Source organism: Anarhichas minor, unplaced genomic scaffold (genome assembly GCF_050575085.1).
Source record: "Anarhichas minor isolate MPS153535 unplaced genomic scaffold, ASM5057508v1 ptg000004l, whole genome shotgun sequence".
NCBI classification, from domain to species: Eukaryota; Metazoa; Chordata; class Actinopteri; order Perciformes; family Anarhichadidae; genus Anarhichas; species Anarhichas minor.
In genome coordinates this window covers 8,430,662-8,491,609 of record NW_027466450.1, presented here as the reverse complement: position 1 = coordinate 8,491,609, position 60,948 = coordinate 8,430,662, and the positions used below count along the sequence as shown (strand labels likewise).

The 60,948-nt window shown below is 40.5% G+C and overlaps 3 protein-coding genes across 5 annotated transcripts in view; 2 read left to right on the top strand and 1 right to left on the bottom strand.

Moving 5' to 3' along the window:
* Positions 1–1,419: 1,419 nt before the first annotated feature.
* rprma (reprimo, TP53 dependent G2 arrest mediator candidate a) lies at positions 1,420–1,728 on the bottom strand. Its single transcript, XM_076111973.1, has one exon. It carries the CDS (start codon positions 1,726–1,728, stop codon positions 1,420–1,422), a length of 309 nt encoding a protein of 102 aa, XP_075968088.1.
* A 6,442-nt stretch (positions 1,729–8,170) lies between these two features.
* Positions 8,171–35,653, top strand: galnt13 (polypeptide N-acetylgalactosaminyltransferase 13). 3 transcript variants are annotated; one of them, XM_076103958.1, is made up of 11 exons: positions 8,171–8,312; positions 16,260–16,428; positions 18,705–18,871; positions 19,291–19,498; positions 21,214–21,384; positions 22,107–22,224; positions 23,472–23,652; positions 25,385–25,524; positions 27,620–27,718; positions 28,434–28,568; positions 35,513–35,653. In XM_076103958.1, the coding sequence occupies exons 1-11, from the start codon at positions 8,171–8,173 to the stop codon at positions 35,651–35,653; spliced, it is 1,671 nt and encodes a 556-aa protein (XP_075960073.1). The 3 variants fall into 3 exon arrangements, with proteins under 3 accessions (XP_075960073.1, XP_075960065.1, XP_075960057.1); XM_076103950.1 differs by lacking the exon at positions 35,513–35,653 and adding an exon at positions 31,277–32,354; XM_076103942.1 differs by lacking the exon at positions 35,513–35,653 and adding an exon at positions 31,274–32,354.
* A 9,967-nt stretch (positions 35,654–45,620) lies between these two features.
* The window catches only part of kcnj3a (potassium inwardly rectifying channel subfamily J member 3a), a 20,118-nt gene continuing 4,790 nt past the window's right edge, over positions 45,621–60,948 (top strand). The window contains exons 1-2 of the mRNA XM_076103930.1: positions 45,621–46,489; positions 47,395–47,611. Of these exons, the coding sequence (XP_075960045.1) occupies positions 45,812–46,489; positions 47,395–47,611 (895 nt within the window). The 5' untranslated portion in view covers positions 45,621–45,811. The remainder of the gene's footprint in view (positions 46,490–47,394; positions 47,612–60,948) is intronic.

The following is a 60,948-nucleotide window of genomic DNA, read 5'->3' as shown; positions in this document are numbered from 1 at the left end:
AATTTCTTTAAATACAGCATGAGGACTTCAAGTGTGTGGCCTGAGACAGTATTCAGTGTTACTTGAAAAGCTGCAGCCATCCATCATCAGACAGAATAAGGCCTTGACAAGCGGAACATGAGGATGGAGAGACTATGAGGTGAAGGACATTTTTATTTTTATTTTTTTTGAAAAAGCAAGATTCAAACTATTTAACTCTGCATGTGGAGCACAGGTGGGCAATCAGACAGCAGCATATTGCCAGGTGGCTTCATCTTCCCCGGATTGACAAGAGAAGTCATTTCTAAGGCCGGTTCCACCCTGGGGAGAACGGCGTCCAGGTGAGCCGGGAGCAGAACACAACAGATGCTTTGAGAGGAAGGAGGACGGACGTAAAACACTGCATTGATCAAAATCGACTGACCCGGTCAGAAAATAGAAGTCTACACAACACCCTCAGATAATATGAAGGATTTGATGTTTGGACGATACCTTTTACGAATAAAGAAAAAATTACTTTCAGTTAAATGAATTTAAGTAACATTTAGATTGTGACTATTTATGGGGGGGGGGGGGGGGGGGATGAGAGGAAAATTGTTTGAAGCCATTTCTTCTCCATTCAAAAATCACTGCTCCTCACATGTATACCCGAGTAAGTGCTCCTGATGCCTATCTATTTGTATAAATAGATGTTCATAAGACACCCACTTCCCTGTTGGTTTTAATAGCACTGATAACATATTCTATCTTAGCAGCATGACTCCGTATCAGCATCAAATAGCTCTTCCTGCAATCTAAATCACGTTGGCAGAGCGCGGGGCGAGGGCAATATTCATGGAAGAAAAATAGACTTTAATTAAGAGGAAAACTTTAATTACAGAACGAATTTACTCCAATTAACAGGATACACGGCATGCTGGGCTTTTCTCCACCACCCACGCAGACACTCATACAGTCTTCAGCAGGAAATCCAGAGAAATACACCGATTAATACATTGCATATTGTATGCAAAAACACATACAACATACTGTACATGTTTACATTAATTTCTCTATTGCATTAGCAATATGAGAGGGTGTTTTCAAAGAGCAAATCCGGAGACTTTGCCATTCTATGACAAAGGATGCTGCTTGACAAACGGTGCTCCAACTACTGAAAGGTACAACAGTGCTTGATCGAATACTTTACAGTCAAAGAGGCTTAAACGCACTATTGTAATTGGTAATGAATGAGTCTTTGCTGGCAATAAAAAGCCCAAGGAATGAGGTGAAACCCTGTGAGACGCAGCCACCAGCACGGTTTGGTAACCAATGAGGTTTTTTTTTCTTCTAATTACCAATATGAAAACAGGGGGCTTGTTTAGGCAGTTTATCCTCGCATCGCCTCCCATCTGTCACCAGACCTCAGATCTGATTCAAATCACTAAAGGTCCTCGGCAGTCAGTAGGCTCCAACAATAACTGCCTCCGCTTCTTTAGACGGTCTCCTGTCCGTTACTAAAAAGTTGATCATTCCCTCTGACTTTATGAGAAGGTTGCAACCCAAGAAAAATATGCCAAAAACCACCGTGAGGGACAAAACGCACATGACGGCTATCTGGACCACCCTCGTGACGAAGAGGCTCCTCTCGTCCGGAGCGGCGGCCACAAAGCCGTTATCGGTCACCACGGAGGAGAAGTTGCAGCAGAAGAACTCCTCGGTCTTGTTGAGCAGTCCGCCCTCCGTTTGGTTGAACCCGGTGTTGTTCATTTCCACTTTTTTGTTAAAAGCAAACTTTCAGTGCGAGAGACGTGAGAGGCAGAGAGGGGAAAGACGCGCTTGGAACAATCCCTGCGAAATGTGTCATCAAGTGAGCAGGAGAGATGACGACAAGAAGCTGAACTGAAGAAGTTCCTTCGGATCAGACAGCGCTCTTCTGGAGTTGAACAAGCTGCTTTGGCATCGCATCACTGACGATTGCATGTGGTCTGTGGCCAGTTTCAGAGCAGAATGAATCCACCAACCCGCCGGTTAAATAGACAGACAGCTGGCTACAACAAGTGGCACTGCGACACAGCAAGAGCGCCGCCATCCGACCAGACTGCACACGTGTCAAGAGTGACCACCAAGGCACGTATAAGTACACTATGAAGTACATCATGTTCTGTTTGTGTGTTTGTACAGCCTGCTATGTGTGTATATGAATATAGCCTTTATGTACATTGGGTAGGCTACCAGTGCTTTAAGAAATTATGCATATCTATCTATCTACTTAAGAAAGAGACACACACACACACACACACACACACACACACACACACACACACACACACACACACACACACACACACAATAGTTCCTGTGATTGTGACAGTGACTCAGGACCCTGAAACTGAAGCAACTAAATATAATTCAGCCATCATTCGTTTTATTATTTAGACCTGCGCTTTTCCTACAAATGTGCCAACAACTACTGTGTTCCATACAGAACCACAGAAGCTAACCAACGACAATGAGAGGTTAAAGACGTGCTTTAGATATTGGTGGTTAACATATTATAATTAGACATCAGTTATAATTGCTCAGCTGCGTGAGGCTCTGGATCAAAGAGGAACTAGGACATCTAGTGGATGCTTTGAGTCTGTTGTTGACACAAGGTTTGTTTATCTATATATGCAATCATGAATGTTAGTTAGCCTTATCTCACAGTGCATCTACCACAGTAGTATTAGTCAGCTGTTGAATTATAGTTGATTTAAATGTAATGACAGTCCCAGCTTTAAAATAAAAAGGTAATTTACTTCATTGAAAGTACATCAGAGTTATGAACTGCTGAATGTTAATTAAATGCTATCGGCTTACATTTGATCTAGGCTACTACATTGCCCAGAGACCAATGCAACCGCAAATGTCTCTCATCCATAGCAGCAGATGGCAGCATTGTTCAACATGATTCTGCAAAGGCCTGCCTTAAAACAGCTACTATGTAGACAGCAGTGTCAATCTCACAATTTAAATGAATATGGGTCAGAATATGATGTTATTAGTTGCCCTAAGCTAAATGAAAAGCAACATATACCTGAAATTAAATCACAGGTGTAATACGGTTAGGTTTCCCTCCCCCTTCTAAACAGAAATAAATTCAAAATGTAAAATGTTTGCATGTTTTACACTAAAATCGCTGTGCTAATAACTGCATTCTGCCTGCGATGGACGGTGCACGCGCCTACATGTACGAGACGCTCGTGCTTGTCCACTGCGAGAGGATTTCATGAGCGACGTCGCTTTCAGCCAATCAGAGAGCGGAAACGAGACATTTTTGAAGGTCGGTCTGAGCTGAGGTTAGATTGTGCAGAATATTATCTCGCCCTGTCCTTCTACCGTTAACATATTCAGTCGCAGAACAGGTGCGTGCAGAGACTATACGTTGCATCTGCGGTAAAACGAATTGGGGAAAAATGAATGGAGATCTGGTCGCGTTCGCCGGTTTACTGCGGCTCAACTAGGCGCAGATCATATCAAGGAGTCCAAACAGGTACCACGGGAGGCTTTACTGGACGGACAGCATCCCACTGCATTATGGACTACTCTGTATTGAGATGGACTGCAATTTAGGCATCGATCCGAGACGTTGTGCGTTCGCAGGAGCTATTCGCCCAGTTTGATTCACATTACTAATTGTACAGTATATCGGGTCATGTTGTCTGCGTTCAACACGTTGCCTGAGAGGAAGCTGGAACAGGTCACTGGTTCACTCCATCCGTAATTTAGGTAAGTAGAGAGTATCCTCATCTTCTGTCGCGTGCACACCCTCCATAAGGCAAATAATATCGCTGTCCAACTGCTTTACACAACATGTCAGTAGATTCAATGGATACTTTCCCATTCAAGGTAACCTTGTGTTTAGTATCTGTGTTCATTGGCTCTTCACTGCTTTTATTACAATGTTTGTTTCCATCTCTTGTCACATCGCACAATGAATAGTATAATCACTATCTAATCTATACATGCACATGTGTGTGTACAGTACAGCTGACTGTGTATCACACCTTTAGAAGTGGTAAATGTAATCGTTTTGTGTTTGGGTTAGAAAGAAGCTGGAGTCATTGGCCAAATGGGCTTATTGGGATCAGCTCTATAATCACCTCCTGTTCCTGCTGTATGGCAGATTGGCATGGTTCAATACTGATGCCAATGCTAACATGGTACCTATATATGAGTGTTTAGTACCAAGCAAGGGAGCAATCCAAATTTATTTTCGTTTTTAGTATTTTAGTTATTTTTTCTAAATTTGTTTGGTCAGCGTGCATTATACAACACATCATTCAGTGCCAACTTTCAGCACTTTCCAACTCTTAATGGCACGGACACAATTTGTTCTGCACTCAAAAAGTATTGAGCTACACTTTCTGCTCGTCACAGCGGAGACAGCAGGTGACTGGAAGGTTGCTGGTTCGAATCCCTACCCTGACAGGTCTGAGCATATCAATGTTCTCTCTAAAGTGGCAATGAGCGAGGCACCAAAATTGCACTCAATCCCTCAATTGTCCATGTCAGAAAACTGCCTTGCCTTGGTCACACACGAGTGAATTCGTGGTTAAGGAGCAGGATCGCTTCACTTTTATTTCGCCTTTGTCATCGAATGTTTTGCGCTCATATTACTGCCATGGTTCAATGTCAAGTCCAGTTGTATTGCTGTGGACAGCAATTAGTTAACAGTCTAGCAAATTGCATACAGTTACTCCTATTGAATAAGTGAGGAATACATAATTTGGCTCATAGCACTGCACCAGACATTTCACAACAAAGGGGGTTGCTAACAGAACAATTAACTGTCACACCATGAAGCAATTAATAATGCCTGCTGGTGGTTTACACTTGTCTGGACAATACTGGAAAAAGTGGCGTGTAAAGACTGAAGGGACTTGTTTTTAGCGCCGTGCACAGCAGTGAAGAAATATTCCTCTTTGCAGATGGTTTGACTAATTGACTCAGACCTCTTCGGACGTGACTCAAGCGAGCTGCCGGCAGCGCGGTTGGTGGTACCAAACCCAAACATGTCACTGCCACTGACGCACCAAAGCAGATGGTTCGAGATGCAAATAGACATCATCAGACTTAATCATCATAGATCTGTTTACGATATGTGAGCTGAGATGATATGCTACTTTACTGAGACTTTGGTCTTGATTAGACTCATTATCTAGAAGTCTAGATGATGTCCCTCTACTCTGGTTAGATGTCAGTGAAAGTTGTGTGAATTCTGTCTTTCTGAAATCATCCGCCGCACTGCGATCTGAGTCTGAAGCTCTTGATGCAGCTGGACAGAGGCTGCCTTGTTTTTGAATGAGATAAGAGTTAGCCCAGGGCAGCGGTGTCAGACCCTGTGATGGACATTTAGACAGGGAGGGGAGAGGACAATGTGTGTGTGTGTGTGTGTGTGTGTGTGTGTGTGGAGTGCAAAAATCATTACTATGCTGCAAGTGAAAGATAAGGGAAACTGTCAGATTCCCCACAGGCGATGCTTCAGGCATTTTCCACAAGTCAGACAAGTCAAAGGTGGGGTAAGTTGTTTTACATATATGCATTTGCGGTTAAATGCACACTAAGGTATATGTACAAGTATATGTACTGCACTGTGTGATGTATATTGTAGCGGATATATTTCTGAATGCATAAAGGGCTAAGGGTATTTCTGTGTTTGATTCTCTGTGGCTGAGCATTTTTTCCCCCATCATCCCACTTCCATTCTGATTATACTTTCATAAGCCTTTCAGTCAACACAAACCTATAATTTCAGTCAAGTAGAAATCCTATTTGACAGAAAATGATGTTGTTTTTCATCAGAAATGTTGTGAGGCATACATTCCATGCCAATGAGATATCTAACCTCCACAAATTGCCTCTGGTGTGAAAGCTTCCCAGATGGTCTGAGCCAGCACTACTGATGAAGTGGGAGAAGTCTGTAAAGGGGAAATGAGCATTCACTTATGCTTTGAAACGGAAACATGTGGAGGCTTTGGGGGGACAGTCCAATATAGGAAGTTGGTGTGACCTCCTATGGACCATCACCCTTAAGTTCTGTGTGCGACCAAAGGCAATGACACTCGTAACCCCCCTTTTAAAATAAAGAAAATACCAAAGATAAGAAAAACTCTGTTAAATAAAAAAAGGAGAAATAAAGCCGGAGGTGGACCTCACTCCTGCCGGTCACCGTCTTCTGGTACCAACCTTTACAAACTCAATTTGGCATTATTATTATTATATAAACATATAGGTATTAGAGCTTTACAGATAAATCATTTGGACCAGTATATCGTCCAATATTTGGTAGATTGATTTTGAACATAATAAATAATAACAAAACAAAACAAGAACTACCATTAAAATGTAAAAACAGTACATGTAGTGCAAATAAATAAATATATGTGTGAAAAGGAGTAGGCAGAAATAAACACTTATGTGGTCCGACCCGTTTCTATAACTTAAATAACGCTAATAAATTCAGCAATGTTGCTTTGTATTTAAGTTGTGAAGTTAAATCTACCAGATCTATGAACTTCAAAGTGTGTGACTGTAAAGTGTGTTCTCAATATCCTACATTGTTTATTATCCTGATGGTTGTTTTTTGTAGTACTCATTAATGCGTGCACTGTGCTTGTCTAGGTGTTACCCTTACACCGCCACACAGTAATTCAGATACAGTGGTACAAGTGACAAATACAGAGAACGGCAGTAGCTCAGTCTGAGGGACCTGGCCGGTTCAAGTCCCAGCACAGACCAAGTAAGGAGTGTGGACTAGTAGCTGGACAGGCGCCGGTGTGCTGCCCGAGCACAGCCAAGGTGCCCTTAAGCATGGCACGAGGCCCCCAAACTGCTACCCGGCCAGCAGTATAGTAGCTGCTCCTAATACAAATAGGGGTAAAATGCAGAGGCTAAATTGCACTGTGTGCTGTTTTACACTGTGATAATATGAGTTGATTATTTTTAAATTTATAGTGTGTGACCATTATGATCCACAATGTGCCTTGTTTTTCCCAGAGCCACAATACTACTTGCCAACTTTGCTTGCAGCTCTTATATGAGGTTTGCTTGGCCTAATAATGTATTTTCCTATACTCTATACTCTGTACACTGTACTCTATACTCTATACTCTATACTCTCTCTCTCTCTCTCTCTCTCTCTCTGTCTCTCTCTATTAGCTCATCGCACATTATATTGGTATTGGTGTAAATGTGAGGAGATAATTAACAATAAACTGCAGTACACAAATGCCAAACAACCCCTTTACATACACTAAACCGTAAACTGTCTCACTTTGGGCATATCTTGGTCAAATAGGACGCACCAAGCCCACCTTTTCACCTCACCTTAATTAACTCAGGGTATCTGCCGATACTGATTTCTGATTTGAGACCAGTTCTCTCATTTTCTTCCCTAAATGTCAAAGCTGCTTACCTCCCTGCAGTGGACCTTACTGGGATCATCTTTATGTGATGTACAGTAACATGATGCCAGGGGTTGCTGTGGCACTACAAACCACCATGACCTAATGAATGTAACTAATACATTTTATGACGACACTGTTGAAACAGTTTACTCTGTTGAAGCAGTGTTGTACTTGTATACAAGTACAACACATAGTTCTCTAACATACTTAACTGCACATCTGTACCAAATCTAACTCATAACCTCAAATGTATTCTACCTTTTGTGTAATGTGACATTCCACTAACATAATCGTTGGAAAAGTTAAATAAATAAATGGGAAAATGCTGTAATCACTGATTGTGTAGAGCTCTAAAATGCATAAAGGTGAAGTCTGGATAAAGGTGAAAACTAATTACTTTCACAAGAGGTGAATATTGATCCACCTTAAATGTGGTTCCTCACAGATTTTGCTGAAATTATGTTTATTTCTACTTTGATAGTTTTGAGGTTATCCTGGCCTTAATGATTGACTTTCGTCCCGAATGACAGCATGTAGACTAAAGTAATGATCGCGATTCCTGTCGTCATTCGATTTAGAATTCCACCTTCTCACTCAGTGTTTTCTCTCTCTTTTAGGATGACGCCTCTTGGTCACACCTGCTCTGTCTCCTCCCTGTTTCCTCACCCAGTCTCCAGAGTTGAAACGCCTCATCAGCAGGCTGAGCACTCCTGAGCACTCGCTGTGACCCTCCATTTCCTGGCTGACGTCCCGGGGAGGTGATGCGACGGTTTGCCTACTGTAAGGTGGTGCTGACCACCTCTTTAGTGTGGGTGCTGGTGGATGTGTTCTTGCTGCTCTACTTCAGCGAGTGTAACAAATGTGATGATAGGAAAGACCGCTCGCTGCTCCCGGCCCTGCGAGGTGAGTATTCTGTTTCCCTTCATGAAAAGAGTGGTAAGGAAACAAAAGGGGTTTACAGTGAGTGAATTTGAAGATGTCTGAGAGCAAGTTTAAATGTTAATTCTTGGCTTTAGCAGATGTTTAGGTTAAAATACCGAAGGGAGAAAATCGAGTCCATTTCCATTTGGGATATATTGAAGGGAGTTGGTCTGAAACTGCTTTGAGTGATGATAGCCCACTGACCAATCACGCTGCACGTTAATGCTGACGTACTTGTAGGCCACCTAGACAGCTCTGACATGTCAAAGAATACGCCCAACATGTCAAACTAAAGATCTGATTGGTTGAAGACTATGACAATCAACAATATCGTCCCCCGTTTACTTAAACTGCAAAGGCTTCCAAGCGGGCCTCGGGCCTCTCTTCTTACATAGAGCAACAGGGGCGAAATCTGACTGGACAAAAGCTGTCCTTAAAACAAGCTGCACTGGAAGCAGCGCTGCAGGCTGCAGAGCAACTGAGGAAGACAGTAGCTGTGCAATTAGAAAATAAGCTAATGGGAAAAATAATTAGAATACATTTATGAAAAATTATTAAATTATAAAATGGCTATAACTTTGTGATTCTGAGAAGGCTTTGCTGACCCTGACGGCCCACCACTGATGCACTGTAACCTTGAAACAATCTCTGTGTGCGCGTTAGTTTGGGTATGTTTCAGAGATCAACCTAAACCACAGTACCTCTTTAGAGTTCATTTCCTCACATGCCCTGCAGTAAGCAGGTTTCTAAGAGGCTCGCTAAGCTGCTTTTAAGGTTGAATGAGGCAGAGCTGCCAGCTACTGAGACTGATTACCATACCAAAGTCTAATGTTACATTGGAGTTACTTTGCTTATGTAATAGCTTAAATATGATGATTTGCTCAGTAAAAGAGTGGAGGGATGACATTTTTTTAGGCGACACTGGTTTTCTGTAACATTGCAGGTGTTTAAATCCTATTTGTTCTGCCCCAAATTAAAGAGCCAGATTCACATTTAAAATTTTTGATTGAATCAATTTACCCCAAACTGATTATTTCTGAAGCTTTTCTGTTAGGTTACTCTGATTACTATTCAGTTAAAGGCGCTACATTTTATACATTAATATAGCAGCAAACAACTATTTGCTATGTAAATATAGTGGAGTAATGTCACGGATCAGAGTCACGGATTGGATCAAATATCGGATCAGCACAAAAGAAAAAAGGGAGCAATTATAACTTTGTTTTTTTGCTGACGATACTAATCGCCGATCATTGATGATCCATATTGGAAGATACAGATCCCTTTGTTGGTTGATTATAGCAGTTGGTCTACAAGGCTCCATTTGTCCCAAAAATAATTTCAACCGCTCTGAAGTCAGTGAAACCTGCATCCTTTTACTTTGTTACAGTCATCTATAGTGTTCCTCTATGAAAACACACAGTTCAGATTATTAGGAAATAAAAGATTGTATTTTAATTGATTAAAACAAATCTTGTCATTAGCAGTTTAAATGATGTATTATATGCTGTTTAGAGGTATTGTAAACAGGTCATAATTCATCTCTAATATATGTTTATGTTGTTGTGAAAACATCTCCTTCAAACAGCTGGATTTATTCTCGCCAAAGCTACATTTTACGAGATTACATGCGTGCCGAACTGGGTTGTTTGTTTGCCCTGTTAGCTGTGAGCCACTGGCTCAGCCGTCGCCATGTTGAAAGCCAAGCAAAATGCTCCCAATCTTGTATACAGCACCTTTAATGCTTGTTTAGTCAAAGAGAATGGAATCCTTAAGGTGCATTATTAAATATTTGGCCACTGGGGAGAAAAAAGAAAAATTCAAACAAAGTGACGGACAGTGATGGCGTACCTGTTTGCAAAAAGTTTCTACACAAGTATCTACACATGCAGAAGACGGAGAGCTGGTTGTAGTCAGCTTTCATTTAAATAATCTTTCAGGCCACCTGACTAATGTTCGTTTATCATTTACTCTTTGTTTTTTGGTCTTCACCAACTCATGAGGAAAGTATCTGGAGTCAGTAACTTAACTTTATCTGTCTGTCATTTGCTTAAGCTTTCTTGCTGGAAACGTTTGCCAATCGTTTGCCAATTTGTTGATTATGGTGGCTCTGACTGTACCATACAGTATATATGGTGCCGTTAAACCAATACAATGAGCTGCAAGAGGCTAAAAATGTACTTACTGTACTTACTTTACTTACTGTAATACGAGTTGTACAAATCTATAGTTTGACGTCATGGTTTGCAGTCAGCTTCTACTCCATTGCATCCATTTTAGACAAGGGGGGGCCGTGATCCCACACGGGTCATTACCAGGCTGATAATAACCTTTTAAAGAATGTCTGCCTTAAGTTCCTGTTTAGTGCATGCACTCCTCAGATCAGTGTTTTTCAGTTTGACAATAATTAACTTTATGACCAGCCCATTATGTTTATGTAAGGTTTTACGTTTTGTTTGACAAACTAAGGTAGAGTAATATAATAATATGGAAAGGAAAGAATGCTGCATAGACTTTCGTCACCACAGGTTCTTGTCAGCAGCAGGTTTATGTGAAGTCTTCCGTTCTTTTTTGCACCACACTGTAGCTGATTTAGCACTGCCCTTCCATACAATGGGTGGACCTTGGGGGACACAGATTAAAGAAAAGAATACTCCACGCCGACAGTTCATGAAATAAGCTTTCTGTTTCTTTTCTAAATCCCAATCTGAGATCCATCATCGTTGTTATTTTCTCACACTTAAGGACGCTCTCTACAGAGCAAAAAAAAGCTTAAATACAGAAGTTATCAGTGGAGTTGATCTTTTAGTTTAGACGCAGCTTTAGAGAAATTCACCTACTAAACTTTCTAGTTGGTCCTTCGGTTTTGATTTCCATTATTGACTACATTTAGTAGGAATTTATACAATCAGTCTGTTTTGCAATTTTTTGCCCACTTCAAATGTGCATGTTTTAATAAGCTGGCTTGAGATTTGTGGAGATCTACCCTGAGACAGCTACAGTGACTGTGAGCATTAAAGCTAGCGTAGGCAGTATATTTTTAGCATCATTGGGCAACAATTCCATAATCACCATATTATAATTCAAGTGGTCTGAGAGAATGACTTCTGCACCTCCTCTTGGCTCTGTTTTCAGGCTTTAGAGAATCTAGCCGGTGATTAGAGACTTTGGTCAATCACAGGTCATGTCAGAGAGAGGGCGTTCCAATTGGCGGTTCTGCAAATACAGAAACTCCTGATTCAACGGCGGAATATTGTGCAAGAAAACGCTCGCTACATGGCAAAGCAACCTTAAAAAGGAAGACAGACTTATCAACAAGACAGTCTGATGATATCGGTGAAGCGTTTCAGAGATGGAGACAAGACCATCTACTGATCAACTGACTGAAAGTTGATTGGTTAATGGACATTTAATATAATTTTACATTTTCAACATATTGAATTGACAGTGTGTTGCATCACTGCAAGGCACAGAAATAGATAGAACTCAGTTTTTTAAATTTTTTTAATCACAATCAGCCCCTTAAAGAGTCTGATATTTATGAAAATTAAATGTAATTCAGTGACTGTTGGTGCTGGATTGCTGTGTCTCTGCTGTAAACCACTGCATCTATGTTTAGCGTTGCAGCACATATGTAAATATATCTATCTATATCTATATAGATATACGTATATATATAAAAAACTTTAACTGTAGTGTTACTACTAGATGTGTTCATTCATCGAGAACAGTGAAAACAAACAATTTATCAAATAAATCATTTTGAGCATTTTGTAATAGCAATAGCACACAGAGCTGAGGTGAGAAGACACCACATGGTGTTTTGCAGAATGCTATACTTTTAGCTTTTTTAGACAAAAATATAATTCTAACTGTAAATTATTCTTTTGAATTTCCTCCCCTCCGGGCACTCATACTTTTGCAGGTATTACACTTGCAAGTCATACACATCTTCTGATCCTATAGCCGTGAATCTCTGATCTTTATGTGAGCATCACCTCACTTGGAGTTGTGTACAAAGACAGCATGTTGCAGTGAAGGTGCGCATCAGTAGGGAGGCACCGATCCGACTTATTCAGTCCCGATAGTGATACCTGGGCTTTGGGTATCTGCAGATACCGTACAATAACAAATAAATACATTTATTGAATTGTTATTCAATTATTATTATTATTTATTGTTAGAAATGATAATTCACCAGCAACTTGGTGAAAATGAAAAGGAGCTTAAGTGATTTAAATGTAGCTAGAATTTGGTCCAAACTCACACAGCAAATAAGATTCCACTATATAATGAAGTAGTTAAACATTGAACAGTTGAATTGAATAGATTGGCCCCATTGTCACCGATATCTGACCCAGCTAATTACGTCCGGACCGATATCGGTGCATCCCTGCAAATCAGGAGAGCGAGGCCGTACTCTGCAGGGCGTTTTGTTCATGGCCTGCTGTGGTTTTGTGTTCAACGGGAGCTTTTCTGATATATAATGTAATGCCAGCTGGGTCAGACTCGCAGGAAGAAAGCGGAGCGGTGCAGCAGAGGGAAGAGGTGAGGTAAAGTATGAAGGAAAGAGAGTGACGCTTGCGATGGAGCCTCCAACTGTGCACCACAGACCCTTTCCTGTAAAGTAAATGAGAATGAAAAGAGCTACAAGGACAATCTGTATGCAGATTCATGTCTTGAGTGCACCTTGACAAGAGAAATCTGGGATCAAAGAATCCAGCTGAGCTCTCACGAGACATTTAAATAATGAAACATTAGATAGAGAAGGCTAACATATACCATATATGACAAACGTTTGGAGAGAGTTGCACATGCATTGCTAATTTGTCAGAATTACGAGCTAATGAATCACATAATGGACATGTTGACAGAGAGACATGTGGCACTATATTTTTGTTCAGCACTGAAATATGAGTGATTGTTTCTCAGAAGACTCATTACCTGCAAGTGTGAGGGGAACCTTTTCACTGTAATTGCTTGGGATAAGGCTGTAGGCAGGGACATTGAATTACATTGATTGACCCGAGGACAGACGGAGCCACTGTTTTCTTCCCAGATGATCGCGGCCATCTTTTATAGTGAATGCTCCGTGTCAGGCGGAGATTGTGTCCGGCTTGAAAATACCACATAGTTTGTTTCCTAAGGCTCCTCTGATATGTGTGTTCCTAAGAAAACCAGATTCATGTGACTATTTCTAGATTTTATATGTATTCGCTCTGACTTATCTGAATGGTTTACAGTCATAATGAGGGAGTTAAGTTGTCAATTAGCTCTTACAAATAATATAACTGGCTGCCTAATGCAGCGTAAATAGGCCTATGCTAACATTTGGTATACGAATACTGAAGAAATGAAGTTAAAGGCTTGAAAACAAAACCTTTCTTGCAGGTAGGAGATCCTTGATGTGTCCCCCTCACTGAACTGTTTCATCTGTGACATGAAATACACACCAAAAGCCACAAATAATACATACTTTAGTCAAAACAAGGCTGAGAGTCTGCAGCTATGCTAGCGGCTCTGGCTATACTAAGGCACAGCAGTGCTTTGAGCTAAATGCTAAAGTCAGCCTGCTAACATGATCACAATGACGGTGCTAACATGCTGATATCTAGTTTAGAGCCATGCAGCTAGCGTAGATAAAGAGTGAAAAGAGGTACATAACTAACTTCCATTGATGTGTCAGTACACATCAATGGAAATGATCAAATAATGTGCTTTGTCAATGTTTAAAGGATTACTACGCAGAAATCTTTCTCACTTATCTTCCCTAAATAGCATAAACCTCTGATCTTACTAATGCTGTGTTCACAGAATTAGGAAGAACAGGCTACAAGTCATTGTCAATGGAAGCCGGCGATGTGAAGCTACAAACTCAGGCTCCACACTTGTCGCTGTGTGACGGACATGACGCGCTATAAATCAAAGTTGAGCTCAACATTTCTCCGCGCTCCAATGACGCAGTGAAGCGTCAATCAATCATATGTTTTTGTTTCATCCTGTTCCGTTCCATCTTAAAACAAATGCCATTAGCCAGTTCCCAGTGCTATTTAATGTTATTCCCCAGATCACAGGGATCCATAATAAATAAACAAATTACTTGTTTATGATTATATTATGATTTATTTTATATAAATAAGTGTCCCAGATTGAACTAATGATCCATCTGCGGAGGGACAGGTGACTTCACAACAAACACAGCAGGGGGGGGGTTTATCCATGCTTGAGAATTATTAATCAGTCCGACAAAATTCAAGTTGTAAAAAATAATTCAGTGGTAAAGCGGGAATGACAGTTGGCCTTATTTCAAGGCCAGAAGACTGTCTCCTACAAAAAACAAAGTATTCTGCTCTTTGCGGTTCTTGTTTACATCTGATATTACACACATCTTTCAGTAATCCACTTTCATTGTCAGATTGAAATACTGTCTCTATAAATTTACACTTTTAAACTAGTCTGTAGGATTTTTCTTAAAAAATCATATCCTGTGTTTATCCGTACCTATAGACTGATGGATTGGAGAGGCCGAGCATGTGTTTGATGAACACTTTGTTCAATCATCCAGCTCTGCTCTTCAGCTTTGTCCATCAGATTTAAGCCTGTTTCCAAAATGGAGAGTGTCAGCAGCACCATAAACAAAAGACCAAGATCAGTCGAGGTTAACAATCCAGCAGATCTCCACGAGGGGTCGTAGGGAATCCTCTTAACCTGGGACCGTGCAGCTAATGTGAACTGTGTGTCCTCCTTTTATGGAAATCACTGCCTCTGCTCTGGGAGATTATTAAAGAGGGCACAGTCATAAATCTGTGGGAGGTTATTTACCATTGGTGAAGGGAGCTGACTCTGTGCAGCAGCAGCAGCAATGCTGACGTTTTGCAGGCATCAGACTGTAGCAGCGAATAGTAAAGAAGACCAGTACTAGCTCCTGGAAAGGCTTTTGCTTTACGTTCTCCCAAATCTCAGAATTCAAGACCTCCTAATAGATTAAAATGATATATAGCTCACAGATTGTGCAGTGCTTAATACCCAGTTAGCCAGAGCCACAGCAACCAGGTGAGAGCTGAAGCTCCCTTTGTGAGAATGCACTCACATTGTCTGTATGTGTTATTGAAGGGAGTACAACATACTTTTCATATCAGCACATCCTGTATACAGTACATGCTGCCAGTACATTCATTTGTATCTTAAAACACACACGTTCGGTACTTGCAGTCTATATGCGCTGGCTTTTTACCAGTATAGAACATTACACTTTACCGAGTGCAACGAGATAGAACTAGCATGCTTTGCTGCACTCTCCTCCGCCTGAAGAGTCGGATAATAAACCCTGCACAATGCTTTCAATAAAAAAAAGGGATCTCTCAGAATTTATCTGTAGTTCATTCCCTTTGTCATGGAGCAATTTAGAATTTAAAAAAAGATAAGAGACAGACTTTTTGCCTCAGAACAGCAGATTATATATGATATAAATGATCAAAGAAGTATATTTCTAAGATATATCTATAATGTGGATCATTTTCCCTTATTATGGCATAATTTATTGTCAAAACAGCACTATATTTATCATGTTTTTTTATTCAGCTTTTGCACTCTTACTTCTTTGAGTTCTTGGAAAAACCACCACAACTGTTTTTATCTCTCTCCAATGATTAGAACAGGGCGCACAGCCAACAGACTGGGTTCAGCAAGGTCAGTCAGTGCTTTCATTTAGACAGGAGATGTGGAGCATTTGTAATTTAGTGGGCTTTTGTACCAAAGCAGTTCTTCTCTCCAATGGTTTCCTGAGCAAGAATAGACTATATATACAAAGTGATTTATTGTACAATGCAGTTTGACATTACTTCTTACCTCCGTATAGTGAGAATAATACAAAAAAGGGGGTTGATTTCTCATCAGACACCCTTTTGTTTTGCCTCTGCTATGTTACAGCGGTGATATCTCGGAGCCATGAGGGTCCGGGTGAGATGGGCAAGGCAGTAAACATCCCCAAGGACAACCAGGAGAAAATGAAGGAGCTATTTAAGATCAACCAGTTCAACCTGATGGCCAGCGACATGATCGCACTCAACAGGAGTCTGCCAGATGTGAGGTTGGATGGGTAAGCTTTGAGGGTCTTCCAGATGCATGCTGTGAATCACACTCTTTTAACACCTTCACGCGCACACATCTGCTTCTCAACACAGCAGCATTACATAGTCCTCGCCCTGCTCCTCCGCTGCCTGCAAACTTTAGTACACTTCATAACAGTCACACATTGCAAGGCGCTGATGTTTCTATATCAAAAAGCTGACATTTCGGCTGATGCTTTCGCCTTCTTTCGTCTTTATTTCTAGGGATTTCACTCCTTAATGTATGCAGGCTTGTGTGCCAGGTTCACTAGAAACTGTTCCAGTATTCAGACAAATGTGCTGGATGCCTCAGCAAGGCAGCAGGGATTCGTTCTCTTGTCAAAAGAGTCTCAACAGGGTTGAAGACAGTGATGCAGATAAAATGCTCTAAACTGTCAAAGCAATGTTATTCAGATGATTAAAGTAATTTCTAGACTGTTTGTTGAGTCCATTATATTTTATTGGTCTTAATAACTTTATCTAATGTGAAAAGACATCTCTAATTATGGGCACGGTTTCAATGCAGAATCAGATCCCTCAAGTGTGTACATTAGGCCTGGCATTAGAATGGGACTGAGGTTTTGTTTACTGTCACTCAAGATCTACTCGAGCACTTAATGAAAATCCGAGGAGCAATTTGTGAAAACACGAGCACGCGTTCGTCTCGGGCGGCTGATATGCACCGGCTTTCGCCTCTTGCGGAGACATTATCCAAGTGATTCATGTTTAAATATTCCAACTGAACACAAGTTCTCCACAGCATTTTCATTAAGTATATGCCAAAGGCTGTGCCAGTCAGACACACATCGAGAAATAGGCCACAAGAACGTCTTTTTTCACACCTACGCTACGCAGCTTTTTATGCAAATCTTACCTATACCAAGAAAACGGCAACTCTTAAGACTTTCGGCAATGTGGCGTTGCAAATTTAAAGATAAATTTGCCTGCATAGTGCAAAACAAGACCTATTTTACTAAGAAAAAGTGAACATTCAGCTGATTGCAACATTTTTTCTGTCTATTATGGCTACATCCTTCTCTCAATATAAATATTACAGCAGTTTTATTACAGAACACAGCTTAGCTTTGCAAAAATGTATCCTGCTGTGTCGTGAAATTATCCGGAGCCATGCAGAATGGCCAGTCGTCGCCTGTGAACGGCAGTAACATTTTGTCTTGAAGGCAACCTCCTGGCCTAGTTGTGTCAGTCAGCGCTGTCACTTTGAATAGACAGGACTGAACTAGCAATGCTGTCTGCTCCGATGGCTTCTTTCACCCTCCGTCACCTCCCACCACCCCTCCTCCTGCCCTGGCCGTCCACCTCCTCCACTTCTTCTGTAATGCAGCTCATTCTTTATTCAACATCATCCACGCCGCCGCCGCCCCAAGTTTGCCACATTCTCACTCTTTGGCTTTTGACAGACAGCCGTCAAGCGGACGTGCTGACATAGCTGCCAACGCCGGTTTTACTTTCTTTACTTTCTTTGGAGATATTTGTCAGTGAATCTCATATGACAATGTTTCTGCTCTGACAGCAGCATTTGATAGCAGTGAGACACACTCTCCTCTCAGACACTTTTCATATAATATAATGAGCTGTGGGTGTAGAGGACCACTTAGACCAATATATTTAGACCGGGTATGTTTAAGGTTAAGGTCTAAGGATACAAATGATTATGTTCAGGTATTACATTAGTCATGGTTTAGTTTAGTTTAGCTGCTACAAATGATTTCTTATTTAGTAGACTGAATGAATTATATAGTCTATAAAATGTAATTTCAAAACATTCATATTCAAAGAAGCTACAAGCAGCAAATGTGTGGGATTCTACGTGATTAAAGGATAATATGTGACCAAGAATGTTACATTTTATTAGTTTCTTTTACTTAACAACAACTCAAGATGAAATGGGGTTATAGTTATAGTTAATTATTATTATAACAATCTGTTAGTACTCTAAAACAGTGGTTCCAAACCTGAGGGTTGGGACCCCCACAAGAGGACCTGACATGAATGTAAGGGCTGCTTAGATGACTACAGATGAGTAACTGTTTTTCATCTAGAAGCTGTTCAAATGAAAGTGGAATTGTCATCGACTCAAAACTTAAACAATAGATATGCGATTTTTCACGAGAAGTCATAACTAGACGGGGCTTTATATTAACCTTCCTTATACCTGTAGCTCAGCAATACGCGTGGGTTTGACTTTTGCTTTGTTCAATTCTACTTTACTGATTTCATCTTGTTTTCACTGTCGCTCCATCAGCTGTAAGACCAAGCTGTATCCGGATGAGCTGCCAAACACCAGCATTGTCATCGTGTTTCACAACGAGGCGTGGAGCACCTTGCTGCGGACAGTTCACAGTGTCATCAACCGCTCTCCCAGACATTTGCTGGTGGAGATTGTGCTGGTCGACGATGCCAGCGAGCGAGGTTAGAAAGTCTACACTCACAGGTTTAACGTACATTTTGAGCTAGAATAGGCTGACGATCAATGTGAACGATACGGGAGACAAACTCTGAGCTTGGAATATAGCTTGATTATATTCTCGATTAATACATTAATCATTTGGTTTACATATATCAGAAAATAGTGATAGTAGTGATCGTAATAATACTTTCACAGAGCCCAAGTTGACATATTTAGATTTCTTGTTTTGCCCGACCAACAGTTTAAACCCAAAGATTTTAAATTTAGATTTTGACAAAAAAATCTGTTAGAAAATTACAAGAATTATCAAAAATTAATCATTTAAGTCGTGTTTCAATCAAGTGACACATTCTTTCAGCTCTGTTGAATTTCATTGCTCTACAAGTGCACCTTTGCTGAAATGTCTGTTGTTTTGTTTCAGACTTCCTGAAGAAGAAGCTGGAGAACTATGCGCGGACTCTGGAGGTGCCAGTGAGGATCCTGAGGATGGAGCAGCGTTCGGGTCTAATCAGAGCCAGGTTGAGGGGGGCTGCCGCCACCAAAGGGCAGGTCATCACCTTCCTGGACGCTCACTGCGAGTGTACTGTCGGCTGGCTGGAGCCCCTGCTGGCGCGCATCAAAGAGGACAGGTAGGAGCCAAAATAGACCACACTGAATGTTTCAATTTTAATAATGACATTTCAGAACTGATACGAAACAAGGACTGGATTCTACTCTTTGGGCGCTCATGATCTTCTCATTTTCCATCACTTTAATCTTTTGCCTGTTCAGTCATGAAACACGCTTTAATAACGCTGGCATTATCACATTTCACTGAAGTTGCGTCATCGAGTGCTTGAGCCAAAGCTCTGTCTGAATATTGATGGGACAGCAAACTATCAGTTATGAATACACTGTTGGAGCCTGACGCTGCTGATAGGAGAAGATGATCATTCTGCGTCGTCTGCTTCTGCTGCTGCCTCAGAGGAAAAGCTCCAATTACTCTAGCTTCATTTTTGTGCTAAAACCTAGACGCTGGTTAAGTCAAGATGAAAGTGAATAAGGACATTCTTAGACACGAATGGGATTTCTTTTCATTTAAAGTGAGAAGGTGTTATTCATCAGAGCATTGAGCTATTATTTCAGGATTTTTTTTTTAACTTCCCTTTTAAAGAAAACACAAGGTGTATTTGTGAGAGTGACATGGGTGGACAATGATCTATCTCATATCTGAGGTCAGACACATTAATTGTCCCTCAGGAAGAAATCAGTATCATATGACTGAGACTATTATATCATGGAGCCATTACACCTTTACTGAATGCTGCTGCAGATGTATGTCTATAAGTATGGGTGCAGACTGATGAGATGGCGCAGAAAGAAAGTACACAGTGTGTTGACTGCAAGTTCTCATGATTGATGATACAGGTTGTTTTGGTAGACCTAAAGAAAGGCTGAAAGGGCTGGTTGACATCGGGTTTGAAACATTTTTTCAAATTTTGAGATAACACTATGACCTCATGGCAAATGTATTCAAAATGCAATTGATTATGTTTAAAAAAAAGAAGCAAATTTTGCTCAGTTGTAAATACAACGTGCAATATATTATTATATTATCATGATACAGTTACACTTGAAATTTACAATAATATTGAAAAATGTCCCTAATGCAAAGGTGAGTAAAAGTGCTCATTAGACCTGTTTTGAAGGACAGACTTTGCTATTTACTTTTATATGCTAGCAGCCTGGCCCTTTTTTGGTTAAGATACCCTTCTGACTGGAGCCAACCTAGTAGCTAAAATATAGCTGACAGACTAAACTAGCAGTATTGTTCCTCCTATACTAGTAATAGTACTCTACCTTTGTCTGTGATAATCTATGCAGAATTAATAAGACTTAACAAATGCTTGAAAGCTATTTTAATAATGCCACAGCTACTTTTGGGGGATTCTCCCAGATGCAGATTTTTGTATTGATGCTAAAGCATCTCAACTACATTAGGGGGTCAGAAGACTAGATAGGTGCTGTATGAATGCTAGTTGTTCATTTACCATTTATTCTCTGCTCCACTTTGACTTTTCATTGTCATTGTTGTATTTTGGCGATTAATCGACAAGTGATTGAAGTAAACATCCAGCTGATTGAAAATCCTCCAGCTTTTCTGTCCATTATGATAAATAAAAAATCTACAGAATAATCCATAATAGAAATAGTAATTTGAGATCAACACTTGGCTTCCATTACCTTTAAAATACGAACCATTACCTGATTTGATTTCCCTTTCTTGTATGTATTGTATCTTTTTAAATAAGCATTGAATCTTACACTGTATTTTTCTCGTGTCTTCTTGTGTTGTGTCTTTCAGGTCAGCAGTGGTGTGCCCTATCATCGATGTCATCAGCGACGAGACGTTTGAATACATGGCAGGCTCAGACATGACCTATGGTGGATTCAACTGGAAGCTGAATTTCCGCTGGTACCCAGTTCCCCAGAGGGAGATGGATCGACGCAAGGGGGACAGAACTCTGCCTGTCAAGTACGCAAATAAAACGTCCTCTTTTAATGCTAAATCTAGATCATTCAGAGGAATGCGTGACTAACTGTCCACTTGTGTAATGTATTTTGATTAAGAATTAAGAAAGAGGAGGTCGAATACAAAAAAAAAAGTTGAAGAGACATATTTGTAAGTTCAAACTGATGTTAGTTCTCAGTTTCTCATCTAAACTAAAAGTGGGTTTATCTGTGATGGCAGCCGGCTACAGTGGAGACGTGGATAGTTAGATTTCTCCTCCCAAACTCCTCTCATGAAAAGTGCCATTTTTATCTTGCTGATATAAATAGATGGTTTTTCCTCTGTGTATCCCACTGATGAAAAACAACTGCCTAAATAGCATCCTGGTAGTTGTGATCGTGCTCCTTTGAAGCCCAAGTGATATGAGCTCATTTATTTCAAAAATAGAAAAGCAGAAACTCTACTGACAGTTGCCTTTTTATGGGGCTACACAAAGCCAAGCACACTTTGTCATCTGTATGCAAATCACTCCCAGCAACAAACAACATCCTTAATTAAGGGCCGACTTTAACATAGAATGAATTAAAAGATGAAAGTAATCGCCCCTCTGAGGCTTTGTTTCAAATTGTCAAACAAATTGGTCTTTTATTATATTCTGAATGTTCCTTAGAGTTACACTAAGGTACTAATAAATAGAGCAAAAAGAGAAGTCATATTACAAAAGGATTGTTTTGCTTTTCTTGCAGGACTCCCACCATGGCAGGAGGATTATTCTCTATACACAAATCATACTTTGAAGAAATAGGAAGCTACGATCCAGGGATGGATATTTGGGGCGGAGAAAACCTGGAAATGTCTTTTCGAGTGAGTGACAGACCGGGGAGGATGCTACAGTATCTTGATGTTATCATGTCCCCAGAGTTGGTTGATGTCAACTGGTACATGCCGTCTCCCTTTAATGCATCCATGTTTACCTCACTTGCATCTTTTGATCGAATCGTAGTCACTTCCCCTTAAGATTCAAGTGAGGGATCCAAGGGAAAAATGCAAGGAAAGAGGAATCATAGAAATAGTTTAGTGAAATGAGATGTCCTTACCTCTCAAAAGAAAAAATACATCATTATTTAGTTCTGCTTAGAATGTCCTTTCATGTTTTGAGGGGAAAAGGAAAACATTTTATGGGACAATATGGGATTTTATTGCTGATTGCGATAGAAAGACTCACAATATCGTCACAGGAGTGACTTCAAAAAGAGTTCACTATTATGATAGAGAAGTGTAAAATAGAGCCTCATTAAAAAAAAAAGAAAATCAGGAATTATCATGTAAGGAAGAACAGACACACAATGTTGCTATTTTAAAATGCATGTATCCTTTATTTATGCAGGAGGTTTGTTTTTCACAGTGTGTCCTACATATCTGTAATACATGTTTTTGTTTCTTAACTAAATGCAATTACAGTATTTTTTTTAGTGCCATTTTAAGAGTTTTAAGCATAGTTCGATGATTATCTGGATAATATCATGAATCACAATTATTTTTCCCAGGATAGTTATTATTGTCCCATGTCAGTATGTTATTATTAGCTCACATCTAATAGCACAGTGATTGATTTGCAGCTTCACGTGTGACTGAATAGAAATGACACAATAGACAATAAACCATGTTTATTGCTGAAAGACAACAGGCAGCGGTGAAATCTTTCTAAATAAAGTCCAGGCTTAAGACCCCCTCTGTCTCCTGGACTATACAATGGAGGTTAAAAGGGAAATTAGAGATTATCCAAAGGAACCTCTTTATGAATGATGAAACACAAGAATAACTTTCTTTCTTAATCAGGTCTACAGTTGATACACATCCACTCTTATCATGACTAGATTTTGAATAAGAAAACACATGAAATATAGGTATTTGGGAAGAATATGGTTTCTTGTTTCTTTGCTTAAGCCTCTTTGCTTGCAGATTAGGAGCGTCGTAATGTGTCTGTGTTACCTGAGGATCAAGGAGCGAGGCACGATCAAATAGGGGAAGTGTTCAGTTTGCATCGAATGTATTTGTCTGCTTTCGTGCCCCACGCTATATGAAGCTCCATTGTGTGTTTGTGTCTGCAGATCTGGCAGTGCGGTGGCTCGTTGGAAATAGTAACATGTTCACACGTGGGCCATGTTTTCCGGAAGGCCACCCCGTACAGTTTCCCCGGAGGAACGGGCCAAGTCATCAACAAAAACAACAGGCGCCTGGCCGAAGTCTGGATGGACGATTTCAAAGATTTCTTCTATATCATATCACCAGGTACAGAGCTGAGCCACTGTCTGGCTGCATCTTTCTGCCTCTGGAATAGTAGTGTCACACGTGGACGACAGTTCTAACATGAATTCTGCATGTTTTTTAAAGTTTCCGGGAATGTATAGTACAGTCAGGGATTTAATAGACATTTGCCCCTCTTTGCCACTCATGTGCTCGCTGAATTAGCAAATTGCTGTGAAAAGGAAAAGTCTGCTCTTTGATTCTTTTATTGTCTGACATGGGACTTTTATCTTGCTCATTTAAGAATTTATATTTCTCCTTTCACTCCCCCTCACATTGGATTTATATGCTGCATTTGTCATTTCCAAACGGATTCATTAATTTCTTCTTTCAGACACATTTTTAACTGCTCCTCTGAAAATCCGAGTTAAAGAAAATTGTCAAAGATGGTTTCCTCTCCAACACGGACTTCTCTTAGACAAAGCTCAAACACAGACAAACTAGAACAATAGGTACAGTGCAGATTGAGAGATGAGTACCTCTCCAGCTGTCGACTTGTAATTGTGATTACCCTTTAGCAGACAGCAGTGTCCCGGAAATCTCTGGTTAAGTGATTTAGACGCCAGCTAACCTATGAGGGATCATCAGTAATCTGCCGATCTCATGGCTAAAATTGAGACCTTCTCCTCCACACAGTCGTGCAGGATTCTCCCACAGGCAGGTGTGCAGACGGAGCCGCGGTCGTGATGGATGAATCTTTCTGCGTATTGTGGCCCCGCAATGACCGTCTGTTCCTCCAGGACATTAGGGAGAATGATCTGGGCGACGCTGCTGCCAGACCTCACTTATTGGCACAGAGGAACACAGTGTGTCGCACACAGGCTGAGTTTGGGAGTGGCATCTAGTGATCCTATTAAAAGTGCATCTTCCTCCTCGTCCCTCATGTGCACGGGTGATTTGAAGATCAAAGAGGTTATTCATCATTTGCTACATGGGATGCTCAGAGTCAACAGAGAGAGGGAAAGATAGAAGGGGAACTGGAGAACCAGAGGAGGAAGAATGGCCTTCAGCACTTAGCTTTTATCTGCCAGCTTGAAATTTCTGTTTCCCAGTTTAGTGTAAAACCTTGTAGGTGTTACAGAAGGTGCTGTTTGCACTGTCGGGCTCCTGTTTCATGGATGAATACACCATGCTTACGTGTTTGTATTGTATTTCCCTTATTGCAATCACACTCTTTCATGATAAATGACCACCCTGGATCTATCTACATGCAAGTTATGAGTCCTTAAGAGGCATTCTGGGGAGAAACCATCTGCCTAATGTGTTTGTAAGTGCCTGTGCCCGGTCGCTGTCTAATCCTTCCTCAGTCTTCAGTTGCATCGAGGCTGATACATTATGCAGTCTCCATGTTGGCTAAAATAACATGCATCATGGCACACAGTTTGCCACAATTGTTGCATTTGTGCATTTCTGAAGGAGCTGTCTTATTTAAATTGGATTTGACTTAGTTTCCTCACGTGCCCTCGTTTGCAGAAATGAGGTGATTTCTGTGTGTTTATGTATAGAAGATCCGTCTCTGACCACCCACACAGGCTATATTTTCAGGTAAGGTGGCAAAGTGTTGTTTTTTTATAAAGGGTCCCTCTGGTGTTTAGTCTTGGTGGTGCAGGCCATCGCGCCTGTTCTTCTATTTTCTGAATTAAAACATGTAAATAATAAGATAAACACTGACTGATGATTATATATCTGAATCCCTGTCTTGACATTTCATCTGTAGGCGTGATGCGGGTGGACTACGGAGACGTTTCTTCCCGTAAAGACCTCCGTGAGGCCTTGAAGTGCAAACCGTTTTCCTGGTATCTAGAGAACATCTACCCAGACTCCCAGATCCCAAGAAGATACTACTCACTTGGTGAAGTATGAGCTTTCTCGTACTCTGATCTCCCATAATGCAGCTAAATGATAGATGCAGGCTGCCTTCCTCTGCATTCAGTCAGATATGTCCTTGTAGCTTCTGGGCTTGCGTTTTCAGAAAGATAATATCGCTGCGAGATAAATCTCAGAATCCAGCAAAAGCTGGGCGAAACGAGATAAAAACAAACATTCCCAACTGTTCGTATTGAACGCGTAGGATAAACAAACAAGGGGATGTCAGTATTGATGTTTACACAGTTCTGCTATGAATGCTGGGTAGCTGAGATAAGGCTCATGTATACATTCTACACAGTCTCATGGCAAAGATTTGTGTTGTTCAAAAATTAATTATTAAAGACAAGAAAGTGCAAATATAAGTCAGAGTCCCACTCAAACAGGGTTGTAAATTGTTACCCAGCAAGTTCTGCAGTTTGTTGTGAAAAATATGTATTCCCCTTTTCTACAAATCTGAAAAAAAACAGAGGTCATTTTTCATCAGACGATCGCTTTAATAAGCAGAGATGGAACATACAAAGTAGTTCCTTTAGAAATTAGAAAGGGGATTGTGGGAATTGCGCGATAATTTGCAGCTAAACCGTGAGAACTCATGGCTAATTGTTTTCAAGATAACATAAGTTTTAGTTCCTTTTTATTTGTTAGTTTCCCTTCACACAGAAAAGTTTTTGAGTGACCTGAATTTGCCTCCTGATGCCCATGGCGCCGTGTCGACAGCATGGCCTAAAGTCAGCACTGACATGCAGTGTGCTGTCTGTACGATAGCCATAATGTCAGCTGAAGAACTGGTGAAATGAGCCTGTAATCCTCCAACATTCATGCAGCTGAGGATGAGAGGATTTTAATCTGTGCTGCTCTGCTGTACTGCAGTACAAGCTGATTCTCTCTCTCTCTCTCTCTCTTTCTGTAGCCACTGCAGCACTTCAACTCCCATCTTCCCCTAAAGCAGACCTCTCCCGACTGATTATCATCCTCCATAACACACAGTCAGCATTTCTTAAACAGCTGAAACCATTAGGTTTTATATCACTTAATTATGAACGCCGTTCTGTTCCTGCGTGATTGGCATAATAAGTTGCTCAGGCGACGTATAGAGCAAGCTCAGTTTTATCTCCGTGAATGTATAAGTTGAATGTATCAGCCCCACTGAGTTGACTGTGAAGTCAGCGGTAGGGGTTACTCAGGCTGAGCAGTCAGGTCCCTTTTCATCCATTTATCTTTAGAAGCGAAGATAATGGGTAGAATCTGAATTAACACAATTTGGTGGCACAATTAATGTTATATAGAGGATTTTTAGGGCTTCAAATAACGATTATAATCATAATTATTTTGTTGATTAATAATTTTGTCTCTGAAATAGTAAAGAAATGCCTGCAATTTCCAAGAGGCCAAGGAGGCATCATCATATAATCAGGTTACAATGATATATGAGAAAGTAAAGCCTCAATTCCTCACATTTAAGAAACTGGAACCAGCACATGTTTGGCATTTTGCTTCTAAAATGACCAATACGATCATCAAAAAATAGTTACAGATTAATATTCTGTCGAACGACTATTTGTTTATTTGACCAACTTCAGCTTTAGCTTTAAAGATTTTATCAAGTATCGTTAAATTCTTATGGAATCAGATCATGGACCCTGGCAGAAAAACATGGTGAAAAACGTGCGTTTTTCATGATTGCAGTTTGAAAGTAAATCACTAGTTTGATTATTTTGGGATTACATTGGCTGTAAATGTCAGGTTTTTTTCGACCGCTTCAAATGTGTGGAAAGTAAGTTTCCGCTTCACTTTCCGTAGAACACACACAGAGTCTATCATCAAAAGATCACATTATACCAAAACGGAAATAGTAGCAATGAAAAAAAAGGACATTCATGAAAACTACCAGAGAAAAGGGGGGGTCGTAAAAGAGATGATTAACTTTTAATGAGAAAGATAGAGCAGGATCTGACTGGCTTCTGTTTGGTTACAGTTGCTAATGAGTTTGAAATTAGCCCATCTAGAGACCGGAAGTTAATTTCAAATCAGAGTTAAAGTAACTTAGAATTATTTGTTTTCCTTCTCATTTTTCTGCCTGTAGATCAGAAATGTTGAGACCAACCAGTGCGTGGACAACATGGGGAGAAAGGAGAACGAGAAAGTTGGCTTTTTCAACTGTCACGGCATGGGTGGAAACCAGGTGATGAATATGTATTGTTTGTGGTCTGGATTCTGCTTTTTAAACTATGTGCACACAATGTGCTATGAACACATGCTTTTAGAAGCATTTCTTTTGTCAGTGGAATGTAGAATAAATCTCTTTTAGATTAACATTAAACAAGCCGAGCCTTTGATGCTTCTTTATCCTGGATACATGAGCTTTAGGATTTTGCCTTCGCTCGAAAGCTTGAGCTCAATCAGGTTGGATGCAAAGTGTGTGTGAATTGCCAACTTTTTTAGTCAATCCACCGATTTTCAATTTAAATTCAAGTTGGGGGTTTTTGCCAAGTTTTTTTTTTTGTCGTCTCGAAAGTCCTTTGTTTGATTTGGCTCCATGCTGTGGGTCATTGTGAAGTGCCAAGAATTTGATTGTACTTACTCCTCGTTATGGGACATTGTGTGTAGCTGCACTACACGAGACACAATCTCAATGTAACCCTGAGATAACAGGAAAACATGGTCAAGGGGATAGATAGCACTAAAGCTCTACTCATTTTAGACAGTACATGACATCTAAATTGGGCTTGGCACCACACAAACCATGAGGGCTGTAAATCTAAATAAAATCACTAACAAGTATGTGCAACTCATTCCCATATCCTCGCATCAAAGACACGTTGCAGCACATTGATTTCACACACTTCTAGCGATGATGTTGATGCTCCATCTTCTGAGAGAGACATCTGGTTTTCCAGGTGTTCTCTTACACGGCGGATAAAGAAATTAGGACGGACGACCTCTGTCTGGACGTCTCCCGCCTCAACGGACCCGTCGTCATGCTCAAGTGTCACCACATGAAGGGCAATCAGATGTTCGAGTACGACGCCGAGGTAGGATTCATATTCCCCGTAGCAGCCAAATAATCCATAACCAGGCTGCTGTTGCAGACGGCCATTCTCTGCTTCCTTGATGCCTGATGTTTTGAAAAATGACTTTGATGAAATGCTGATTGATGGGTTTGTTGTTTGTGCCATTGGGGAGGACTTGGGTAGTACTGCTTTGCTGCCACCAGATGGTGCTGTGTGTCCGTTTTTTTTAGCTGCACAGAAGTTGTTTTCTCCACCCCAGCATCTGTGTCTCTCCTCTCATGTTCTCTCCTCTTTCACTTAGTATGTTGGCAAGTGGGAATATGATTTTGAGGTAAGCTGTTCAAGTCATTGCCCCTGAATATTGCTCCATAGTTTGAGTCCTGTGATTCGAGTGTGGTGATTTACCCCGGATCTCCGTGTAAGTGTCAGTAGAGTAGATGATTTATGGTTTATCAATTTTTGGCAGAGGATTGAAGTTTAATCTTTGAAATGGATTTTGAGCCGGGTGTTTTATTTAAAATGAATTATATTTATTTATTCATTACCAAAAAGGTCAGCAAAGAAAATGCACTGCAGTACATGTATCTAAAACAAATGCAGTCTAACGCAACATTTCTGCTTGAATAAAATATTTATAGATAATTATTTTTGAATCAACACCTCTTTTTTAGAGACGTGTTGATTCAACTGCATGGCCATTCTGGAGGGTGTATTCTGTGGTGCTGTTTCTGCCATTTAATCCACCACATAATTAAAATCACTTGGGTGTACAACATTTTAGAAACACCTGCCAGTTTGAAAAACAAACCTAATCCCAATGCATTCTGCAATGTCGTGTGGCACAGTACAGACCTTATGGCCTCTAAGATGCACTCTGGTAAGACACTACTGTATTTACACAACATATAAATGTGTGAGTGACTCATTGTTTATTTATAGTAGCACCAACATGAAAACAAAGATTAGATGGCCGACAAAGCCAAAAAAACTGCATAGGTTCATTTTACTTAATATTCCTGGTTATGCAAGATGTAATATTCTTACAATGACATTATTCATTGAAACACAGAAACAGATGTCGCATAGAGACATTTTGAATCCCCGGCCTAGGACAACAACAATATTCTCCTCAAGCCCTGCTGACTCAGAACTCAAAGCTCATTATGGATTACACAACACAAAAAGGATCTTTTATATTAACAATTCATGTGTTTTCTTTTAAACCGCTGGGAGACGGTTAGAAAAGACTACTCTGAACACAGTGTTATCTCTCAGTGATTGAGGTGTCCTATCGCTGACATGTAGATATGACAAGGAGAGGAAGCCGGGAGGCCTTTCCATCAAGCAGCGAACAAACCCAATGAGAAATCTTTTCATTACACTTTGTTCTCTGGGTGCATTCTTAATATGGAAAACTGAATAATTCATAAACTAAGAGGACTGGACTCTGTTGTAAGCAACATTCGGGGTTTCACAGCTGACAGTGGCCAAGTTCATTTTAAGCCCAAGTGTGATGGACAGGGACCGAAACCTGGGTGACTACAGTGCCATTAACATTTCATCTGCTCATCAGTTTCACTTTCACAGGAATACCTGACTTCTCCATATTCCTGATGTAGTCATTCACAACCGTGACAGACAGCCTTACCTCTTCTTCACCTGCTCTACTGTTTCAGCCCAACAATAATTATGTGTTCACTCTGCTTTGTCCAACGATCACAGGTGAATACACCAGTTAGAGGCAGTCAAAAGGATTCCCTTACTCTTACTCACACACAGAGTTTAAGTTCAAATGGGAAAATTGGCCGATTTTATCCAGCTCTGCTTTTTACTTTGGTACATGTGAAGTTTTGCGTTAGTGTAGACGAACAGTTTCATTCCTGTATTTTTAAACCAAATGAGAGCTGTCAGGTTGTGTCAGCCACAAAATAGGTCAGCTGCCAAAATGTAAGACTTTGAATGCCAGCACTCTGACAGCACTGAGTTTATTAGAGACATATTATGAACAACAACAACAACTCTATACTAATATCGGCTTCACGTAATATACGTAGAGATGGGTAAGATTCTCATGGTAACACCCTGCAAGCATTCTGTGCATTGACGATGTAACGCCATTTTTGTTACATTTGGGTTGTCTTCATGCTCTTTGCAAATCGGAAACTCATTATTGCAATCGCTCTGATGTGGTAAGAACCAAAGCCACAGTTTGTGGAACCAAAAGAGGAAGCGAATACATTTTAGTCAAATCAAAACATTTGCTTATTGGTTATTTTGATAAATTGATAAAAACATCCGTAAGACAAAAAAATGATGTCAAAATCCGTACAGTACAAAAATGCTGTGCATTGCCTACTCATTTGTAGTATATGAAAAAATATGTTTTAACTAGTATTATCTGTATTGTACAGATATATAAATACATTGTTGTATTTTAAATCTGTTTTTATCAATTATTGATGTGGTAGTTGTCCCTGGTGAAATTTGGCTCAGTGTTAAGATATGTGGTTTCATACTGTGAATTTAAAGCCTAACTAAAAACTGTGTCTTTCATAAACGCTGACATGTGTGCAAGAATTAGGTCCAACTGTCATTGAAAAAAATAAATCACCTCTTATTAAACTGTAACAACCTGGCTGTGAAGAACAGATTCATTTAACAATAACTAATGACTCTTGGACTTACCTTCACTACCATCTGTCCCTTTCAATCCCGGCCCGCCGCAGAAGCACACCTTCCTCCACATGATCACCCAATCATGTCTGACCATCAGCCGTCTGGAGGACGGCACCTACGGCCCCACAGTGGAGCCCTGTAACAAAAGCCCCATGCAGGCCTGGATCCTCCACAACTACACGCGTCGGGAAGTGGCTAGACGCCTTTACTTCAACCCCACTGATTATTTTCTCTGAGCTGTGGGGCCTGAGGTGAGCAGGTTAGCACAAATTAGGCTGAGAGCAGAAGGTGGTGGTCATTGTAGCTGCTCAGTAGTGATGTAGTTTGTCATGAGCATTGTTAGAAGTAGATTAGTTTGACCTGTTCGGCCTTCAGTAGGCACCTTTGTAGCCGTTTTTAGCTCTTTTTTTTCTTCTTTTTTTTCTTGTTTTTGTCAGTGAGGGCTGATGAATGCAGAGCTTGTTGTTATGATGTTGATCTTTCAGGTATCAGTCAGAATGTGCATGCAAATTGTTTTAGGAAGCACTAAGTAGCTTTTACCGGTGACCTTTCAGGGGGAACGTATGGAGACGGGGGCAGAGGCACACGGAGCAATGACAAATGTCCCATCAAGATGGTTCCGTGTATAATATGCTATCTGCAAGACCTTTAGCCAGTCTTCATGCTAAATTAGATCTCATTTGACATTTATTTTCCAGCATAAATATTTTATTGTGATGTGAAAATCCACCGGCTGTCCCCTGGACTGGCTGCGGCTGGTGAATGATGCCCGAGATGCAGAAGGACGTGTTATTTTTAGCTGATTATCTACGTACAGGACTAATTGAAACGGGCTTACCATTGTTCGCAAGTTCTTTTGAAGTGATCCTTCATTGTGAACCTGCCTTTCATGGCCCTGGCCTCTCAGGCCACTCTCCTATTGGCCTGAAGCAGCTGTGTGCACTGTGTGCCATGTACATATTGTAAATCCAATGAATCCCAATTATCAGTGCTGTTCACCACTCGGCCTGCAGCTTATTTACATACTTTTGTAAGGGAACGTTTTGTTTTTGGCTCAGTATTTCTGTCCATTTCAGTGTTGTTGCTTTTCTGCTTTTTCCCAGTCTGTCAATTTCTCCATAGCCCATTCCGTTCTGCTGAGTTATATGCTGTTTGCCCCTCAGAGTCCTGTACCGTTGTGTCTCTCAAAAAACTAAAGAGCAATTTCACTGTAGCATGCCACAGTTTTTGTGTGCAAGCAGGGTAAATTGGGTAAGGAGCTCCCATGGCTGCTGGTGTGTGTCAGAGTTGCGGCAGGAGAGTGACCTGCTGTTAGATGGCCTGATTTGCTGTTCACACTCAGAGGTCCTCGTGGTATAGCCACCACCAGAGGAGAGCAAGTACACAAGAGCAGAGCAGCTTTAGAGCAAATAAGGCTGTTGCCTGACTCTGCCTTCAGAAAAAAAGGAATCTGCTGCTTTTGTATTTCCCACAAAAAGAAAAGCAGCCCAGCCCTCTAGATCACCAGAGTCAGCACAAGATCACGCCAAACAGGAACTCTTGTGCCTTTCAGCAAGTTCACTGCGCTTTCTTGGTGACAAAAGGATAATGTTCCTCAACCGGGACTTGCGGTTAGAAACCGTCCTCATTTAATTAGCCGGTCTCAGCTGTGCACACACTCAGCGACTTGCTCCGGAGACGCTAGTTGGTTAGCTCGGAGGCTGAGATGGGAGTTTTCTCAGCCCCAAAGGAGGCATGAAATAATTACGAGCAAAGGACAAGACCTCGCCATTTCTAGTATTTTTTTATTAAATGTGGAATGGTTTTTCCACCTTCCACCGTTATACTCCTCTTCTGTCATCTCTGCCGTTAGAGCGGGTTTGGATCTTTGAATGAAATGAAATGAAAAAACACTGTTCTCATTATTGCCTAAGCCATGCAGGTTCTAATGATTGACAGATTAGATCTACCTCCAGTTCGGAGATGCTCCATGTGCGAATACGCCTTTAAAGAGAAGTACTTGCTGATTATACTGCTTCTCATTTGCTAATTCTTTACCTAACAAGCTGCTTGTTTTTTTTTCTTTCGTTTTTTGGCAGGTGTGTAAGGTCGAACGTCACATGCTCTCTTTGTTCTTGTTCTGTTTGAACAAATGTGCCCTGTAGGGCGGTCCGCAAAGTATACTTCAGGAAAGATGTGTGTGTGTTTGTGTGTGTGCACACACTTCTTTGTATCCAGGCAGAGAATGTCAGGCCCTTGTGTTTTATAGCTTAAGATCAAACATGGCCTGAGCGTTTCTATGTGCTCATTAGTCTGAATATCCTCTGTCAACAGTCAAAGCACAATCTTGTTTTAATGAAGAAATATTCCTCCATCGCAAGATAAATACTGCTCATGTTTTAATGTTGCATGCATACTGTGTTTATAGATGCTCTTATGTGCACTGCTGTTTAGTTTGAAAATGACTCCCAAGATAACCTGGTGCAGACAGGTGAAACTAAGGTTATCTCTTCTTTTGTGATACTTTATGTTGCGCTGTAAAGTCCAATAGCCAGTTTTCTTTTTTTTAAACGGTAGATGTTATTATTTCCAAAAATTCACAACATGTTTTTATCAAACAAAATATTCAGCTTCAATCTACATTTGTTGCTTTTTAGCCTTTCAAAAACAACATTTCCACTGCTGTCTAACACTGTCTGCTCTCCCGCTTGTCTCACACAAACAGAGGAACGCACTGACGACTTATTTAAAAAAAAACTAAAACGTACTGATTAATTGCTTTATTCAAATTGAGGATTTTGATCAAAGATCATTGATCTGTTTAGAGCGATGTCATAGAATATGACAGACATTCAAAGTTCCATTTAAAACCCTCAATAGAAGCTTTGAATGTTAAAAAAATGATACAGTCATAGTCTTAGTAGCGTCTACAATTTTATTTTTAACATAATTTTCCCAGTTTATCTCTTGCCATTGTTTTCTTAATTAAGCAGCGTTTCTGCTTCTCCTTAAAAAACAACTTCAGCTTCTCCACTTCTCTGCATGGGATCATTAGGACGAGAGAAGCAACTCAAGTGAGCAGCAAAATTGCGGATGCGTGTTACTTCAGAGGCAATGAACACAAATGGTTAATCAAGGCCATTGAGAGCTCTCTTCCAGTTGTTAGTAGGGAGTGCTATCTCCGGAGCCTTTGTGGCAGATAGCCATAGATTTCTGTGGTGCTTGCTCATGTGGTGCTTGAGTTCAGCTCATCACAACAGGTGAGTTTTTTCCAGTCTGGACATTAAGCTCTGTCTTCTGACTTTTCTGGTTTGTTTGATAGAAGAGTTAACAGACAGAAGGGAGACGGATGTTACTAATAACGTAAATAATGGCTGTGTTCTATTAAAGTTCTATTTTTTTAACCTTTTGTTTCGGTGAAATGAACATTATTAACAATGCGAGAAGCAGTGACTTCCCATCATTTCTGTTTTGCTAATAATTAAGTATATTAGCATCTTGGTCTGATATCGCTGGTCAGGCTTTTCAAGAGGTGGTTTGGACATTTGGCCTCCTCCTACTGTCCCACCACCTGACTGCACCTCTGCATCCAATGTTTGCTGGCATTTTATCCCCGGATTAGGCTGCCAACACTTAACTAAAACTCACACTGAGCCGGAAGCAACAGAAAACGGCCACAAGCTGCAGACTAAGGTGTCGCTTATCAGTTGTATCAGCGCCGCTAGCAAACCTTTTTCGTTACATCAACCCATTTGATCCAAAATAACCAAAATATTGCTTAGTGCAGCTAGTCTTATTTGTAAAACATTTTGATGCTTTTGATGCTCAGCAATCATTCACAGAGAAAACCTGTAAAGTGGCCATGACAACAGTCTCCCCGCCAACAATAGCCTCAATTTTCCGAGCAACCTCGGTGCACGTTGTGTTCTATAAAGGGCACGACTCTCGCTTTTTCTCGACTTGAACATCCTGCTCCATTGATGTGCTTAATGTTTTTTCTTGCTCCAGCTCCAGTTACTGAGTGCAACAAGCTCTGGCCATTTACTTGGGTCGAAAGGTATTTTTGTGAAATGTGGGAGATCAATATTTGGAAGTGCGTCTGTTAAGGTTCATTTCAGTCATCCAGGTGGATTCAACTTTCTCCAGAAGTACACTCAATGAGGCAGATAGAGGGAAATTATAACTGAAAAGCGTCAGCAATAAATAAGTCTCAAAACAGACAATACATTGAAAGCATTCGTGTATGTTTGTACGTCAGTATGTGCCGTGTTTACATCTAATTACCTGCGTCTTCGTCCTTCCCTCTCCAGCGGCTCACCCTGCTGCATGTGAACAGCAACCAGTGTTTGGACATGCCGTCCGAGGAGGACAAGATGGTCCCCACCCTGAGAGACTGCAACGACAGCCGCGCTCAGCAGTGGCTGCTCCGTAACATGACCCTGAGCGTCTGATCCCTGGCCTCCACCTCTCTCCCCCACCGCTCTGTCCTCATCCTAATCAGCCCTGGCTCTCCACACCCTCGCCAGGTGGCTCTTCCCACAGCACACCTCTTCCTGTAACAGCCTGGCCAGTGAATACAAAGATCCTGGCAGCAGCGGCTTATCTTCCATTATGGAGGCGACTCCTTTTTCAGCTCGCCTCAGGCTTGATAGAAGCTGCACCTGCTCTTCAGGCGACATGACAAGCCGGGGCTTTGGGGAGAACAATGTGTGAGGTCCGTGCATGGAGAACATTGAAATCAAAGCACTCTGCTGGCCGTGCATCCACTGCGCTGCTCAGACTGCCGCGCTTAGCTGCTTGCCAAACAATTAAACAGAAGTGCATCTATAACAAGAATATTGCCAGGCACGTCTCTGCGACGGTCTGCACTGTAAATGACCTTCATTGTGCTGCGTACCTGCAGTGCACTGGTGGCTGCTATAGGTACAATCTCAAAACAAGACAGCTCATCCTCTCTCCATATCAGTGTGTGAGTTACCTTCACATAACAGGAAGTGATGTTGTTAATAGAGCCCGACTAATACTGGATTTGTGAAGCTGATACCGATGTTGATATTTGAGCGTTAGACATGTCTGATAACCATACTCTATGTGCACTGATATTTGGTTTTAAAGTCAAACTGGAATTTGAAGCTCTCAATTTTGGTGCAAGGAAATGTAAACTATTAGGATATTTCATGACTTTCTGTATATTTTTCCATTTTTTAAAAAGAGGATTAGACACTTTGCAGACATATTTGTAGGAACAGTGTCTAAGCTTGGAGCCTCTGGGTGGGAGTGTCGGCAGCTGGCAACTGACATTTTAGGGGCGGTGAGGCGCTGTCAATGTCCGTGATGCGCTGCTTACTGAGGAACGTCATAGTCGTTCTTTGTTTTTTTTCAACAAGCTCACATAATGTTGACTATTTACCTGATTCAAGCCGCCTGTAAGACCCATTTATTTTGTTTTTTAGAAACTAAATAAGTACAGAAGTCAAGACAAAAACAAATAATGTATGTAAAAGTGAATTGTTATTTCAGGTTGACTTTTAACTAAACAAATAACATAACAAATGTCTTATAAGGATTCCTTAAATTCGGTCATTGAATCTACTGAATCTACTTATGTGTGTGTGTGTCCGCTGCTGCATATCTCGAGAACCATCCATCCGGTCTACTTCAAACTTGGTGTGCGTATTGCTGGACCCAAGGACGTGCAGTGTTGAAGTTGGTACAATTTGGAAACGTGACAAGGTCAATATTAATAAGCTTTGAATAAACAAGTGGTTTACAGCCCCGCAGCTCATTGACTGCAGTTCACTTTTGCTCCCTGAATGCTGGATTTACTCTGAACTGAAATCGTATTCACTTCCCCGGAGTCGACGCGCAATGAGCGTTCTTGAAAACGCTGCAAGCAGCGAGCAACACCAAACAATCGTCCCGCTCTAAACGACCGCTGCACTAGTTTCTAAAATACCTCAAAACATATCTTTGGCGCTTCTGTACCGCAGTTTACATACAGGCAGATAATTCGATATCTGTGATAAGCTAATATCGGACGATTTATTGGTCGGGCTCCAGTTGTTACGGTGGATTTCTTAAAATGTTTGGAAAATAATATTAACCTGAAGATTTCAAGCCATCGTCTAAAACACATTAGAAGAGTGCAGCTATAAAATCCGACCAGATTAGAGAAACAGGAATTACAGTATGTCAAATTGAGAAAGCTCTTTGGAGGTTTTTTAAGAACAGGTTTTTTTTTGTGGAAGGAAAGAAGCGGCTGCGGGAAAAGAAGTAGCAAGTAATCAAGACTCTTCTTTGAGTAGATACGATTCATTTTGAATGAATGTAAGAGTTTTCACCGAAATGACAACAACTGTGTTCTGAAATGCTGCACTGTGTTATCATGACTAAAGTATCTGATTCCTGCTACCGATATCTTGAGAAATCACGATGTCTTGGAACAGAATAGTTACGTGTGCCTTTAGAAAGTTGTTTTTTGTTTGATTTATTTTGGTGTTGAAAAAGAAGAATGGTACATTTTTTTTCTTCCATTTTGAGTTAAAAAACAACAACTGAAACTGCATATTGATATTCAATAATTGTCATATCTCATGAATATGTCGCTCATATGTCGCTCATATTAATGCTTGATCAAACATTTAGTTACGGTAAAGTCAGTATATCAACACTCACCCATCACACGTGCAAATGTGAGTGGTCACTACATTGTTGATCAGGCAACCGATGTTGTTGTACATACTGCTGTTAACATGTTTCTATCACCATCGTTGTTGTTGTTGTTGTACATACAGAACCAATTATTTTTCTAAGATGCTGTAAAACTTGAACACTCCTGAATGGTAAAAAGATCACAAGGTAATGCATTGTTTTATTTCGAGTCGTGATAATAAAAACCAGTGCTTACCTTGGATTTTGAAATTGCGGCGTGTTTTGGAAATCATCAGCGGCCCCACGAAACCAATTCTCCGACCGTCTTAAGGACCTCAGGCGAGAGCATACATGAGGGAGCAACTATGGGGGAAATGCTATCAATGCTGCTTGAATACTGAATCTTGCTTGGCATTCAGACTAAAATTCAATCAACTCTTTCATATTACGCACACACATTTATTGTTTTTCATTATCCTAAAGTGCATGGTGTTGAAATAGGAATGTAATATTTCAATGTACTGGTTGCAAAGTGATGTTACCTGTTTGTACCTTTTTTGTAGAAAAACAAACAAACTTCGACTGCAAACACATCACACTAACACATCAGTTGTTTAATAAACCTTGTTCTTGAAGCTTTTAAGACCCCTGTACATCTCATTACCAGGCTTTACTGTGTGGGCTTTTAAAGGTGGCAAACTGCAGCCTCAGTACAGCAGTGTGAAGAACCACATTGTGACGGGTGCCTCCTTCCTCTTTGTCCAGTATCCGCAAAGGCGCCCGCCATTGTCAGCTGCTGAAGGTACTTCTTCACACAGCGCGTTATTCTGTATGTAAGCGAGGAAGGCTCGACCTTTCAGGTGACTCTGGCTTTGTTCAAATCTGAAAGGCAGAATTCCTTTTCCTTAATGGGACACAAAAGAAAATAGAGCTATTGAGTCACTTGTGGGGAGCAGGGAAGATCCAAATTACACTTATTATTGATGGATTCCTCACTATTTTGATCAATTGATTAATGATTTATTCTATAAAATGTTGTTTTACAAGGTTTTTGCAGACTCACACACATCTGAAGCTGCAAACCATAACTGGTTAACTTAGCTTAGCACAAAGACTGGAAACGAGGGTTAACAGCTAACCTGTTGTAAGGTAGCAAATATTATTATATTAGCACCTCTAAAGATCACTAATTAACACATTTTGTGTGAAAGTGTGAAAACAACACCTTCTAGTCTTTATGTTGAGCTAAGCTAATCAGCTTCTTCTTTGCACCTTCAAAATATTTCCTAAAATGTCCAACTAATTTGACATTTAATCAACTAATCATTTTAACACTACAATATTTTAAAAATGATCATGGTGTTATTTTATGACATTATAAAAGTTGATTTGTTTATGGTAATGATTAATAAATGCAGAAAATTAGTTTGCAGTCAGGGCACAGAGAAAAGTATTCCCTTTTTGATCACTCTTAACTCACTGCATATATATTGCTTCTATTCATTTCCCTCACTTAGGCTTTAAAAATATATTTGTAAACCTCTCCAAGGTAGCCATTACAGAGGTATTAATAGTTGTTGTTGTGGCGCTGACAACACATCAGCGCCTCACCACACTCTCAGCAGGGGCCCTGTGAGGACCAACTGTGGTTTCAGACAGTCTCACACCTGCAGCAAGCCAAACCCAGGCTGGTTAACTGGGCCTGTGAGGATAAGATAGTGGGTCTGTGGCTGGGCCAGGGGAGTCCATTAAGGGGTAAGATTCTTTAAAATAACAGCCCTAATGGAGGCCTTATCTGTGGGTATCTGTGGCTCACTGTGGCTCTCGGCGGTAGTGCACGATCAGAGCTTCTCACCACGGAGGTGGTATAGTTCGACAGAAAAATACAAAGCATGGGCTCAGGAAAAGTATAATTCTGGTTATGTCTTCATTAATCTTTAAACAAATACCTCGGGTCTCCAGAGATTAAGAGCCATAATACATGCTGTTTAATTCCTCCATTCATTTTTCAGTAAACCCTTTAAGTTATTCCTCAAACTATTTGTTTTATCAATTTTATAGTGTTTCTGTTGTTTTTCTCCAAAACATTCATAGGGTATTGGGATACCTGAGGTATAAAAGAGAATCTACTGTAGGCTATTTATGTTTTTAATGATTAGTTTTACTTTTCCCTCTGAAAGTGGAGTAGAAGTATGAAGTAGCATTTGAAATACTCAAGTACAAGAACCTACCAATTGTACTGAAGTACAGTACTTTAGTAAAATGTTCTTAGTTACTCTCCACCATTGACTGCAATGTGTGTCTGGTTCACTGGAGCAGAGCCACTCTCTGACAGTTACTGAAAATAAAAAGAATCTGAAAGTATAGCCGATGATGAGAATAATATCTTCGATCAGTCAGATCATTCAAAAGCAGAATTGGGGTATGAGTACAGCAAAGCTACCTCAGAGGACATTTGCAAAGTGGACCACTGCAGGCATACAGCCATGTTGTCATGACCACAAGACAATGACTGTGATTTGTGCTGACTAATTTGCGTTTGGTAAATGCCAGTAATTTAGTAGAAACAGAAGCCTCTGGGTATCTGTGAGTATAATGTGATTGTTTGGAAAACATGTATTTTAGGTTGAATCTAGGCAATGTGAAAACACCCTGCTGTTATACACCTCAAACAAAAGCTCACACTTATAGCTATTTTGCTATAATGCTCTTATCCAGTGCAACTTTCAAGAGCCTTTTTGGTTATGTGATTGTCTCTCTAACCTGTTTCCATTAGACCATCGTGACAAGAACACTTTCGTGCCTCGACTTCAAATCCAATGCTGTACATTTGCCATCCTATTTCTCCAAGTGTCTCTGGTCTGCATGTCCCCCGATGCTCGACATATGGGGTTCCATCAACTAAGTGAATCCAGTAATAGGTAGAGGCAGACTGGGGGGGAAGAGAGAAGGGGATGATCAACCCTCTGGATTTGCTTTTTTCTTCTCACTTGAGACCAGAGGAGAAATCCTGCACTTAATTGTTCAGGGGACATGAAGTTCCAGAGCGCCTGCATTGAATAGCAGCTTTAATTAGACATAGTTTGAGGCCAGTATCTCTGTGGGGGTCAGATCTACTGCCACAAGAGGCATACACCCACACACTCACTCACACAGAATCACGTAGTGTACCTGTTTTTAAATGTGCAGCGCCAGCCTAGGGATTCAACTAAGAAGTTTCTGATGTATGCTTGCAATTTCTTGTGTAATTTCTATTGATTCGCAGGGGAGAAAGTGCCTTTAACAAGCTTCGTCTATGTGATAATCTCCTTGTAGCGACGAAAGCAGTGATTAGGAGGAGGGGCCCTGCTGCTTTCAGCAGTAATTGTATAGCAATCAATCATCGATCTCCAGGAGCTGCTCCACAAAACGCTCCTGTTTGGATGCTATTTTTGACCACAGCGACAACTAATAAGGTCTTTGCTTCAGCTGTGGAAAGAAAAACCAACAGCCCACACCAGAACAATATTTTTTAAGTGCACCTATTAAGGATTGTGTCTAGAATAATTCCTCATCTGACATGACTATGTGTGGCTGTATCATTGTCATTGTCAGATGCTACTTTGTCTCCAGTGAGAGTTCAGTTTGTGGTTAAACAGCTGTAATGTCCTTTGATTACCACACGATGCTGACAATCTCATATGTCCCTTGGAGGCTCCATATTTTGACCCAATTGCTGTACCCCGTGGAATCACTGGTTTAGAGATGCTGCTCTTCTTATCCACCGCATGGCTTCACGTGGAGGAGAGTCTGTTCGTGCTCCAGCACCCTCCTGTTAAAACCTAATCTTTGCGGGCAGAACATTGTAGTGCATGTCTTTCATGGGAAGGAGATTGTTTGTTTAAAATCCAAAAATCAATATTGTAGCGGCAAGAGAAATTTTAGGGAGGAAGTTGTGCATTTGTGTGTGTGGGGGGGGGGGGGGGGGGGGGGGGCAGATACATCAAAGCATCATCAAAGCTGAGGCGGTTTCCCTGCTCTGCCTCTGATTGTGGAGATTATAAAGGAAGATGGAAAATTACAGAAGATTGTCTGAAGTGATTGGCTGATCTTCTCGAAGGATGACCTCAAGTGCTATCTGAGCTGATTCGGAGAGGAGGACAAATGCATCTGGTGTCCTACATTGGTCTGATTAGATTAATAAATCAATCCCATCCCGACCCGCCCATCAGGTTTTGCCCGGGCTATTTTTATGAAATGGGTTACAGAGGGTCATCAAAGTATTTCTTATCGTTAACGAACAGAAGTTTGTCATGTGCTGGTGCAACAACAGACACTACACTGGTCAATAGTTGTGATGGAAGATGGTGTTTCGTTGTGAAAAAAGCAGTCGTTTTCTGAGAATGATGCGAAAAAAACTTTTTTCTTTGGAGAAGCAAAATGTACAGCTCTTCCAAATCCAACCTCTATTAGATAAGAACTAATCTGCATATTCCAATTTAGTGCACAGTGTTACACATCAGCTGCCTCCTGGTGTGTGACAAGAACAAGCCCGGACCGTAACCTATTTCTTCTATTTAGCTGTCATTGACAAAGCCGAGCACAATTAGAAAAGTGTTTCTGTGGGGTTGGGAGTGTTTGAATCATTGTTAAAATAAGGGTTTCTATACACTCCCTTGTGCCTGATCATACAAACATGGTATATTGTGTAATAGTCTCTGTGGCTCTGAACCTGAACTTAATCCACATAGAAATGGGATCTTGTGATTTTGAAACACATAAAAATAGCTCGGTTTGAAAAGAAAAAAGAATTGTGCGTGACGATAATCCATTTCGGTAACCATGTCTGTTACAAACATTTTACTGTAGTATCACTCAAAGGAACCTGAAAAAAATGTTTTCTGAATCAACTTCTTTCCATGAGGGATTATACGTGAGCACTCAATTTTCAGTAATCTGCACCAATCTGGATTTAGCAACATTTGAATCTGAATTGGTGGATTGTTTGGTCACTGTCATCACGTACACACATGAAGCATCAATTAGCAAATTACCTATGATTTTTAAGTTTAAGTTTAGGTCTTTATAAATAAGACCTATAGATGTTAGTTTTAAACTTTGTTGCATATTCAGTCATGAATATTTATAGAGAAATATTTTGATGTGAAGTTTTCAGGGGCTTTAAAACTCAAGAACACTAGACTGTAATGCAGACATGTTGTGACTCAACACCCACTGTATCCTGAAATGAATTGCTTTGTCTAAATGTGCATGCAGGACAGATACTTTGCAAAGAGTTGTGGAGGAAACTTTTGTTTCAATGAGTATATCTGTGAAAAACAGCAATTAAAAAAATTCGAGCTGGTGATGTTGGCCAGTCCAAACTAATAGCCTTGTTTTTGCTCCGCACATATGTGAGTAGCCTTTTCCTCCTAATGAGAGCCAGAATGCATGGTGGATGACCTGTGTCCCCCTGCACTCATTATAAAAGTCCTGCAAAAGCTGCAGCTAACATTCACCTGGCAATTATGACGGCCTGGTGACTGATGGGGAAATCTTTTCCTGTCTGTCTCCCTCAAAGGGGGCTGAGCCACAGAGCCTAGCAGACAACACTTGGAGGCACATCAACGTTGCACTGCGCTGCCATGCAATCGGTCATTTGGAAACGGTTATGTCAGGCCTTAGTGCTGTTTTTAGAAGCTACCATTTGTACAGTAGGGCACTCTGAGCTCAGACTGAACGTGGAATATCATGCGGTAAACCACAGGGAGTTGCTGGATAATAGGAGAGGTAGATTTCACTTGGAACCAGACTGACTTTACAGCATATTGATTCCTGTGAGCTGAAAAACTGGATCCTACAATGGTTAAAGATGAAAGGAAACAAGCTGCTGTAGAAATATACAGTATATCTTGACATATAAAAGATCAACGGATGTTGCATGACATGACAACAGAGTGTAAAAAAGAGCTTTGCTTCATATTCACATGGAGTTTTGTGTGGTGCAAGTAACCGTATCTAGCGGATGACTTATGAGCTTGATTCAGAAGTAAGGAGGTTTAATTGAAAGAGTTTTTCATACATTTATCTACTGAGATTTACTCTTTCTCAAGTGAAAATGACCAAAATTTATCCCCAAACTGCTTCGCTGCTGTCTCCTTGTCTCTAGCTAAAACTGTCTGCCATAAAATAGATAAATAAATAAAATTGACACGTAAATTTCAAAGCTGCAGTGATCAGTGACTCTTTAATTAAAAGGTAATTGTGCTTTTAACAGGGAGAAATTTTGCCAAAACATGCTGATTTAGTGCAACACACAACAGCACGATATCAAGGGGAAAAGGAAAGAGAAAGGTAGACGGGCTGAGGGTGCTAAAATGTGTGTGAGAGAGGTGGTGGTATGTTGTTCGTCCTGCCTCATGTGTGTTTGAGAGACAGCGTGTAAGCCTGGGTAACTATGGTGTGGGTGTATTCCTCTGTGGCCATGATCTTGGTAATGCGATGAGTGAATTATGAGCAGTGCATCCAGGTTGGTTGCAGCACTTTGTCCCCCCTGAGATCTAATACAGTTTGCTGTGAGTGTCAGCAGCTTTCCCGCAGAACGTGTCACTCTGCTGTGATCTCTTGTGTTCACTGGATAAAGTGGGTGCAGTCACCCATGGGATGGAGGAGGGGTCACGGGTGACCCAGAAGAACAACCGGTAAACAAGGCGCATTTGTAAATGTCCACTACAGATGCAGGACATGTTTTTCATTACATTACCATGAACTGCATATACAGTATATTGGAGAGGAAGTTAGGTGAACAATGGAAATATTTGTACACCAGGATGCTTCGTGGCAGTGTCTAATATAGAGATAAAGCTGTGAAATACTGCTATTTTATTTTCCCCATTTTTATAATCATATAAACCAAATTTGGTAATGATATAAAGAGCCAGCATCCTGTTTATTCTCTTGGTGAAGGCTAAACGTGGCGTTTAGTGGGATTATTTGAAAGTCATCATGACATCTTGGCTGCAGTTTCACATATTTGATCACTCGAAAAAAAACAACTGTCAAATCAGGCGAACCCTCTTCCCTCCTCCTCCAAATGATCTGTCTTTGTAGTACCACTAGGCAACAGTGAGTGCATCACTGGAGCTGTTCAAGTGCGCAGGAGCCGCGCAGGGAAATCGACGGGAAAAAGGGATCTAAGCGGCCAAAAGAGCGTCTGGTGGATCTCTACCGCTGAACCATGAGAATCCAGTCGACATTTCTCTAAGAGAAGGGAATAGGTGCCCGAAAAGAGCCTGTTAATCAGCGTCGATGCGCGCAGCCAAAAATGACGACAGTGGGACAGTGATTTTCTTCCTCCGTCTCGTCATTTTTTTACACTCAGATGCTTGGATGCAACTCATCTCATATGTATACAGATTACAAAGGAAGGGCTGGAAACCGAATCATCTCCAACACAGACGCAAGTGCGCACAGAGACGTTTCATCCTGGAAACCGCTTCCAACGACTAATTACGCGGAGATATTGGTGTTTTTTCGGCCGTGGAAGGATTTTGAACTTTCGTATGAAAACTTACTCTGTGAGTACAGTTCTGAACAGGTCGATATAGCCCCAACCTTCAGGGGCGATGAGTAATCCACGACGCAGCAACTGAGAAACTGTAAAAGCCTGGACTGTGACTGGTGCGTTTGGATACCTTATCCCGTGGGTCGCTTATTTCTTTCATATGGCTTCCATCTTCGGGGTTTGTAATCTCCTCTTCCATTATTGACATTTCATGGCTGTAGAGTGTCGCAACAGTAGCGTGTGGCGAAAGAGGACGGCGCAAGACTAACTGGGGCGAAGACAGTACACTTTTATTGTCTTATTTTCAAAGAGGAGACATTGCGCACGGGCATCAACGACTGCAGCAACTACAACCCAGACTTTTTTTTTATTTCACTGAATCCTTTGTTATTTCTTTCGCTGCTGTCATCGTAGTATGTCTGCACTTCGAAAGAAATTTGGGGACGATTATCAGGTAGTGACCACCTCATCCAGCGGGTCTGGATTCAACCAGCCTCCCCCAGAGAAAAAGAGGAAGAGGCAGCGGTTCGTGGACAAGAACGGGCGATGTAACGTCCAGCATGGGAACCTGGGTGGTGAAACCAGTAGATATCTCTCAGACTTATTCACAACACTAGTAGATTTGAAATGGCGCTGGAATCTATTTATTTTCATCCTCACCTACACAGTCGCTTGGCTCTTCATGGCCTCTATGTGGTGGTGCATCGCATACATCAGAGGAGACCTCAACAGAGCCCACAATGACAAGTACACTCCATGTGTGGCCAATGTCTATAACTTTCCCTCAGCCTTTCTCTTCTTCATAGAGACCGAGGCCACTATAGGATATGGTTACAGATACATCACAGACAAATGCCCCGAGGGGATCATTCTCTTTCTTTTCCAGTCGATCCTCGGATCAATTGTCGATGCCTTCTTGATCGGCTGCATGTTCATCAAGATGTCTCAGCCCAAGAAAAGGGCCGAGACGTTAATGTTCAGTGAACACGCGGTGATTTCTATGCGAGATGGAAAACTAACTCTCATGTTCAGGGTCGGCAACCTGCGTAACAGCCATATGGTCTCTGCACAGATCCGCTGCAAATTGCTGAAAGTAAGTGATGCTACTTTTAGTCGGGATGCATTGACTGTTTTAGTTCTATTCCCTTTGTGTATCATGGCTCAGTCCAAGTGCATTTTCTTAGGTAACTGATGCTGAAAGGCCTACACACTGGCATTCAAGCCCACTCTTAACATTAAGCCATGACTACAATGTTGAAAAATAAATACAAATAGACCATAAATCACCAAGACATATTTTCCAAAACTGATGGGGGAAATCTGTCAAGTTTGTCAAGAGGCCTTCCTGTCCCTACATCAGAACTTGAGAAGAACACGTTCATATGCCAACTGTTTTAAAATGGTAATGTGTTACAACTTGTATAAATGTGCTGCTGTCCCTTATTAGGAGAACATCATCTATGGATTGCCCTGCCGTCCACCTCCTGGCTTCACAAAAGTCCTTAGTAAACGTATACAAACTTTGAAATGCTCTACAATATTTATGTAATATAGGACTAGAGTAATAATATAGGGAATTAAATGCAGGCTCCCAAAAAGTTTAAGGTAAGTATAAACTCAACGCCCACTGTAACCACATCCATCTAAATTATTAAAACAGTTCTATAAATTCTAATTCCATGTGCTGACACAGCAGGTGAAGGCAGACAAATCCAGAGAAAACAATCAATTTAAAGCAGTGGATTTGATTCAGTTGTGTCAAATATGACACATTTTAAGTCCCAGTGGTACATCAAACCACATTCTAATTTGGATATTCTTGACAATGTCAATTAAGAAAATTATAGCATTATTTTCTGATACGCTGATAAGCTCTGATTGCATATACATGTGAAAAGCTCCAACAAAGGCTCTGATGTGCTGTAGATACGTCTCTCTTACCCCTTCCTTCCCCCACTCAACATCTCTGTCTCTGTCTCATCCTGTACGCTTCCTTAGTCTCGCCAGACGCCCGAGGGCGAGTTTCTTCCGCTGGATCAGTTGGAGCTGGACGTGGGTTTCAGTACCGGGGCAGACCAGCTCTTCCTCGTCTCACCACTCACGATCTGCCATGTGATTGACACCAAAAGCCCCTTCTATGACCTCTCCCAGAGGTCCATGCAAACAGAGCAGTTTGAAATTGTGGTGATACTGGAAGGAATAGTAGAGACTACAGGTGAGTAAAAGCAAACATGCATTATATAGGCCTGCTGTTAAACATTCAGAGCTTGTTTTGCTGCATGTTGTGGCTGCAGGCTACATGTACAGTAGCTGAAGATGTTGTGTTGTCTTTACAATGTTTTTAAGTGCTGCAATATCGATTTCTCCAACAAATCTCATGGATAATTTTGACATCATAGGTGTTAATACATCCAAATGGACACACTATTGACCGTTTTATTGCATTTTATTGATTTTTGCTTCTGTGGCACACAGTAATAGCAGTGATGAACATTATACATCGTAGATGATCCATTTAATGTTGCAGGCATTGAGTGAACCAGTTTTTAATCCATGCATTAAAACACCTTCAGGGTTTTGGGGGAAGTTGAGCCAAGATTTAAGCCACATGAGAGCCGTGGAACTATTTCAAACTCCAGCAGGGTCAATGTTAGGCTATATACATTACATTACAGTCATTTAGCAGACCCTTTTATTCAAAGCGACTTACAATTCAGATTCTATCACATTTCTACACCGTGGGCACAGCTACGGGAGCAATTGTTTGGGGTTAAGTGTCTTGCTCAAGGACACATCGTCATGCGACTAGCGGAGCCTGTGATCGAACCGCCGACTCTCTGATTGAAGGACGATCCTGCTCTCCACTTAGCCACAGTCGCCCACTGTATATACATTTTCTTTTTCTCATCTGGAACAAATTCCATTCCTTTGTGGCCGTGCAGCACTTACCTCGTGGCTGCTTTTCTCTGAGGGGATAATAATTTGCTTTCTCAGGTCCCTTTGGAATTAGGGAATTCCATTTCCACAAGATGAGTAATGCCCCGAGTAAAATTCTCCACTGTGGTCATTTTGAATTCAACCGTTTATTTGACACGGCTGAATATAGTGTGGGGAGAGCTCCTTTAGGATTATGGAGTGAACAGAGGAGCAGATGTAATATGTTGGTTCAGAGAAAACAGCATGTGGAGATGTGACAGGGAGACCGACGCAGCAGATCGCAATTAGCAAAGATCATTCAGTTCCTAATAGATAGTTTCAATCATTTAATGCAGTTTCATTTAATTAATTCTGCAGTTCAGATGTAACTTAAGTAAAGATTCTTCAGTCTATGACTGAAGCATTTATGTCAATTTGATGAGATTTGACATATTCTCCAGCATGGTGCATATAGATGTTAGTGTACTACAATGTGGAGTATGAGTACAGTTTGGGTTTAGTGTTGGATATGTCCAACATAAATTGGTCTGCTCCCTGTTTAAACACCTGATGTTTCTTTATTTGTTTCTTCTTTCTCTCAGTTGATTATCTATTAAGCATGTAGTAATTGTAAAATTGCTGTTGTGTACAGGTTGCTTTGGTTTCTAGGGTATGGAATTATTCATTGTGGCAATGTGACTGAATTATTATTGATTTAATAGCGGGTATTTTTAGTATGACACTGACTGTCACAGAAGCACGTGTCCTCGTATCCATTATTATAGTCACAATCTCAGTTTCGATTGAACTGGGTGGTTCGGGAATGTTATGCTCACGTTTTTTACGTCACAGAGATTTCTGCATGGAGGAGCAGTTTGTGGTTATGTGAAGTCAGTGGAAAAGGCTGATGTGAAAACAATCTATGGTTAAAAATTGATGTACAGTGAAAGTCTAAATCCTCAGATGCTTTCATTCCTGGCCAATGTAACTCTGTTTCCATGGCAACCTCTCCTTGAGTATTCAGGATTGCAGCACTGCACCTAAACTTAGTTTTTTTTATTTTTTATTCCTATGCTATAGGAATCATAACACAATTTCAGTAATAAAACAGGCAAACATGCAATGCTGAACATTAAATTAAATTGCTTTGTTGACAACACGGCGTGGTATTACGGAGGATCTCTTCTGAAATATGAAAAGCACGCGGAGGCGTTACTGTGCCAAGAAGTGCTTGCCAGAACAGGTGTTACAGCAGAGACAGAATAAGATGAAATATTTATGAGGCTTGGTGTTTACTAGTGAAGAACCTGCCCAACTCCCCAGATCTAGGTTGTTGTTGTTGTTGTTTTTGTTATGTGTGCAAAACCGTTGTCTGGAACACAAGTTGAAGTTTTCCACCACAGATTAAAGCTACACAATCATTGTCTCTGTGTCCTTCCTACTAGATAATAACAAACAACAGTGTACCCTTTTTGACACAGTAACCTTTTGTTCTGCATTTATTATATCTAATATTTTGGATTGACTGAAGTTTTCTTTATGCACAAGAAAAGAGAAAAATGTGTGTATCTTGGATCAGCGCACGTATAGAATGGTTCCATTTTGCTGTGGCCTCTAGATTATATAAAAAGACATGAGATAGGAGCCCGATGTGTTTTTGATCACCACCTAAGTAAGACACACCATCCAAATGAGACATGTATGTCTGGTAGCAGCAGATTTTCTTCTGGACTAATGACAGTTGTGGCTTTGTGGTATCGCGTCTGGTTTTCTTACGGAAGATGTTGTGCTGCTGTGGATGAATTGGCTTTACATCACGTTGCAATTAATGTACTGTACTGGTCTGTACTCTACATGCCATCTGAATGCTTGTCCTGCAAAAAAGACGATAGCTGTAAGAAAGAAAAGCACAAACAAGAAGTCTGTAGTAACACGTTTTGATTGAGTTAACAGCAATAACAGGGATAATGTCTGACACAATAACAATCAATAAAAGCAACACAAACCACATCACTCCCCAACAAGTATAGAGTTACAGTGTCATTGGCTACAGAGCAAATATGCATGTAAGGCTCTGTGTGTGAGCGCGTCATCCCCTTGCTTTGTTAATGTGAATCTCAGCACAATGACACCAAGCTCAGGTACTCCTGCATTATTTGTGCATTGCAGGCATTGATTTTTGTTTGGATAACAAAAGAGGAATTGAACACGGCCAGAGCGAATAACAAGTAATGACTGCAGCCCGGTAAAAAATGATGATCAATACAATTAATAAAATAAACTTTAACATTTTGTGACAAAAATAAATACCTAGATTTTATGGTTGGACAATACGTTGCTACATTCTCACAGAGTCCGCAGTGCAGTAACTTCTGCTCACTTGTAGTATGGTGGAGTAGTAACATTACATAAATGTAGCACTCATACCATAGAAAAACACGTTCAAATAAAAAATGTTTCGCAAAAGTCAGGGTGATGAGTAATACAGGTAATTCAAAACACTGTTGTAACTCTGTAAGAAGTGGTCACGGGCTTTTTTTTCTTGTCATGAAAAGGAAAGAAAAGAGAAGCAAAAGAAAAGCACAGGTGTTACATCTGTGTCGATTTGGAATGTTTGCAAATCTACTAAAATTGATGGCGAATTGTAAAATGTTATCGGAGTTAAGAAAGCTCAAAAAATTGGTTTGAGGTGAAGCTAACACCTGCAGTTGATTGCCAGCGGACTAGTCAGGCCCACAGACCCTGCTGTGTGGTTCTATTGCGGAGGAGCAGAGCACAGTGGGGCTTATCAGAGACTACCATAATCAAAATAAATATTAATATTATCAATAATATCAATTTTCTTAAAACTGACAATATTCAAAATCTACAAAGTTTATTTCTCGCCTCAACAATGATCAGAAGTGAGTTTATTCATGAAATAATATATGGAAATTGTAAATAATAAAGAAATAGCCTAACGAACTATTGGAACAAAACGTGATCTCCCGTGGCCTGTCTAGTTCTTTGAAGGGTTGGTTAGCATCATAGTTAACGTTAATGTTTAGTAGCCTGTAGCCAATCAAAGGCAGAGTAGGGGAGGGGAGGCTCTTCCCACACCGGATACTGGGTATGCTCTCCCGTGCATGTGCAGAATGGATTGGGCAGCTGGGAAGAATCGGGCACTGAAATGACTAATGACATTAACCATGACTCAGTTCTATTCTAGCGTCTCAGGAAGCTGTGACAGCTAAGTTCCCATCTGACACTGCGTTACAACTAGCATACTTGTTCCTTTTATTTATAGTACATACTGCAACTGCCCTTACATAGCATGCAGGCATTATGCATTCAGTTGGGATACACTACTTCCTCATAACGTTGCACTTGAACTTTGACCCTCTTGCTCATATATCCGCTGCGCTGAGGATTGTGGGTTGGAATACCCAGAAAAGTATGCCGGCTTGAATACTGCAAAAAGCGATTTTTGTCATACTGAAGTTGAAATATTTTGTGTTAGGAGATACTAAATATGTTTCTGGCATACTAAATAGTATGGTAGTATGGGTATTGGAACTCATAGCAAATTAATTTTTCAGGAAATTTCCAGGAAATCTGCAAAAGAAAATTAATTTGTGTTTTCATCCATCACTGTTGTGCAAATATTAGGAGTCAGTGCATTAAGAGAATCAGCTAGTGGCGTTCATTCTCCAGCCTGTTGCTAACAGACCATTGCAGAAGAAGAGGGTGACGTAATAAATAGAACGCCAGTCAAACCTCAAACGGTGGTTTACAATGTAGAAAACATGATGGAAATATGGTATTTATGTTTGTTCCACATACTCATATGTCCCCTCAGTTAATCCGAAGCTTCAGTGAACATTTACGTTTCATGCTTCATGTACTGTACGTCGTCATTTATTCACACTAAGTCTGTTTCCATTATACTTTCTAGCTATTCTTTTTGTTTATCGATACTCCAACTTGTCCCCGTCAGCCAAGAGTAAAAATATTTTTGCAATATTTTGAATTTTTTGTTGATGGAGGGTTCCACTTTTTGTTTTTAAAAATGTGCATAAAAACAGGTGGAATGAAGTGCAGTTAATGTCACAGTGAGCCAACATGCACAATACCAGGAGCAGCTAAAAGGAATCCAGTTATCATTAATTTAATTGTTTCTACCTAACGGGCCTCTTCTAAATATATCAAGTTTATCATGAACACATTTTGATATAGTAACATATTGATAGATTTGCAGGGTCTTTTTCCATGCACCACTACAGAGCTTCACCTGACTTTGACTCACCAGCTGATTCTGAACTACTACCAACTTAAAATACATCAGAAGTTTAGATAAGTGTCCCATTAACACCATGTAATGCTGTTCAACACTGCAAAGGCTTAAAAACCAAGCCAGAGGCAATCTGTTCATTAGTGGAGCTGATTCTTGGGAACCCAAAATAAACTGTAGCTGCTAGCAACAGACGTTTAGGTTCCTCCATCCATGAAACTAATCAGTGTAATGATTTTCAGTGTCGGATTTGTACATGATGCAGTTACACCACGACACTCCTATCTGAATGCTGCAGATCCCGTATGCTGAAGATCTAATCTAATGTGTATTATATGATTTAAGACCAGGCAGTTTTCAGCTTAAATAAATAATAACCAACAAGCATAAACAAGCTGATGATTTATTTTGCGAGGAACTCGCTCACTCATTCAACAGAAAGAGGTTTGTCGGCACATCAGTCTATCCCGGAAATTTTGTATAGTGTTTGGGGTCTCACATCGTCGCAGATCTTCACCAGCTCTGCAAAGTGTTTTTAAATTTACTCATCAGCTACGAAAAGCAATAATTCATGAGGATAAACTCTATCATCAACACAAACCTCTTTCCTTTTCAGAGAGATGTGACTGTCATGCAAATGTGTGCAGTGTGATCATTACACTTTCCGTGAAATGCATAAAACGCTGCAAATAAGTCATATTTAGACATGTTTTTTACAAGTTTTTTTAGGAAGTGAACTCCATGATAAAGTCTGCTGTCTTGTCGTTTATTTAAATGTTTGAATTAGTTTGCTCAGAGAATTTTCAGATGGACTTTATTTCACTCTTTTGGTGACACAGCACGTTTGTACCGCAGGCAAACACTCGCTGCTCACCGAACTAACTAATAATCCCCATGTTTTCTAAATGATTTTCCGCCTGAATGTGCGATGTACACGAAACACAGCGTCCCACTTCATCTCTTGATTTGGTTATGAGGCAAATGATGGAAAAAAGATCAAAAAGTCTCTTCTGTTCGATAAGGTCTCATGTTGATTTTGATTATTTTGAAAGATTTCTGTCAGCCCACTCTTTTTCATACTGCTACAAGGCAGTGTTATGGAATAAAAAATAGAATATCCGAGCTATCTGCTCATTTCAAAATGAGTGTGGGTGGCAGGGGGTTAGTTGCATATAGACTGGATCAACTGGTAATGTTTATTCATGTGTGCATAAATGCAGTATGTGACTGGAGAAAGCAGCTCTGAATAATGAATCGCCTACCTGTATATTTGAAATTGTGCCACTCTATCTTTTCAATGAAGTCTGTGTTTAGACCTGTGTAGTATTAAAGTCTTAGGGAAAAAAGCTGAAAATATCTAAGATCTAGAATAATATATGATCAAATATATTAATTATTTATTTAAAAAAGGCATTAAAGAGACTCTTGTCACTCAGTTTAGGTAAATAAAAAAGTAATTACCTGACCTAATAATAAAGTTGTTATATGATAATCATCACAGCTTCAATTAAGTAACTGTTGTGCAACAAATACACATAAAGTGTATATTTAAAAATTAAATTAAGAATAATAGTTGCTCCGTCCAGCCAGTCAGCATAATTCATTTGAAACGCCTATTGCCACTGATTAGCAGAGCAGTCTATGTCATGGCCCGATCTGTGTTTTATAATCAGTACCAGTAATTGAAATGAAAATGGAGAACTTTCTATTGTGCCGGAGGCCTAATAGTTTCAATCATATCAGTAAGAGGTCCTAGCCCCGGAGGTCTGGGGTCACCTGACGTCAGGAGCTCCAGAGCTTCAGTAAACAGCGGCGCAAGTGAACCCCGGATACGAGCCAAGACTGTGCCGTCCTCTGGAGAGACTGACCGTAATTCATTCTGAGTCATTACACCGTGAGTGTATCCTCCCTTCCTGGTGCGGCTGTCCCTTTTTGCGGCCATGAGGGTCAAAGAGTTAAAGAGGGTTCAGTGGGGAAGCTAAGGCTGCAGAGCAGGTGAGAGCAGGAGGTTCCAATTAAATCTAATGTGCTCAGGGTGAGAACTCAGGAGAGACGTGTCTGTCCCTGCTGAGCTCCGCCTGTGTGGCATTAAGCCCCACGTTGGATACCTTACAGCTCACTTGTTAAAATGTGTTTCATACGTTTGGTTCATTTGACTTAATCAACAGCACATTTTTCAGCTATCTTCCTTGAATATCTCAGCATGACAAATATGGATAATGTTAGCAGTGTCGCAAAGAGGTGTGAGTATACACAAGTGTGGACCTGAATACAATGATATACTAATACACTTTCCTGGTAATCTACCTAGTAAAGCACATTAATGTGTAAATTGCAAGACTTTTAATTGTAGTGGAGTATTTTTACATTATGGTACTTTTACTTGAGTAAAGAATCTCCCACCACTGGGTTTTTACACACAGTAAAGCAGCATGAATTTGAAATGACATTTGAAAAGCTATAGTACATTATATTGTTATGGAAAGGATATAAAATTATGAAGATCTATATAATCAAATGAAATATATATAATAGTCATAAAATGAATAGTATGTTCCATTTTATGAGTCGATATTATATTGTTTCTGTACTGGATTGTAGTAGACTGTATACTACATATACTGTATATTGGAGTTATATTTACAATTTAATTCAGTTCGTTGCAACAACAAGAAAAAATACACCCTCAAAATCACCACAGAGACGAGTCGACACGTAACAAAGTCTACAAATTAACTGACCTTTAGCTTCACAAAAGATCTGTTGCAAAACTGTTGGATATGATTACGTTATAAAAGTGTTCATGATATTTTGTCCACCCACTGTATACTGGCATCTGCTGAACAACTCATTACACTCATTACACAAGGGCAGCCCTGTTTGCTGGAGCTGGCATGCTGCTTTGAGTAAGGCTGAAATTAGCTTTACTAATTTTAGATAAACAAACAGGGGTATTCTAGGAACGCATCTGTGAGATTTACCTCTTATGTCTACTGTACATACAATAATTGCACTGGGGATGAACTCCAGATAATGAGCATCGCAGCGAACCGGCGATGACATCCTGGATTCATTATCCCTTTTAGATGAACTGTGCTGGCTTCCCAAGGGGGAGCAAGGTAATTGTGTCTTTAGGGATTTGTCAAGTCCCTGTTGGATGGCAATAAATCACCGGCAGAGGAGGTGTGGTGGCTGACCTGGGATGAGCTGTTGTGACCAAATCACCAGAAATGCATTCGCCAATAACGCCTCAGTCTTCATGTCACGCTGAGAAGAAATAATTGACTAGGTCCTGGTTGTCTTTATCTTAGAAGACGTGCGCCCCGTGCTGTTTTTGGTAATTACTATGGTAAAAACTGTAGACCTTGATATTAACCCCTGTCTAGATGGAGGATGGACACTTGGGGCCAAGTGTTACATGGCCATAATTGAGATACAATTGTAGCTCCACTTGCCTAAGAGGTCATAAGGAAGGTTGTGATGCACTTGCAGTGTTGGTCACCGGCAAGCATTGATTGGTTGGGCTGCGACCGTCTCTTAAGTGTGGGTGAATCAGTCCTGCGGCCTAAACACAGAGCCACATGAACAGGTTATTCTTAAGACCTGTCTTTTAGCAAGTCCCTCCAGGGACTCCTCTCTTTCTGTTTTTGTCACTCAGACATGCTCGAATTTACTAGAATAATCTGCTCTCACACTCAAGTGACAGACTTGATAAAACAAGAGGGATGCTTTCTTACCAGCGAGTTACTCCTCTTGAACACCACCTAAGTCTGAGATCTCTTAAGGCTTAAAAATTCCCTCTTTTGTGTCCCCGCTTTCAGCTGTAACTCCTCTTCATGACTTAAGTAGATTTAATACTCAAGATCAATATGAGATTAGAGCTCTCACTCACTCAGTCTGTTTTATGGAGAGAAAATGGTATTCTGATCATTTCTGCACTCAATACAAAATGAGGAGAAAGTCAGTCATAGCTCCATTTGGTTTGGATGCCATGGGATTTTTACTGTATGACAAATAGTGGTCGTTTGGCCTAAAGGAAATCCATCAAGTGCTTTTATGCTCAACTGGTTCCCTTTACAGCAGTATTGAGATTGCCTTCACTTGGTAATATGTGCTCTCCTGGCTGAGTTAACTGCCATATGTTCCTCTAGCCCGCCTGACATCCCACCTTGTGTGGAGATGGTTGGCAGCCCCTGCTCCGATTCCCTTCCCTTTCCAACAGCCTCCACACTCAAGCATCCAGCATCCAGGCTCTCCCCTCCCCCACAGCAGTGCACTTCCCCTGCCTTGTCCCTCCATCAGCTTCCTCCTTGCTCTCATTGCTCAGCCAGTGCTGTATGTGGAATAAACACCAGAGCTGCACCTTCACAAATGGATCACATTGGAATACAGTATTTAACAGAGGGAGGGGACTTATTTCCATCTTTGAAAAAGTCAAACTGTGAAAAAGAGGTCACTGAAGGCTTGTGGATTTCTCTACACTTTACCACTTGATGATGGTCACCATAGAAACAGATGATCAGACAGGACTTGTGGCCACAATAACAGTGTATGTAAATTAGATTATATTTTTTTACCCTATTATACGTAGGTATTGTATTATCATTTGTAACATTTCATTGAACAGAGTAACGAGTCAGTTGTAAAAAGCCAAACTACTAAGAACCGCGTTATTCAGACCTGTGAATTGAACGTTCCTCTCTCCAGGAAGCTTAAACGCACCACCCAGCATCCTTGTATTCTCCTTTCCTTCAGCTTTACAGTACCGCATTCAGCGCAGCAGCTTAATATGTTGTTACACAGATCCTGAAACAAGACAATGGGGAATTCTGCTTCCTGTTTTTGCAATGTGAAGAACAGGATAATTGTCTGGAATTAATTGCTGCTCCTCACAATCCAGCGATGCAGCAAAGGCATTTTGTGGACACCCTTGGCTGCAGCGCGTGCCCGACAGTGAGAGCAGGATGAATCTTGGACGGTGGTGTGTGCCGGTGCTCTGTATGTGCAGCATCCAGATTCACATGCTTGTTTTTGCTCAATTGTTTCTCATACACAACACTTGAGCTGATTCCACAGTGTGATAGACAGTCAGGGGACTTTGCTGACAGCACTGCAATGATGTGTGTGTGTGTGTGTGTGTGTGTGTGTGTGTGTATGTGTGACCATTTGGGTGATTGGTGAAAGAATAAGAGGCAGACAGAAAGACAGACAGACGGAGGTTATTCGTGATTATGTCACAAAATAAGGGGTTGCAAAGAACGCTTTGATGCCCACCTTCTTTTTTCAGTGATTCTCTTTTTAGGAGTTCATCTAGAGAAGTCATTTGACTAAACCTTCATTTTCACCGTCAATTTCGAGTATCACTTGCTTGGTGCCTTCAGTAGTTGAATCCTATAGCACCAATTTAAGAAAAAAAAAAGGAAAAGAACATCTAGCTTGCGACCCTGCCTAGATGGCGTGACAGAGCAGAAATAAATAGATCTCTGCTCTCAGGTCTGGCCTCTGACTTTTCTCTGTTCTCACTGTGTCAAGTACAGATCTGCAGCTGAGAATTTGATTGAGCCAGGCACCAAACGGATATTATCCTTCTACAACCTGGATGAGCTTCTTTTAGACGAGAGTCAGTGAATACCACTTAGGCTAGGTTTTTTTTTTTATAGCTCCTATCAAGAAACACTGGCAGGCTGCCTCAGAGTTTACAGTGCTTTTCCAACCCCCAAAGAACCCATTTTATCTCCGCTGTCACTCTGCTGACTGCACGGCTGCTTCGCTTTGTTGGACCTGAGACGCAAACAGCTCTGTGTTATCAAAGGAAAGTGCATTTATTTTGAGTCTCAAGCTGAGATGGCTTTTGGGCATCTTAAAATCTCAAAGTTTATTCTTGACACTTCCTGCCTCTTTGGCCTTTTTTTTTTCAGTCCATAATGGAATCAGATAGGAGTCTGTGAAATATTCCATAACACTGTACAGTGCAGATAGAGCACCTGCAATCTCCAGACAGACATCCCATCTCAGTGCTGTGTATAGTCATTCCCAAAGTCCACTTCATTCACTTAAAAACAACAACATTTGAGTTTGAGTTATGCCTGGAGATTTCATTTAAAAACATGATTGTTGCTGAGATGGCAGAAAAAAATCTCACACATGCAGATGCAGAACATTTTTCTTCTATGATTTTTTATATTTTATATTATTTTGTTATTTCCTCTCTGACGTTACCTTCAATGAGATGCATTTTTTTTTCTTCACATCTGTCTTGAATTCGTGGATTCAGCAGAGGATTATTCTAATGCCGCTCATGCTGTCACATGGTTATTGCATACAGTATGAAAGCAGGAAACTGCCTGGTGAACTTCAGCGATGAGGGACTTCTGATGGGATTTCACACTTAATTAAGATTTGCATTGGTCAGTCAGATCATCCTGTCCTTTATACTGAAGATAGAGTTTTATGAAAGAAATGGACAGAGAATTCATGGAGCAGCTCTTGATATGTCACATTATTAGCAGTTTTGCAATTTTCATTTTCAGTATTTATTATCTAATTGTGTTGCCGTTACATATCCTTTCTACTTTAATAATTGGTGTTTGATAATCGTTGATCTACGAGATGTTTTGTATGATCTTCTTTTTTTCTTTTTGTGCTTTATAAAAAAAATTGTAATTCTTACTTCCCTTTTAGGTTTTATTATTTTGCAGTAGATGTGGAAAAAAATACTAAATGATCTGGTGAGATGAGAAACACTAATCCGTCTGAAAGTTGGAAAAGCCCCAAATTGGAGAGACAGGATTTTTACTTAACAGCAACAATACGAGTTTAATCTCAACAGTGAAATGTAAAAATAAGAACTGCAGTATGTGACAGGTTGACCATTACAGATGTTTAAGCCATCCATTTATAAATGGTTTGAGCTTTGCTTGCAAGCTCTAATCACAACATTGACATATCTACTCCTTACAAAGTTGTTAGATTAAGTATTTGAGCAAACAGGTGGCTAATTCTACAGCAGGCTTAGAGAAACATTAGCATTCTATAGTTGTGATTCTGGCCACCTGGGAAAAAGGAAGTCCACTATTTACTTTCCTTTAACTCTGTTAAGGTCTAAAGGTCTCCAGCAACTCTTGAGGAGACAGAGAAATATATATGGCTCTTTAGCTGCTAAATGCTCCACTATGTTCCCTGGTCGCTAACCGTGTCTGTCAGCTGTTCGGTGCAGGTATATAGTGTACAGTACAGTGGGTTCCTCAGAGCTGTTTCACTCCTGCTGCTGCTGGAAATGACTGATGAGAGTGAATCAAAACAGTAAAGATACTGAAAAACTCTCAAATGCTCTGCAGAGACAGCCTTGGTCTGTGGTTTGATACAACAAGTGACCCTTTTCACATTACACATTTTTTATGAACTTTTAGTGTACAATTATTGATTAGTGCAGTTTGAAGTCATTTGTGAATGCAGCATTTTCACCTGAAAGTAACTATAATCATTTTGGTTTTTTTCTGGGACTTTTTCTACTACTTATGTTAATTGCTTATTGTGTAACACAGGGACTGATAACAGATAACAATTTCAACCGAGCCTTCAAACACCCTCACATATTGATAAAACTTCTAGCAGGAAAGACTGTGTCGTAATCTGTCTCTTACGGAATCATTATCTGCACAAGGATTTCTTTTAACACACAAATGTGTTTGTTTGACCCTGGAACATATGTGTGTATAGTAAACCACAACTAGAACATTACTGTTTACTCAAGGTGGTGCAGAATCCCTTACTGTGCATCACTTTATTGAGAAGGGCCACTCCATTGATTTGAAATGTATTGGTATTGGCTTATCACAGAGGGGAACAGATAAGCATTTACTGAGAAGTGTACTGTATCCACACACTTTCACATGTCTGTCCTAATGCGTTGAATGAGGAATTGCCTCTTCATCGATTCCAATGATGTTTTTCCCTCCTGGTTTCTTCAGCATTTCTCTTTCCCTGAATAGAGCTTGTGGAGTTTAACTGTATTTTGTTGTTGTTAATGAGTAGAAAAATGAATGAATCTGCATGTGTGTTGATTGGTTTTTGCTTGATTTTTGTGTTGAGCTGCAGCAAAAACTGTATCTTAACAATTATTTACAATTATCTCCCGATTTTCTTATTTTTGTAAAATATCATCAGAATATATTTTTTTATATCCCACAACAAACATCCAAGTTAACACCTTCAAATTGTTTTTTCTCCAACAAGCAACACCCAAAAATATAACTTACTGTACTATAAGAAAATAAAAGCAGTATATCCAGCTGAAACTGGCAATTGTTTTGCATTTTGGTTACAAAATCATAGATCATCTGATTGTCAAAATTATTGCTGATTCA

What these genes read in the sequence shown, in the direction of transcription:
- rprma (XM_076111973.1), bottom strand. Translation starts at nt 1,728, where the DNA reads ATGAACAACACCGGGTTCAACCAAACGGAGGGCGGACTGCTCAACAAG.
- galnt13 (XM_076103942.1), top strand. Translation starts at nt 8,171, where the DNA reads ATGCGACGGTTTGCCTACTGTAAGGTGGTGCTGACCACCTCTTTAGTG. An exon ending in GCTGCTCCCGGCCCTGCGAG is followed by an intron (nt 8,313 to 16,259) that starts GTGAGTATTCTG and finishes GCTATGTTACAG; the next exon opens with CGGTGATATCTCGGAGCCAT. An exon ending in GATACTACTCACTTGGTGAA is followed by an intron (nt 25,525 to 27,619) that starts GTATGAGCTTTC and finishes TTCTGCCTGTAG; the next exon opens with ATCAGAAATGTTGAGACCAA.